Source organism: Schistosoma mansoni, chromosome 2, assembly GCF_000237925.1.
Source record: "Schistosoma mansoni strain Puerto Rico chromosome 2, complete genome".
Lineage (NCBI taxonomy): Eukaryota > Metazoa > Platyhelminthes > Trematoda > Strigeidida > Schistosomatidae > Schistosoma > Schistosoma mansoni.
The window spans coordinates 7,351,168-7,416,339 of NC_031496.1; the positions used below are offsets into that span (position 1 = coordinate 7,351,168).

The 65,172-nt window shown below is 36.9% G+C and overlaps 3 protein-coding genes across 3 annotated transcripts; 2 read left to right on the plus strand and 1 right to left on the minus strand.

The window, feature by feature from the left end:
- Nucleotides 1–1,101: 1,101 nt before the first annotated feature.
- On the plus strand, nt 1,102–1,380 carry Smp_192430 (hypothetical protein; the record flags this gene model as incomplete). The annotated part of the gene is made up of 1 exon (XM_018795525.1): nt 1,102–1,380. One exon carries the CDS (start codon nt 1,102–1,104, stop codon nt 1,378–1,380), a length of 279 nt encoding a protein of 92 aa, XP_018649829.1.
- Nucleotides 1,381–11,255: 9,875 nt separating this feature from the next.
- Smp_159180 (putative gamma-tubulin complex component 3 (gcp-3)) lies at nt 11,256–43,923 on the minus strand (the record flags this gene model as incomplete). The annotated part of the gene is made up of 12 exons (XM_018795526.1): nt 11,256–11,744; nt 13,218–13,358; nt 14,541–14,792; nt 17,574–17,863; nt 19,646–19,791; nt 22,074–22,138; nt 22,896–23,023; nt 29,740–29,842; nt 34,578–35,132; nt 37,611–37,811; nt 42,597–42,709; nt 43,863–43,923. The coding sequence occupies 12 exons, from the start codon at nt 43,921–43,923 to the stop codon at nt 11,256–11,258; spliced, it is 2,544 nt and encodes an 847-aa protein (XP_018649830.1).
- A 13,539-nt stretch (nt 43,924–57,462) lies between these two features.
- On the plus strand, nt 57,463–58,132 carry Smp_068420 (putative small nuclear ribonucleoprotein SM-D3). Its single transcript, XM_018795527.1, has 3 exons — nt 57,463–57,712; nt 57,746–57,855; nt 57,893–58,132. The coding sequence occupies exons 1-3, from the start codon at nt 57,507–57,509 to the stop codon at nt 57,967–57,969; spliced, it is 393 nt and encodes a 130-aa protein (XP_018649831.1). The 5' UTR covers nt 57,463–57,506; the 3' UTR covers nt 57,970–58,132.
- Nucleotides 58,133–65,172: the final 7,040 nt, after the last annotated feature.

The following is a 65,172-nucleotide window of genomic DNA, read 5'->3' on the forward strand; positions in this document are numbered from 1 at the left end:
TAAGAAAACGAAGATTGTCAGAACTATATGATATATTAGCGCAATACATTTCGAACAATTTGATCACACATATACTTGTTAAGAACATTTATATATAAAAATAAAAGGTCAACTATACTGGAAACGGGGCGTAATATATCACATAGTTCTGATAATCTTCGTCTTCTTATTACACTATCGAAATTTATCAAAGGAACTCATTGCTTCATATTTACTATTTGGTAACTTATGTTACAAAACTATCTGAAGTTGTAGCTTATCGATTAGAGTACTGGAGTTTTAGCTGCTAGATTGTAAATTTTGACCTTACTCGAACTACTATAAATTAAGCATCTGCATTGTATTACTAGCCCTTAAACCTGTAATATGATTTACGAATGATAAATGAGTTATATTGACTAGTTGTAATTCAGAACTCCTATCGTCGGATGTTGAAAACTAACTACTTTTTGTTCTTAACCAAATAACCTCTCGCTGTGTAACGAATTATAAGGGACCGTTGAAATTTCTACTTTTGATTCTCAAGGTAATGGTGATTCTCTCATGTGTTTTTCTAGTGTTGAGCTGTAGTAATTACAGCAATATAACTTATTTACTAAATACAGTTTTTATTTATTTCACATTAATGCACACTGTTTTTGTAAAGATTTGTGATATTTTTATTTACTTATTTACCGGATATAGATTCGTGTATTTGACTTTAGGCTACACTCTAAGTGTGTGTATTTATAAAGAGGGGTAATGATACTACTCAGTTCTCCAGGCCGACGTAGAGTGAATCGGGATTTGAAACCGCAACGTAGTGGTTGAATATCGAATGCTTTAATCACTGAGTTAACTTTGTACAATAAGAATAATACCAGTAGATGAAGCGTATATAAATGACATATAACTGTATTTGAATCCACCACAGAGAGCGCGTACTGCTCAAACCAAATCGACTTTTGCAGGTTTCGAACTTACGGTTTACTGATTCAAACCTAACTGCCTGAAGCGATACATCACTGCAAAGTCGATGAAAGAGTAATTATCTTTTTTTCAGTCAATGTCATTATTAATACCTATGATATGATATTTTGTACAAACTTTACAGTGTTTTGAATGTTTTTAGAATTTATCCAGTTCTATTCACAAAACCTTTATTCTTATTTTGATCCCATAGATTTAGAAGCTGAACTATCAGTTCTCACTATTCCTCCACCGATAACACCAATAAAAACACCCTCATTATTAGTAGAAGCTGATTTAAAATTGTTAGAAATCAATAAACGTTCTAAATTAAGTGAATCTGTTCGTTCCACTTTAAATCGTTTACCAATGATCAACTATATGCGTTCAAAACGTCTTATGTTTCCGGTGCAACAACAAAGCCAAGATTAATAACAACACCAATTACAATAACTGTTAAAGGCCAATTTTTATTCTGGACAAGATTCTTCTAAGTATAATTAGAAAATCCTACTGTTATGTTATATCATTCATAGAAGTAAGAATAATAATTGTGTGTTAAGAAGCATAACAATGTATTTTACAATTTGTTTTTCAAGTTTCTCTCTCGAAACAAATAAATAACTAAGCAGTGATGTAATTCTTCTCTTTTCACTGTTCACAACTGATTGGACCAAATGATAAGCATCATTATCATCATCATAATGATGACAATGTTGCAAAATTAGAAATTACACTTTCATTTCTTAAAATATTATCCTTCTTTACTTCTGTTGTAATACACACGAACACACATACATATATACGGGTAAAAGTGCAAATAAGATATCACTTCACACATGTATTCTGTATGTTTTTGTCACTTGTGTAAATTCTCCTTATTTGACCACAGTGTATTATAGTAACCAATTAGAAATAATTATATATTTTTACAAATAGAGATAGAAAGAGAATACACTTGGTATTTTTTAGTATTTTAATTGGAAGAAAATCCATTATGATTTTTTATAAAGTTTCCCCCCTCCTTTTTTTCTCTGACTGTAAATTTTAACTACATCTATCTTTTATCATTTTTTCACATTGTGTATGTTACCTTTGACGATGATGTTGTTACTTTGTTGTTTAAAAGAGTGGTGACAGATAAATTTTTGTCTTACCAGATTATCTGTTTCTTTTTGTGTTTTCGATTTTATTTCATTGTTTCATCAAATAAGATTATTATTAATTGTTTTTTTTGTTTCTAAGGCTGGGTGAGTTGAATGTTTCTACAAAAAATTGTACACTATTTCTATCTTGCCCCCCCCCTTTTGTTTATTTTAGAAAGCAATTGGTTTTTTGTTTGTTTTACTTTCAATTAAATTACCATTATTCACTTTATTATTGTTTTGTTTTTATTTCGTTACATAATGTTATACTTTGTTTTTTTCAAATGGATTACATATTAAATGTTCAATTTTGTTTTCTTTTAATTTGTCAATGAATTATTGTTATAAATATGGGTATTAAACAAATGTAGATTATTTATTTCACCAAGTAAGCAATTAAACACACTGATAATTTTATAGAGTTGAGATCATGAGTCAATTGAAGCTAGACTACCATAGAAAACCTGGAAGCACTGGATTGACATTAACACCGTTGGATGCCAGCTCAGTGGTCTATCGGTTAAGTGCTCCGGCGCGAGACTTGTAGGTCCTGGGCTCAAATCTCGCTTGCGAGGCGGGATCGTAGATGCGCACTGCTGAGGAGTCCCACATAATAGGACGAAACGGCCGTCCAGTGCTTCCAGATTTTCTTTGGTGGTCTAGCTTCAATTGACTCATGATCTCAACTCTCTAAAATTACTAAAATCTCCACAAAACCCCTTCTGACACTGTTAATCCATTATGTATGATTTTCATGTTACGTTTTTTCAGTAGTATATACTTCATTGTGTGATATAATTTGACTGATTAACACCAATGTTTGCTATTGAAAATAGAATGAATTGATTATTCAATCACCTAATAAAAGTTGGTTACTTCTTTTAAATATACTGATAAGATTCTCTGATTTAAAGATAATTTTGATTATGAATTGAGATCACTTGAAATACTATTTTAAATGTCTAGCAATACCTTTAGATATGTTTAATTTCAGTGAATATAACTTATCAACAACAATAATACGCACCTTTAATAGCTGAAGAGATAGAATTCAATGTTCTATATTCTTAATTTCGCCTAATTTATGCCTAAGCACTATACATCATTAGTAAGTAACTATCTCACCGTCATTGATTTAGTTAACTTTACTGTTAACATGAATTGGGAAATTTACCTGAGCTTCCATTAACGAGTTTGTGATTCTTATTATTAATGTAGATGGTTTTTAATTCCATTTGAAATGTGTTTTTATCGAGAATTTATATAGATTGAAGTAACTTTGAAAACAGGGCGCATTAGACTACTGTTTCCCTCCTAGTTTTTGTATACGATATTTTGTATGTGTAATACACGAAACAGTATAGTGAAATGAGACGACAAAGTCCTATTGTATATTGTGATTATTAGTTTCCCTGAAATCGATCCACATCATTGGTTTTTAATTAGAATTTTCCGATTACCCTTGATGCACTCTCCACATCCATGTACCCTATTCAAGTTCCGGATGTCCGTTTTTTAACCCTTCACAAAACAGTCGCTTAAGCGTGAAGGCGGTGATTTGGGTCTCTTTACTAGAGGCTATAAACGTAGAACTGTATCAGAGATTGAACGAGTTTTCCTCAATGTCAGGCATACCAGGATGCAATACATAGATTCTTTTGCCTATAGTATGTGTTTAACCTTATTCTAGAAGCTTAACAATATTTAGTGAAAGTACGCTAACACTGAATAAAAGTTACATTTTTATCTCCGTTGATTATATTCTGTTTTATCCCGTGGAGAATTATGAATGGTAACTTTGAGGACCATTTATGAGCCAATACTATGCATATATTTTTATCGTATAACTGTTAAATAAGTAAACCATTCGTATTCATGTCCCTTTTATTATGAGCTTGATTTTAACCCATAGACTATTACTATACAATTTACCATTCCTGAGTTATACCCAGTCTATTAATTACTGTTCCCCATATTCACATCCATATTTACCTGAATCTTATACAAATGTTATCTTCTATTTTGTGGTACGATGTGGTCTGTTTGATTGTTATATAAACGCAGTATGTTTGAAACAAATGATTGATATAATCTGTAACTTGATACAAACCAAACGAAAGTCAAATGAATTGTAATCAATTAAGATGTACACCAGGAACGACAGCAATCGATTTGTATGTTTTATAACTAATATGTACTAAGTACTTCATCTTCAAATATTTAATGAACGAGAATGTAATGTACATGGATTATAGTCTAACGTTTTCGACTAAACTTTTATCAAACTTAACATTGGTGAGCTATACCAGTTACAACTTTTTCTTAAAACTTAGAGGATCCGTCTTAAAGTTAGTCACCAACAAACTCAATTTTCAGTGGTTCTTCCATTAATGCTGGTCCGGAAACAGATTGTCCCCCTTTTACTATTTAAACTTGTGTCTATTTTATTTCAGTTATCTATTGACTCTGAGATATGACTTACACTAAATCACGAAACGTCAGGAATACAATTTTCTACTCGGTAGGATATCAAGAAACTATATTTATTATTAACTTGTTACCCAATGCTCAATTTATTTGGAACTATCAAGTCCTATCTTGGCATTGGTACTTGCATATTCATTAGAGATTTGTAATAGATAGAAACATCGATTTTAACTACTCTATGAATCACTTCATTTATTTTATACTTATCAATCGTTGAATTAGTTATGTCAGAAGAAAATAACCTATTGTTTTCTTAGGTTCGCTTGTTTTGGGTCACATGTGATCGGGCAGTAAAGATAAGAAAGAGATTGTCTGACTCCTCACCTATGCTGCCAGTAGCACCTATGATCTATTTACAAATTATTGACACACCGACCAATGAGCAACAGCCAGGATGTTTACTCTTATCGATTCTCGAGCTCTATTGACCAATCAGAGAGTAGAGAGGAGATCAGTTCTTGATTGCATTTATTTCGATTATTATTACAACTCATACAATAAAATCCTTGGAATAATAAATTTGGAAAAATAAGATATGACAAAGATTTATGGATCAAAATAAAGCTTAGAAATCTGAGAATATAGAAGTACAACAGTCCAAACACTTAATTCTACGATAAAAATCTAAATAATAATCCTTCATATGATAGTCTCAAACGTCACCATTTGTCCCATTCTTATCACTACACAAATATGTACAGATCACTTATTGAAATGAAGAGAACAGGAACAAAATCGAAAAGCGATTGAAAATGCAACAGAATTAGAGGAGCAATAGAGTATGTAAAGGACAACCAAAGAAGATGTGCAAATGATGTATTTAATGTATTATTTTCATATTTACTATGTCACTGTGTGGTTTTGCATTAAACAATAAATTTTTTTGCTATGTGAGTTTTCGTTTACTACGTTGCTTTTGTGTTTCCTGTTGCTTGTGCTCCAAATATAGATTCACATCTATCAAAATATACCCACTTTTCAGACCATTATGACGCCCAAAAATAATGTCTTCATGACGTTTCAATTGGTCTGGGTTTATTAGTTTTGTTTTCTGGTTGGTTTGGTCTATTTGGATTTATTGACTTATTACATTAATGTTTTATTAATGAAGAAGGACACTAAGCAATTGTTAAAGTAAGGCTAGTATATACATTGATTGATTTGTAAGTGATCTCAGTGGGTTCGATCTCGATATACTCATTTTTGCAGCTAACGACGTAATTGATGAGCTGTTTCGAAAAAGCCTGGCAAGGTTTTCTCCCGATTACTTTCCGTCACCTTACATCGATTTTAGCATATTCCAATATAGTTTATAGAAAACAATGCTATGGAGGTATAGTAACACTAAAGTGAAAACATAAATATAAAGTACCTACTGATCGGTGTTGTGCGGCAAAGCTGTTGTTATAACTTGTGACCGCCTGGATGCCCTCTTAATGTATAACGTGATAAGACCGCCAATCAGAGTGCAGTGATTTTATCGATCGGACCAATGACACACGAAACCTGTACGAGCAGTCTAGAGCACTTGTCGATACTGCTATCTGCCTAGCCCAGCCAGTTTAGTCCAGAACACCGATAACAGCCTCTGTAATATGAATCATTTGTTTCAAACATACTGCGTTTATATAACAATCAAACAGACCACATCGTACCACAAAATAGAAAGTAACATTTGTATAAGATTCAGGTAAATATGGCTGTGAATATGGGGAACAGTAATTAATAGACTGGGTATAACTCAGGAATGGTAAATTGTATAGTAATAGTCTATGGGTTAAAATCAAGCTCATAATAAAAGGGACATGAATACGAATGGTTTACTTATTTAACAGTTATACGACAAAAATATATGCATAGTATTGGCTCATAAATGGATCCCAAAGTTACCATTCATTATTCTTTTCGGGGCATAACAGCTGTAACCTGTGTTCAATTGAGAAAACCGGTTATGAAACACTGTTATTCAATGATGATACTAGATTAAGGTCACGTTGTATATCACCAATGGATTGAAAACGAAAATAATCAAGCATTCAATTGTAAATCATTGCTTAAGTAGTATTGTACTCACTATAGATATCAAAGGTTTTGGTCTCCATTTCATATTAGTGCTTTGATGAGTTGATTTATTTTGTTAGTGAGTAAATAACTGAAAAAGGTGGAACTATTCTTAGCAAGACGTTTTTTATCTATTTTTATTGTACATGTATTATATATTTTAGTATACGGTCTTTTTCTCTTTGTAACTTTTAATAGATATTTAACGCTCATAAAATACCGTCAACTATTTATGCACGTATTATACTGTTTTTTATCACAAATGAAATGAATATGAATAGGTTGTGGTTTCCTGCTAGTGTTGAGTTGTGGTCTTGCAAGCTATGTATGTCATACGAGTTTTGATTTAGAATAATACATAAATAACAAAAGATACATCAAATTATAGTCTTCATTTCTGACTGGGCATTTGTTTGTAGAAGAATCTGCGTGAACCAATCAGCACTAAGATATCAAATGGTTGACGGTCATCAGTATTATTGGCGTCAAGAGAAACTACCAATAATGGACTTAATAACTAGGTGATTCTATAAGTCAGAATATAGAAGCTGAATTCATGACAAATACAGTGTGTGCTAATTTGAAAAAGACGAAACATAAGTTAGAAAACTACTGGAAACACTAAACATCTATTTCGTCCTTGTAATGGACTCCTCGGCTGTGCGTATTCATTACTTCGCTACCAGGATGTTTCGTCTCTAACATCAACACTTCTGGACTACTGGACCATGATGTAAAAGTCTGAGTCTAGCTAATCCACTACATTGAGCGGTCACCTTCCACTGTCCTCAAACTCTACACAGTTGAACTCCACTAGTCACGGCTCCTCATCAAAACATCTGAAATTTCTACTCCGAGCTAAACATCAGGCAGAACAGTAATGCACATGTTAAGAGTTAGCGCGCGAGGCCATAGTGTGAGTTCGATTCCTGGCAGCATGGTCATGGATATGCAATGCTTATGAGTCCAATAAAAGACTGAAACCGTTGTTTAGTACTTCTAGGATTTCAATGGTTGTCTGACTTAGATCGGTTAGTGTTCCTCGAGATTATTAACATATACGAGTAAAATATTCCTTTTGAAAATTTTTTTTAAAACAAACCACGTATTATCTTTCAACAAAAGCACAAACACATGACGAGATAGAAATCGATATTCCAGATTATACAGTTTGATAAATAACTGATCACACCATGCTTTAGTTTAAAATCATACCAATCATCACCATTGAATTAATTTCTTATACCTAATAACTTGTTTTACGATCATATTCATTTTTCGCAAAATTGTCCTCCCTTAAATCCATATCATATTACGAAATTTTATATTGTAACCTAAGAATATCACTATCTACGTGATAATACTTATTATTAATAAATAGTATGAGTTATATTTTCAGAAGGGGTTTTGTGGAGATTTCAGTATTTTCATAGTTGAAATCATGAGTCCGGTGATTCCAGGTTATCCATGGTGCTTTACCTTCAATTGACTCATGATTTCAGTTATATTTTCATTTATGTCTTATAAAGAATGTTATTTTAATGTACTGTTTTGACCTTATCTACTTGTCATAAATATTTGGACATTGTTTCCATTTTTAATTTATTGATGAAATGTATGCTATATTAATACTTTGTTTACAGCAACCACTAAGTCTATTCTTAAAAAAAGATATGCTATTTGTCAGAATATATGCTTAGTACAGAGGTATGTGTTATTCTACTGCCCATTTCAAATTTTGCATTGCTCTCTCTTTATAGAACAAGTGAAAAACACTAAATCCTAACTAAAATAATCTGTGATGGTGAATGTAAATCCAACCTCAAAAAACCAGTCGCTGAATGTCGAATTGCTAGCAGTAATTCCTCAAGGTTAAAAGGTGGTTAGTGTTGATTATTCAATCAGAGTTGTAGAATTACCTCGCCCAACAGTTAATGTGTTCTCCTAAATGAACCAAGAAAACAAGGTAGATTGGATACCGAGTTAAAATGAGTGAGGCCAGATAGTTTTGATAAAAGAATATGTACGTTGCGTATTTACACGTCCCATGTAAATCTAGCGGATTACATAGTGACTAATCTACATTTTACTTGTACAACTCATCATGAAACATTTTATCAGATTAATATCATTTAAGCTAAGGCCATGAAACAAGAACTATTTAGGGTGTACAGTTTTTACATCAACGTCTTTATTACGTCAAAGATGTTTAAATCTTCTTCAAAACTATTCCCTTACTAACTTTTGTAGGTTTGAATTTCCCTTTCTGCCGATCAAAAATTTAGCATGAATCAGATTATTTTTTTCTTGGTTGAATATTCTATTCTAGTGCTTTATTCTTATTGTAAATTGTATTACACACAATTCATGCTTATTTAAATCAATCTACTTTGGATTCTCCAAATAAATCTTCCAAATGGAAATTCGTCTTTTGGATTAACCAGAGTTATGAAGAGAATAAGTGGCTTTCGTATTTAGTATATAGTAATATAAGTTAGCAGAATTTACATTGTATTAGTATACCAAACATGGCAAACGATTATAATTTTCATATCGCGAAAGTTGTACGAATAAGATGTCGACAGACATTGTGTTAAGCTGAAGTAACGTTACCGAGCCAATCATTATTTGTTACGCGTTCGTGAAAGCTTTATGTAATCATTCAGTTGTTATTACATATTAATTCACTCGGTAACGTAAATAATTCACTATACATTATGGCACGCACAATACCATAAGTTTTTAATGTAGCCAATGTAACCAATTACACAACATATCAAACCTTCAATCAATGATAATAATCTCAATGTTCCCAATATTAACTAGTTTATATTACGTTTTTTAAATACATAGGGGATTAGATTCATAGATTATTGTGACAGACATTAACTACTACTCCAATTTTAAATACAACACACCATAAAGTAAACACCAACTTGGAATCCTCAAATTTAGAAGAAAAGACACAGACCAAAAAACACATAGCACTAGAAACTGGAGGTAGACATCATTAGAACAATTAGTCCATGGAAACGATTAGAAAAGAGAGTCCAGGACAAAGTTGGTCAGAGAATCCTAGCCAGCAACCTATGCTCTACGATGAATAACAGACATTGATAAATAAGTATAACACTGCAATGTTACATTGCAATAATTAAAACAAAATTGTAACGCAAGACAATCGAACAAAACACAAACAAGATAACAAAAATGAGAACACATTAAATGAAAACACTATACATTAATTAAACCATAACCAGCTTAGCAATAAAAGTTACAACCTGATTAGACTTTTCAATTTTATTTATTTATTTAAACACATAAGTATTGGTACAAAAGAGCACAAGATATATATGTGCCGCACAAATTTCATTTGATTTGTGTGAGGGCTGTGATACTGTCTAGGTGCCCAAACTGAAGCAGGCGGTTTTCTTAGGGGGCCACACCCGGAGCCTTTGACCTAAAAGTCTGATCCATAAGACAGTGGAGCATCGTGAGGAGATGCAGTCCCATGGTAGCCGGTGACCAACAGTTGGTTCATACGCCATTCGTTCCTTCAGGATACTGGAGTCCATGTGCACCATTGGTTGGCAATGAAGGGTTTACAACTCTCCTAGGTGGACGCGCCGTATCCATCAACCCGGTTAAAGCGCCGGACATTCGCTTTTCGTCCTCTCAATTTCGTAAACAACAGTAATGCCACTGTGAGAAGGCAGTGAGTAGGACTTCCGTAGCAGAGACTATATTTATATATATATATATATATATACTGATTTGAGGATTAATCATATATTCGATCAATTATGATCTAATAATGAAGATAATATTTTGTTCATCACTAATTATAACGGATAAGATTATTTTACGAGCATCTAATATAAAAAAGAATTCAAAGTAAAACCTGGGTTCGAATCTCGCGAGGCGGGATCGTGGATGCGCACTGACACTGAGGAGTCCCACAATAGGACGAAATGGCCGTCCAGTACTTCCAAGTTTTCCATGGTGGTCTAGCTTCAATTGACTCACGCTTTCAATTATCTATAAAGCCAATTATGTAAGATAATTAAAACTAATTGAAAATGAAATAAAACGATTACCTTTCTTTGATGATGTAACAGTTCTCTATATGGTTTTAATTATTTATTTTCTAAAATAATACTTGTTAATTGACATAAATAGTCGAACAAATATTTGAATAAATTAAATAAAAAAAGATGAAGATTTCTTTCATGAAAAACAAAAACAAAACAACCATCTATACCGGAATCATTGAGAAGAACAAAAAAAGAGGGGAGATACAAGTATTCATCTATACGAACACAATTATACACACATACAAAAACATGTATATACATATACACATACATATATACATACATACATATGTATAAAGTTGTAAAATAAAACTAAGGCGGTAACAATAAGCAAATATCATTATAACATCAGTGATGTATTCAGTTAGAATTGAGCAAGTTCATCCATAAAGATGAGAAAATGAAAATAAGAATAGTATAAAATGTAATTACATTAAGTAATAATAATAATATCAAACGATAGGAATAGTAAATGGTTCAGATCTATATTGTCTGTTGTTTTTTTCTCGTTGTTCAACTATTATTTTGGATGTAAAGTAAATTCTCTATATTCATCGGATGCACTGGAGTTTTTTCTATATTCTACATCACTTATATGTGATACACCGGATTCTGTTTGTTTTGAACCAATTGTTAATGATGATGATGCGGAGCTTGGTGTTATAGAACCAGAATATGGTTGAGCACTTTTTAATATGATAATATTACTGTATTTAGTCTTGTTCTGTTCTTCTTGTTGTGATGTAGGTTGAGATGATGACGATGGAAGAGGCGGTGGTGTTGATACCAGTGACTGTATGTGTTGTTGTTGTTCATGATGTGACGATTGATATTTTTGATGATGATTCATTATTGAGGGATAACCGGATGTTATTGATCCACTAGTGGTACAAGATGAACCAAGTGTTGAATTACAATAATGTCCATTGAAATTTATATGCTCTGCTAATAAACGTAAACTACAATCTGTATGATTTGACAACATATCGATGAATTTGATAAGATTAGCCTGAAGAACAGGAAAAATAGAAAAATTCCGTAATCGAAAAGTTAGGCAGGTGACTATGGACACAATTAAGACAAATGTATTAACTGAAAGAATCCTGATAATGTATACAGGTTATCACGATAACACAATAAATTAACCAAAATATATCTTAATTCAGAAAGTCATAAGATGTGGTATATGTAAGTTGTTATTGACTAAATAGAGCTTGGAAAATATGAACGTTAGCCCAAGTTGCCTTACCATATTAGCACAACGAGAGGAAATTAACAGGATGGATAGTGGACACATTGAAACAATGTAGTAGCATTGATAATGATTAGACTGTTCGATATGTATGACGAGAATAAATCACATTCTTCAAATCAACTCCATTGTCTCACTACAACACTGTCAAGATTTATAAAGGAGACTAATAGACAATGTGAAAGACTGAGAACATTAGGTATATGGTTGAAAAGACAGAAAGAGAAGGTGTGCACGAACAATTAGAATAACTTCAGATGTAGAGTAAGTGAACGAGTGAATCCATCTGTGCTATTATGATTGATTTAGAATTATGTAATCCATCATCTCCAACTAGTGGTTCCGCTCATTGAGGGAACCCTAATCAAGTAGCTTACATATATCGACATAGCTCAAACAAACGGTCAATGACTTAATAAACTGATACCATATCGTCTTCTGATCGAGGTTAGACCTTTTTCAACCCACTTCTCCACCATTAAATGTCGCCTCTTGTAGTTAGGCATATTTGAACAGTGAGAAAGAAGAGTAGGAAGAAATAGGCAAGGATCAAAGGAATTAAGTAAGTATTGGCAAGAATAATTTAAAAATAAGGCGCAAACATGAAGTATATGAAGGTAGAGTATGAAATGGCATTAAGTTGAAAATTGGGAGAACAATAAAACAAAAAAGAATGGACTCATGTTCTACTACTACTGATTTGAAGATTTATCATATTTTCAATCATAAATTAAGATTAGTATGTAAACCCACACACCAGAGGAACAGTTAATTCCAACATAAACAGACGACGAATCAAAAAGACTGATATCACCTTTTAATGTGTTTGTCTCTGGCTTTTTCCTAACCACCTATTAGTGATTAGGTAATCTTAACCACCTCAGTGGATGTAAAGACGATTTCCTCGTGAGACTCATTCGATATATGTAGTTTCTAAATTACTTTAGAAAACATCAGAAAAATCAACGTGTAAAAAGATGAATGATGGAAGAACTGAAATCGTGCAGCGTAATATACATACACAGATTCTAAGCAAGTAAAAGTGAGTATTTAAAATAAAAAATCTTAAAATCACCGTAAGTGTTTGGATATTATTAATAAAAACCTATGAAACATTTTTGGTTCCTAATAATGTTTGTGAAGTCAGAATATTGTGATACGTATGATTTTTACATTATAGATTAGTAATGACTATATAGAAAAAAAACTTGGATGAATTGTAAGACTTACACGATATGCGGCAGCTTGAATACGAATTCGAGCTTGTAAATGAGCAAGTTTACTATCGACAAACTCTTTACGTCTAAGTGACTCTTGTTCTTCTCGTAATCGATCAGTACCCCAATGACCAGTCCGTTCAGCACGTTGTAACTAATTTTAATTGTTGAATAATGATAATATATTTATAAAAATAAGAATAATAACTATTGTCATCATTACTTAATTGTAAAATTAACAAGTTGAAGGTTTTCCTACGCTTTCCTACATTTGAACTAAATTCACTTAGCGAATAAATGAAAAGTGGACTGAACAAAACAGTTAGCCATTTCGTTCACAGTCAGTCATCATAAACCTAGAATTTGGCATGAATGTGTAATGCAGTTCAGGCAATAACACATCAGCATATATAGAGTGTTGACAAGATCAGAGCCACAAAGAAGGAATCAATAGGGATTAAAATGAATATATATAAATATGGAATAACGCACCTAACCTAACATTCATAGGAACCATATAAAAAAGATCAAGGCAAGCAAATGCGAATTACGTTATTCAACATCTAAAACCAATGAATACGATTATTGCGAAAGGGTGTCCACATAAAGAAGTCCATGAGACACGAAACTTATAATTTCGGGGATTAAAGTTATGCCTTAATCAGCCCGCCTCTAACATTTTTTTCAAACTGTCCATTCTTTCTATGCTAGTCAACAATCCACATACCATCAATCAATAAAACTGTATAGACTCATCAACTGGCTTGACCTTTTTATCTAGTACCCGATGTTTCATTTCAGAATTGTTTAATTACGGACAAACAGTGCATTGAAAAAACCTAGTATCAAATTTCTTAGAAACTAATAAATCATCCGACATTTTATGAATAAGGTGGTCTCAAGTGCCGTTAGATGTGTGAGGGCAATTGCCATTCTCCAATTGCCTTGACAGTGAGAAGATATTTCTTGTTAAAAGATATGAAAAGAAAACTAGGTTCAGGGTGGTCTCCGCAAACAGGAAGTATGACCGCAGCGACCAATGGATAGTTGCTTGATTCCAGTCACATGTAGCCTTTTTATGAGTAGTTTTAAATAATGTTAGCCATTTATTTATAAGGTTTTACAACCATAGGGTAAGACAAGATATAGAATTTTTTAAGTCCGATGTTTTCCAACCCCCTCCATTTGTTGCAGGAACAAAATTGGCGTTACAGCTTTGCGTTTGGACAAAAGACTTTGGGTTCAATCATGTTGAATTAATAATTATTCTCCAATAAAAAAGTTAACAACTATTGTAGGCATTAATGTTGATTCAATGCAAATTATTTAAACTAACCTCAGATGCATATTTTTCACGTATACTATTCTCATGCATAGCAGTTGTATTAAAATCTTGATGTAACTGAGCATAATCCAAGATTGAATTAAATATCGCTCGTAATTGACCAAGAAGTTGACGTGATTCAGCATCTAATAGACATCTTGTAAATACATTTGATAAGAACGCTTGATGAGCTTTAATGATATCACCTAAATCTTCAGCGGAATGTACTTGTTTGACAAGATTTTCCCAGGCACATTCTAAAACCTTAATTATATTCATTAAAAAAAATATATAGTGTAATTAATAAATATATATTTCATAAAAATGTATAACATCAAAATAAGCAAGTAGTTTATACTGTAATGTGGAGTGGAGCCGTTTAGTGATTAAAGAAATTGGTTTTCAACCAAAAAGGATAAAGTTTTGAACCCTGCTTCATCTATCTTGGTTTGGAAAGTCACTACATATACCATTACCCATGATATGATGTATGAATCAGAAAAGAGTACAAAAATATGTAATTGGTGAGTTACAATACAATAAAAACCATATCACTCAAATGACTTTTTTATGACTTACTATTTTCATGTCTTGATGTAATCTAACTGTCTTCACATAATGATGAGTGAAAACAACAACTTAATGTATAAAATCAGCTGTTATATAAAGTGGAAAATTCATATGTATTAAGTATCATTCTAGTAAATAGAATAATGTATAATGTAAATTATTTGTCAAGTAAAGATTTACGCATTTGGGAAATTGAATCAAACACGTACGTACAATATTCTGGCTAAGAAATATCACTCAGCTACCCAAAATAAAGTATCTGAAACAAGATTTGCATGTCCCATCTAATACTAGAAAAATGAGCGTTTTAAAACAAAAAAAACCATCGCTGCACTAATATATATACGTATCAGTGAAGTTCGATCAGGTTAAATAGAGTAATCAAAAAAGTTTCAATGGGTTTTGGATGATATGCTTGAACTAAATCGATTTCCGCGGTAACGAACGAAAGCCAATGACACAATGACACGATAAGCTATTCAAATCTGTTGTCCCAGGCCCCGCTAACTAGATGAAGAAGTTCAAGGCAAGTAGGGGAATATATATATATATTCCGTAAGCAGCCGAGTACAAGCAATCAAATAAGGGAAAAAGTCAAGCGTATATATACAGCAACAAATTGTCCTTGGGCATCATTAATAAATAGCACACACAAAGAAACAATGTACCAATAGCGTTTAAGATAGTTTACAAGTGGGAAATATGACGTGAAGGTAAAAAGAGCGTGTTTGGCGCGAAAACAGCCAAATTCAAATTTTCAAAATAAAATTACAAAATTAAGCCACTTATCAAGTAAGTTCTGGGGATTTGACATACCCAATATTGGATCTTTGTAAACTATACGTATCAATACATTTTGCCTAGCATATCACTTGAGGATATACAGAAGACTATGAGGTATCGTGATTAGGCAACAACTAAGTTAATTGGGATAATGATCTGCATACTTAGAATACAGATATTCAGAAACAAACTTTTTACTCTACAACTTCGATTTCACTGAACATATCAACACATGTACAAATGGAGAGCGGACTAAGTGTGGATGCTTATATGTATATTCACTAACCAAAGAGAATATGGCCCTGTGTGACATGTAACTAACCGACATACTCAATACAAATTAATCAAGGCGTTATGGTTCAATTCGTTTTAATGAATAACACTGAGAGGCTGGATATATTTTTTTTCTAATGAGTTAGATATTGCATTTCGACAGTTCACTGATATACCGGAGTTCAAGCAAAGCTTAAAAGTTAAGGTTAAATTGATTGGCAAATGAGTGATCAACAAAACTTATATTTACCAATCAGTTATGAAATCTAATTACGTTTACTTTTACATCTAATATTTTGAAAATAACCCTTTCAGTTTACTAGAAAAATAAACCTAGTCTAATAGCTAATGAAGTTATCTTACGTTTGAGTTCATACACAGGAACTAACGCAAATAGTTCACTTTTATGATAAGTTATCAATAAGCCACATAGTTTAGTAAAGATCATCACCAGAACTCCAGTGAATTAGTTACTGAGGAAAACATGATTATTTTAACTTTGGAAGGTTCATGAGGAATTTTGAATTTTATAGTTTTCATCACAGGTTGACCTTAACCAGACAACCACTGGAAACCAGAAATATAAACCAATGGATACAGATTCAGTAGTCCAAAAATTATATTCAACGCGAAACCTAAAGGTGTAGTATTTGACCTTTAAAAGCCTTATGAATGCCAACTGTTAAGTTCCATAATAAGACTAAATAGCTATTCATTGGTTTTTTGTTTTTTTAATTATAGAATAAAAGGGTACAATTAAAAAATATCAAAAATTAAAAAATGCCTCCAAATGCCCTGGTACGGTCGAGAGTGGGGAGAGTTTGCCCTCACAAATGGCCACGCGTATATAGCCTCTGTCAGGGATGTCCTACTCACTGCCCTCTCGCGTCAGGGTGTTGTTTACGAATATGAGAGGACGAAAAGCGAATGTCCGGCGCTTTAACCGGGTTGGTGGACACGGAAAGTCCACCTAGGGGGTTGGAAAACCCTGATTCCAAACCAATGATGCACATGGACTCCAGTATCCTTAGGGAACAAATGGCGTATGAATCAATCGTTGGTCACCGGCTACCATGGGACTGCATCTCCTCACGATGCTCCACTGCCTTGTGGATCAGACCTTTAGGTCGAAGACTCGGGGAGTGGCCCCTTAGATAACCACCTGCTTTAGTTTGGGCACCTGGGCAGTATCACAGTCCTCATACAAATCAAATGAGATTTGTGTGGCGCATATGTATCTGGTGCTTCCTTGTAACAATATTTATGTGTTTAAAGAAATAGATAAATGTTTTTAATGGTTGTTAAATTAAGATCAGTACACAGTTATGTAAAATAATACATTTCAATAATCTCTACAAATCTTTCACTAATAAAATATACATGTGACTTTTAGGGAAAACATGAGATGAATGAACTTACTTCAAAATTAATATAATATTGTAACTGTTGAATAAAATGTCGTATTTCTGCACCGAATAATTGTAGTAAATGTAATACTAATGATAAATCAATTTGTAAACCATAACCTAAACGTGTAGCACATAATTGTTGCTTCCATAAATTGCTTAATGTAAATTCCATACGTTTTGCACGCCAAAGAAAATTAAATGAAAATAAATACATAAAACGACAATTATCAGTAAATATTGTAGACAATGGTCCATCGACATGATAATCCAATGAAAATATATCCCATCCAGTATCTTGACCTATTTTAAACAAATAAAAAAAGATTGTAATACATTGAGCAAAAAGGAATGTTGATTTTTTGAACGAATTCGATAAATCAATGTGTCATTTACGCTCCATGAGACATCGTTAACAATGGCGTAGGAGATAGTTTTGTATCTATGAACTAAAGAATGAGTATATTGTGTACTACTTTGTTCCGTCCTACTTTATGAAAAATAAATGTGGCCTTCGAAAAAACTTGGAGGCCGCTAGTATTTGCTCAGAGGTGCCTTTTTCTGGAGTTTACGGTGATAGGCATTGTGATTGAGTCCACGTGAAAACATCAACATTTGGATACAGATACACATAGCTAAGGATTTATAAATAGGAAGTAGCACGTGACCAAGATATCCTTGGCATCCATCATCAAAAATTTAATGTTTACTAACTTATTGCGACAAAAGAACTAATTTAACTCCCATTATTGAAATTATTTCATCAGCGAAGTGTTGGATATGTGTCGAAATACAAACCGCTTCATTAAATCAACCAGTCATACGCAATGTAGAAACGGAAAAATATGTTTATAGATTCAAGCTGTGGTAGTACATTAGCAAACCAAAATAAAATTATTTCAGAAAAGATTCTGAAGTAGTAGGAGTAGTAGTAAAAAAGAATAGGCATAGAAAATGGAAAAAATGTGTAAGGAGATTTCGATACTCAAGTTCTATGATATCCCGAAGAGAACTATGAATGATAACTTTTGAGGACTATCTATGGACCAATATGATACGCATATTTCCTATTGTATAATTGTTAAGTAACTTAAATATTAATATTCACATTAACAAAGTAGGATGGAACAAACTGTTGCACAGTAAACATGTCGTTGGTTGGTAAGCCGATATCTAGCCTACGCATAAGCTAGCTTCACTAACCTAGCAAATGGATTTTCATAAGCCTCAAGTGTAAAGGTGATCGATTACACAGTCAGACTATTGAAAGAACCGCTAGACACCACTATCAGTAATAAATAATAATCAAAAATTAACAACAGACTATAACGGTTATGTATACTTTAATAATATAAATTCACAGTCGAGATTAGTTCAGTCAATCAGTTAGAAATAATTAAGAGCCAGAAACGAATGTGTATTAGTCAAAGCTGTCACCACCTCGTATTAGCAGATCAAAGGAAAAATTATTAAGATGATAGCCAAAAGAAAGTAATTGGTAAAATTTGACTTTTAACCTCCGTGTTAGATACTAGTTGACGTGTTTTGTAGTATCGAAAAACAGGAAAGAAAATTTTATCTTGATGGTGATAGACACCAGATTACAATTTATTTCAATCTAATTAGGTGCAGAGATAGTCACTGCTATGTTGTAAATTGTTGGGTGTACTCCGACAAGGAAAATAACAAATAAAAGTACTTTGATGTATGGAAGGGACTATAAACAAAGTGATCGAATACAATCAACTTATGGAATTATTAGCGTTCGGGTTTAGGTAAACTAGAAAACTATTGATCGATTGCTACGATATCACGAAAGTCCAATGGAATGACTTGAAACCAGTAACAAAAAAGTGGTAAATAAAGCAGTCGTTAAGCCATTAGGTAGTAGATTAGAGCCCCACCCCGCCTAGTTCTATGTGAGCAGCAGGGTAGTAATGTTTTCCATCATACTCAGGACCATGGCCCAAAGCCAATTACACAAACCTGTTGCTGGTAAAGTTAAAAATAATAAGTAAATAAAACTAAAAAAAAGGATATCTGGGTATATAAAGACAAGAAAAAACTTTGTTTAAACTAACTAACCTGTTGATATATCCAGTAAACGAACATCTAAGCGTTGAAGAATTTCCGGTTGCTCATATTGTGCATTAGTATCACGTATAGCTGTCTCCAATATACCGCTCAATCGACTAAGTAGTATTTGTGAACATGGTTTATTTAAATTTGAACTAAAAACAGTTCGTTTGACAGTGAAAAAAAGTATAAAAGAGAAAACAAGATATGCAAAGAACTTTTAAGATGTCTAAAAAGTAACGATTAATTGTAGAGAGTATGGCAAACTTTGTAAGTTACATTTTCGGGAGTACAGTATATACATTTTCGGTATAATGATTTTAAAAAAGTGTAGGCGATTTGTATATACTAAAAATCATAAGCTTTCATTTGACATCGTCTTTGCCTGTTCTTAAATTATTGTAAATTAATTATCAGAGCGTTATTCAGATTCGTAGTGTAAATATGCCCTAGTTACGTAAATGTTATGATTTATTATTAATGATATGATTGCTTTTGTTTGACAAAAAAATAAAGCCTCCAAATGCCTTGGTACGGTCGAGAGTGGGGAGAGTCAGCTTTCCCTCTCCAAATGCTCTCACACGACCACGTGCATACAGCCACTATCACAGAACTCCTACTCACTACCTTCTCGCATCAGGGTAATGTTTACGAAATTGAGAGGACGAGAAGCAAACATCCAATGATTTAACTGGGTTGGTGGACATGAAGGGTCCAACTAGGGTAGTTGGAAAGTCCTGATTCCAAACCAATGATGCGCATGGGCTCGAGAATCCTAAGGAAACAAATAGCGTGTGAACCTATTGTTGGTCATTGGCTACCATGAGACTGCATCTCTTTACGTTACTCCATCGCCTTGTGGATTAGACTTTTAGGTCAAAGGCTCGGGATGCGGGCCCCTAAGAAACTACCTGTTTCAGTTTGGGCACCCGAGCAGTATCCCAGCCCTCACATAAATCGAATGATGTTTATGTGGCGCATATCTATTTAGTGCCTTCTTGTACCAACGTTTATGTGTCAAAATAATAAATAATAAATTGAGGTCCTGCAATTAGTGTAGGAAATCATGTTAGTTTTTTAAGGAATTACAAATAGGATACAATGATTGCCTTTTGTCGTCTTCTGATTGTGGATTGAAATGAGGTAAAACAATTTTTTGTCGGTCAATAAAAGGATTAACGACAAAAGCCAAAAAATATAAACGACCCTGTATCTCAGCGGCAGGATTCACGAAATTTCGCTTGTGGACGGAAACTGTGTTTATACCCATACTCAGTAACATCACAGACATTATGTGAAGCCGGCTGAAGAATTATTTACAGCCTTATTCCGACTCTAGAAGAGGATTGCTCTTCAGCTATATAGATGAATCACTTTACAGAACTGTTTTGGATTTTCCGTTTGGTGAAGCAATGATAGACACGTAAATATTCACTAATCACCTCAAAACTATTTCCAATTGTAAGTATCCTAGTTGTAGGATCCACAAACTGTCGCTTGTGGATGACGACTCTACGCGGATCTCATGTCTTCGAAGAAAAAAGAGTAGTTCCCAAAAGAGCAAATTTCTTAATAAAGAGTATGAGTATCCTTGCTTTGTAATTTGGAACATATTTGAAATCGTCCATTTCAAGGGATCTATCCCCAATCCCGAAAAACTACCGTACTAGAGAAACAGATTACTTATCCAGTCGATTTCTCTACTTCTTCCTCGGTAGCAGTTCCTTGTTCTGATAACAGATTTATCAACCTCAACAGATTTACCCATTCTAAGTGTTAATGTTACAAGTATCGTTACTACGGAACATACTTCGTGTTAGTAGTGATAAAAACTGAACCGCACTAACTATTGACATACCTGTCCAGCACACTGTGTGTTACTTTACTTTCCGTTATCCAATGCATAAATAAATGAACCGATTGTCTTAGATTCAACTTATATTCATAAAAAGTGGACCAATTCTAATGGATTTCTTATTCCGGTATTTATGGCAACGAAATACTTTTTCATTTTCTGTCTCCACAATTAGTCAGTACCATTTTCCTCTCCGCATCGTCAATTAAATGTTTTTCTCAGTAGTCTGCAACTTTGTAAGTGATTTTTAACGTTTTCATCATAGAATTTATTTATCAGGTTCTTTGATTATACTTTTATCAAGTTATCATCCATGAGGGTTTGAAGTATAGACTAAAATTCAATACAATCCGTCTTTAATGTGATCAATTGACTCAAAATCGTCAGTATACTTTACTTCAGCCTACTTGACTTATCAGATTACTGAATCGGAGTATCAGTATTACTGTTTTAAGTACAATGGAGCAATATCATATCAAAGACATTATTAGTCTTAAATGAAAAACTAATAAGTGTAAATTTATAGTTTTGTTGTGTTGTTATAAAGAACAGTAATGCAGCATAATATTAACTAGAACTTACTCTAACAAATCCATAAGATGTTGAATAAAATCCCCTTGTCCTAAGAGTAAAAATTGTCTTGTAGCCTGGAAGATTTAATAACAATTATAATAATGACGAAGACAAATCAGGTCACAGTATAAGCAAGTAATAATTAGTACATTAATTTACATTAAAATAACTCATTCACTAGGTACTTGGGTATGAGCTACACTCTAAGTGTGAGGTCTAATCATACTGTCCGGTTGTCCAAACTGAAGTAGGTGAATCGGGGTTCGAACCTGAGATCAAGTACAATACATTAATTGGTCGCTGTGTGAGTAACCTATGTGATATTTCTCTAATCTTTAATACTGATTAAACTGTATCGATCAGGCTGTAATGTGATAAAATGTCCAATATATTAAATTTTCCTGTGTAATTCATAACTGTTAGTATTGATATGACATACCGATAAGTTTGACCATATGGTCAAATTGCTATTCACGTTAGCGTTCGGTCTTTACCTGGTTGAGCTGGCGTAATTCATATCCTTACCAATATTCACAAGTTCGTTCATTATGATAAACTCAAGTTTAGTCGATATCCAATGATAATTTAATATTTGCTACAAATCATAAGTCAAATACCAATTTCGTATATTTTACTGAGCTTCGTGGTAGATGTTTTAAAAAAAACGGTTATCAATAACACAACAAGCAGGATGCAAAGACGGGTAATTAACAGAACTTAAGGCTTTAAATAATTAACCCAATGTGCCCCATCGAATTTGGAATAATGATAATATAAACTAATCAATGTAGTTTAAGAACCGATGAATAAATGTTCATAAATTATACTTACTCTTAAATGATCTAGAAAATGGTAACGTCCTATTAATGTTTCTAATAAATGTTGACTGGTTTGTTTATATACAGTAGATAACATTTGATCAAATGATTGATCAAAATCTTGTTCAAACATTGATTCAACTATAATAGAAGAAAAATACATTTTAATAAATACACTTATTATCAATTTATAAGATTCGTGTAGTTGACTTCGAACCACAGTCCAAATCTCAGGACCAGTAATATTAATCAAGTACCCGAACGAATGTATGCGAAGTACCAATCAAAGCTGAAACTTCGCGACTAAGAGTCGAACCCGTTATTAACTGACCACCACTACAACACATTGAACATAAAAATTATATAAAAACTTGTTTGTTGACAGGCTTTTAAAGCAATATTCAGCTGTAAGGGTCAAAAGAAAGTTGAGAGAACTATTGATTTAATGGTATAGAGGTTACAGTACAAATGACTTCTATATTGACATTTGCTATTGCAAAATACCAAAAATTTTTCGAGAAAATTCCGGGAAGAATTATTCAACAAAAAGTCTCTTTTATTAGTTTAAAATAATGCATATGAAGTTGAAATTTCTATTTTATAGTGAATAATTTTCATAACCATCTAGAAATTCTCTATCAATATCAAAGCACCGCACTACATGCCCCCAAATGCCCTGGTACGGTCGAGAGTGGGGAGAGTCAGCTTTCCCTCTCCAAATGCTCTCACACGACCACGTGCATACAGCCACTATCACAGAACTCCTACTCACTACCTTCTCGCATCAGGGTAATGTTTACGAAATTGAGAGGACGAGAAGCAAACATCCAATGATTTAACTGGGTTGGTGGACAAGGAGGATCCATCTAGGGGAGTTGGAAAGTCCTGACTCCAAACCAATGATGCGCATGGGCTCGAGAATCCTAAGGAAACAAATAGCGTGTGAACCTATTGTTGGTCATTGGCTACCATGAGACTGCATCTCTTTACGTTACTCCATCGCCTTGTGGATTAGACTTTTAGGTCAAAGGCTCGGGATGCGGGCCCCTAAGAAACTACCTGTTTCAGTTTGGGCACCTGGAGAGTATCACGCCCCACACAAAAGCCAAATGATAACTGCTACTTGAAAAGTTACCCTTGTTTCAACTCTCGTTCCGGCAAATCGTATTCACAACCGTTTAATAAGATTTGTTTTTATTTCTTTTATACTACGTCACGTATGTTCCACCCGTTATTTTTATCTTGTCAATTTTGTTTCTTAGCTTATACAGCAGCCCGACTAGGGTGAAAACCCAGTCCTATCTAAATGATCTCAAGTCACTGACTGGTCGAAAGTTGAATGCTACAACGACTACGAATACTGAAGCAATCTTTCTGAAACCACGTATACCACTCAAACTGACCTCCTTCAACGTTCGCACACTGATGCAGATCGGACAACAGTTAGGGTTGGCTATGTCTTTAAAAAGTCTCAGCATCAATGTTCGTTGTCTATCCAAGACCCAGATATAAGACTCTAGTGAAGTACTACAAATTCGATCTCCATCTGTTGCTCTAGAGCTGAGGTACCACTAATCCATCGGATCCCCATTAGCAGTCAGTTATATGCTGTTAGACTAGAAATTTCCATCAAAGTGAGAAATCGGTGTGAGAAACGATTTTTTTCATCATCACCTACGCTCCGACAGATTGCAACTCGGATGTGTTCAGAGATGAGTTTTACTACCAGTTAACTGTCCTTCTACAAAAAGTGAGTTCGACAGATATTGTAGTATTAGCTGAAGACTTGAATGCACAGGTCGGAAGTCTAGGCATATTATTTGCATTATTTGAAGCTGCAGTTGGTTCGAAAAAGCGGAGGTGGTCAGCGTATGACAAAGTGTCGTGGTATGAAAGGAAGCTGTACAGAACTGGCTTCTGTTGGTTTTTCACGACTACCTGGTTGGGGTCCTAGAGATGATGCAACGCAGAGGCTTCAGACTTTATCAAAAATGGCTCAGAGCAGGAGCTAGTGGATATCCTGCTGTAACTTTCACTTACTTCCTTTATAAAAGTGAAGGTTTGTGTTCAAATAAATAGTTATAAATGAATAATTTCACTATATTATTATCAGTCGGAGCTGATTGTATTGAATTTCTCTTTATCTTCACAAAATTATCGGAAGATGGGTTAAAGATCATTCATTGATGAATGATCTTACTACTCATATGATAGCTTAAATCCAAAGTCTAACAGACAATATGGCTTTTTACTTGAGTAAGAACAAATGTCGATTAATAATATGATTTAAAAAGTTAAAACAACGCATATAAGCGAAGAATTGTGTTTCCAATCAAGTCATCAACAGGAAATACAGTAGTATTTATATGTAAATATGAAAAATATTATGAATAAGCAAGGTAATCTGTTTCAATGATAACAATGAAAAGGATCTCATAACTAATTATAGTAAGCCATAATTATAGATTACTAGTAAGGTAGGTAACAGACATGGTAATAAATCTAAGAATAATAAACAGTATGATAACGTGACCACATATATGGACATAGAAAGTAGGTCAACTGTTCAAAATAGTAAACTTTTTGAAATAATAACTATTAAGAATAATATGTGAATAGTCAGTTTGAGTATGCAGATGTTAAAACAAGCAAACAAAGGGTAGAAAGAATTAATAATATCGTCTGTTCAAAGAAACGAACAGAGATATTACAAACGTTTTGTAGAACATGAGAACTAGGATTACCAGTTCGGATTCCTACGGCTTCTGACATACGTAAAACGAGAATGGACCGCACTTGAAAAATCTGAAAGCATTTAATAAACTACTCTGAGTCTTTCAGTTCTACTTATTGTTTGACCACCATAGACTAAATATGATAAAATGGAGCTTTTTGGCTTTTTCCAAACCACAAACGGAGATGCTTGCTAACTCATTGACAAAGTTGTTTAGTTATACGTAAAATGAAGCTTTTTCCATAAGAGCAGCTGAACTGTTTGCATATATACTAAATAACCACTATTCGATTCGAATCGTTACTTTTAGTCATCAGATTTCAAACTTGTGTTATCATCTCGTTTAATAGTCATTCTGTAACAAAAAAACGTTTAAGATCGAAATCCTGTTTTACTTTGGATGAGATCATTTGTAAGGTTTCCAACGTCCAACAAGTGTGACATAGCACTTTCGGTTATTGTTCCATGAAATAAACAGGTAAGTGCAGTGTATTAGAGTGTAATCTTCATTAAATGATTCATTTGAGACCATAGCTTATAGTATAACTGTGTTTTCCATGTTTGGGTTATATTGAACATGCTCATAGAAAATACTTTTATATAGCTTCAAACCCTACTTCAGTCCTAGCAGTCGGATAACTATTATCGCATCCGACTAACAGATCACAAGTTCGAACAATGCTCCATCTAATTTACTTCAGGTAGCTCCACATACACAAGAAGTATGTGGCTGAAAAGTGAGTAAAACCACGTATTCGACACATGAAAAGAGTATGATTTTCCTAATACCCAAGTGTGTAAATGGAGGTGAAATAATTTACTGGGAAACCAATCAGGTCTAAAACAGCCACTACTGGATTTTTGCGCAACATCAAAACTTGATGACAGATAGCTTATATCTTAGTAGAAAATACAAATATTCATTTACTAAGATGCTTAGAATTGACAAAAATGAGAATAAAAAAATGAAACCATGATTTATGAATTTTCAAAAGTAATCAAAAGGTTTTTAATGTTTAAAATTAAATCGGTAACTGCAGAAGCATTCATTAGTATAGCTACAAAGCATTCTCACAAACTATTGCTAACAATTATTCCTAGCCTGAAATTTCAACCACAACTTCTAACTTCAACTCCTAAATCTAAATTTTCCTTGGGTTACTAAGCGACGAATAGTTTATTTACATCACATGCATTCTGATTGGCTAAAAGAAGTCGTCTTTACTTTCCCACGGTCACTTTAAGGGTCACTAAAAGTTGCTAGTAAAGCATAGTCACACCCAAATATGTATACATAATTACAAATGTGCAACTGATTTTATATCGCATCTTGTAAATATGCATATTTTGAGCATGAAACAAATGAAATTGACCAATCAGAGTAAAGATAGCGACTGTTGAGTTACGTGCCATTTTTAAAACGAGTTTACGGATAGCTTACCACCGGGTATAACGTTCTTGACAAGATTTCTAATTTACCTTATTTAGATGGTTATATGATCGTACGTCATCAACAGAATGTTGGACTATTGGGAAGCATTTTATGTAGCTATGGTCCGGAAATGACATCCAGAGAAGCCATGGGGTCCAAAGATGATGTTGCTTTTGAGTACTAGGGTTTACCATGCTTGGGGTGAAGTCTATGAGTTGAATTACCTTGTTAGATAAGTCACAGTAATGTGAAGTTAGCTAACGCTAACTTAACAGAATATGAACCCCGTATGATGATTTCCACAAAACACAATTAAAACATATTTCCAATACATTCACTTAGAAACTAAAACAGTTTATTAAGGAAGAGTTTATCGAAAATTATTACTGAGTGAACCAGTAAATGCATTTTTTGTTACGGAGTTATCAGTATATGACGTAATGGAGCAAAAAACTTAGGTTTACTTCAATTTTATTAATTTACTGGATACATAAATGTTACTGGGCTTTTTCTATACAAAACATACACTACTGATAAACTGGTAAGAAAAGATTGTTTTTACTCAAAAAATATTTTAATATGCCGGCGTGTTTGCTTAACCGCTTCGAAAAAGGTCAAAAAGGAAGAAAGCATTAAAGTCAAGTTGTGGTTGACAAGGTGATGTCGTATGAGTCTACATCTGCTTCACGTGAAGTTGATGTTCTTCCTCGAAAGGACTGAATAACAATGATATCTAAAGCTTTAGAACTATCAAAGAGAGAGATCATAAGGTTTGATGTTAATCCCATGAACTACTAGAGTTTCGTAAGCAATTTTGAAGACTGTTTTGATGGAAGTGTTGGATAACGATCTAGGTTAAACTATTTGATTCAGTATTGTGATGGCGAAGCCAAGGCTACTATTGTTCATTGTGTCTTGCTCGAACCAGAAGGCCATCGTAAGGCATTAGAGCTTCTCAAGGAAGCGTCCGGTCAAAAGTATATCGTGGCCTATGCATTTATTGATAAGATGGTATTAAGGAGATTGACCCAGGTAATTTAAGAAGACTCTCGTGAGATGCAGATTTGTTAGCTAACGCTCAGGCAGATGAACTATGTATCCGATCTGAATTCTACAAAGAGTATAGAGAGTATGTTTTTGAAACTCCCACTACACTTACAAGGAGAATAGGTGAAAGTGGCATGTGAAATTCTTAAGACGGGTAGAGAGTCTTAATTTAAGGACATTTGTGAATTTGTGAAAGAGCAGTCGGATATTGCTAATACAAGATACGGATTTTGGAAAGAGTTTATGAATGGCACTTTAAGCCTCCGGGAGCTAGTCATCAAGGTGGTGTATGGGAACGCATCACAAAGTCAATAAGAATTTTACGATCACTTCTGTCTCAGAAGGTACTGACGGATGAGACTTTGGAGATGTTTTTTAATAGAGGCCGAAGGAATACTAAACAATCTGCCACTTGTCAAGCTAGTTAATAACTGTGATAATCTGGATACACTCACACCAAATAAGTTATAATTAGTTCATAGAGGTGTATCATTCGACGAAGCGCAGGTGAGTAAAACATGGAAAAGCAACAACTAGCTAACCTATACTGGAACAGATGGATACGGGAGTACCTAACAACCCTTCAAGCGAGATCCAAGTGGTTGGACATGAGAAGAAATATACAGCAGGGAGATTTAGTGTTAGTAAACAATATTGGCTCACCGAGAAATCTATGTCTGAAACTTATAGTTAGACAAGTCGATTATGGTCCAGATGGTCAAATCAGAACAGTTCGGCTGAAGACAGCAACCGAAGAGATCAGCCGGGATATACGAAATCTATGACTGTTAGAAGCCAATTATTCGAACGCGACAAAGGCGAAGCTTGGGAGTGGTGTCCACTTGGGGGAAATGTTAGTTATATCCATAACTAATCAGTCAATCAGTCAGGACTCAGTAGCTGAGTGGATAACGCGATGGCGTTTGAAGCGAAAGTTACTGGATTCGAGTGCCAGAGTGAACATCAACTCTGAGATGCAGGTACATCCGACTGACGAGTCCCAAATAGGATGAAACGCGCGTGAAACTGGATTCCACTGCTAGCCACCATCCATCTTTGCTTACCCGTTAATGTTCACCATTAATATCTTCTGTTATTACATAATGCTTTTCATCTTACACTTCATTACACTGTCTCATGTAGCGCGTTTTCAACTTCCTTTATTTTATTAAGTACTTTCTGTGACTGCGTACATAAACTAAAGTTCAGTTAGTATAAATTAGAGCATAGGTTGATTACTTCAACTCTATACATATTTACTCATTTACTTATATACATAAATGACAATAGGTTTATATGCTAATCAAACTTAAAAATTCCCAATGCCATTAAAACATCAATTACGTCAAACCATTCCATATATATATATATATATACCACCTATCAAATTACACATGTAAGAAATGCTACTACAATCGATTTAAACAATGCATATACCTGTTATTATCGTTACTATTATTATTGTGGAATTACATCAAAATTTTACATACATTATATCAGTCTAAATAATTGCTTAGACATATGAAGATATTGTGCTGTACACGTGAGTGTGTAAGGATGTAAGGGTCTTGGCTTATAAATCCATTCTGTGAATCAACACAATAAAAAGACAAAATAACTATATAACATTTGAACAAAACAAACCTTTTTTTAAACGTGTATGACGAATAGATTCACGATTTTTAATGCCTTGTTTTTCGCCACACACATGAATTAAAAAGTTGATCGATTTACCAGTAACAAGAATCTAGGAACATGGAGATAGTAAAAAACAAGAACAAAATGGTTGGAAATCCTCAACGATAAAAAATTAAAATACTTCTTTATATTACACCACAAACTGGTTTTACCTAGAATATCATTCAGAACAATAGACTATTGGATTGTTGCTTTGTACTAGTGTGGGGTGCACCTCATATGTGGATAGATATAAGTAGTATGAAGCAGAAATAGAATGCAGAACAGCAGATAACTCCGCCTCGAGCCCCTCTGAGGTTAATACCGGTACAAAGCCCGGATAAAGGAGGAGTGTTGGGCATAGGGTTAGCGACCCCAACCCGTAGAAAACTAACTCGCTAAAAATTGCTGCAGAAATGAAAAGGTGCAACCTAGTGGTGCTTGGAATCAGTGAAACACATTTGACGCAGGTTAGACAACAAAGACTAGCTTCAGGGGAGCTGCTGTTATACTCCGGCCATGAAGAAGAAAATTCCCCAAATGCACAAGGAATTGCATTAATGCTGTCCGATTAAACACAAAAAGCACTTATAGGATAGGAATCTCATGAACCAAGGATCATCAAAGCCCCCTTCAAAACAAAGAAAGAGGGCATTACAACGAACGTCATTCAATGCTATACGCCTATCAACGATTACAATGAAGACGTTAAAGATCAATCCTACGATAGGCTGGAATCAATCGTCGAGAAATGCCCAACAAAGGACTTGACCATTCTGATGGGAGACTTAAATGCCATAGTTGGAATGGACAACATCGGATACGAAGACATCATGGGACAATATGGACTGGGAGAAAGGAACAAAAATGGTGAGAGATTTGTAAACCTATGTGCCTTCAACAAACTGGTCATAGGTGGTACCAAATTCCCATACAAACGCATACAAAAAGCCACATGGACTTCACCGGATCACAATACACAGAACCAAATCGACCATATCTGCATCAATACAAATTTCAGGAGGACGATGGAGGATGTGAGAACCAGGAGAGGAGCTGATATAGCATCAGGTCATCATTTGCTGGTCGCCAAGATGAAATTAAAACCTAAGAAACACTGGAGAACAGGGTGGACAACATCACAAAATTTTAGTATGGCTTTTCTTCGAGATGCTGACAAACTCAACAAATTCATGATAGCCCACAGCAATAGGTCCCAGGACTTTCACAATCTACTCACTGGAGAGGGAACTACCATGGAGAATAACTGGAAAGGGGTCAAGGAGGCAATCACTTCAACATGTCAGGAGGTTCAGGGCCATCACAACGAATGGATCACTGTTGGTACACTGGATCAGATTGAAGAAAGGAGAAACAAGAAGGCAGCAATCAATATCAGACGAACAAGAACATAAAAAGCCAACGAACAAGCTGAATATACAGAAGTAAACAAGCAAGTGAAGAGGAGCATCAGAATCGACAAACGTAAATATGTGGAAGATTTAGCAATGACGGCGGAAAAGGCTGCAAGAGAAGGAAACATGAGGCGATTGTATGGCACAACAAAGCAACTCGCTGGAAATTATCGTAAACCAGAACGACCAGTGAAAAGCAAGGAAGACAAAGTAATCATCAACATTGAAGAACAATGGAACAGGTGGGTAGAACACTTTAAAGAACTCTTGAATCGACCAGCTCCACTGAACCCACCCAACATCGAAGCGGCACCCAAGGACCTCTCAATCAATGTTGGCCCACCAACAATCGAAGAGATCAGCATGGCCATCGGACAAATCAAGAGTGGCAAAGCAGCGGGACCAGACAACATTCCAGCAGAAGCACTAAAAGCAGACGTAGCAGCAACTGCAAAGATACTCCATATTCTTTTCAGAAAGATTTGGGAATAAGAACAAGTACCAACAGACTGGAAAGAAGGACACCTGGTCAAAATACCAAAGAAAGGTGATATCAGGTGTGAGAATTACGGAGGCATCAGTCTTCTTTTAATATAGGAAAGGTCTCCATCAGAGTGTTGTTAAACAAAATGAAGGACTTCGTAGACATCCAACTTCGAAACCAACATGCTGGATTCCGTAAGGATCGACCGTGTACTGACAAAATCGCAACACTACGGATCATTGTGGAACAATCAATTGAATGGAATTTATCACTCTACATCAACTTCATTGACTACGAGAAAGCGTTTGATAACGTAGACAGGACAACACTATGGAGGCTTCTTCGACACTACGGCGTGCCTGAAAAGATAGTCAATATCATACGGAACTCCTATGATGGACTAAACTGCCAAATCGTGCATGGAAAACAACTCACTGACTCGTTCGAAGTAAAGATCGGCGTCATGCAAGGTTGCTTAGCCTCACCCTTTCTCTTTCTCCTGGTGATCGACTGGATTATGAAGACGTCAACATCTGGGAGGAAGCATGGGATACAATGGACAGCTAGGATGCAGCTGAACGATCTAGACTTCGCAGATGATCTGGCTCTTCTATCACACACGCAACAACAAATACAGGAGAAAACGATCAGTGTAGCAGCAGTAGGTCTGAACATACACGAAGGGAAAAGTAAGATTATCTGATACAACATAACATGCACCACTCGAATTACATTTGACACAGAAGCTTTGGAGGATGTAAAAAGCTTTACATATCTGGGCAGCATCATTGATGAACACGGTGGGTCTGATGTAGATGTGAAGGCGCGAATCGACAAAGAGCAGCATATTTACAATTAAAGAACATCTGGAACTAAAAACAACTGTCAACCAACACCAAAGTCAAAATTTTCAATACAAATGTCAAGACAGTTCTACTGTTTGGGATGGAAAGCTGGAGAACCACGAAAGTCACCATCCAGAAGATACAAGTGTTTAATAACAGTTTTCTACGCAAGATACTTCGGATCCGTTAGCCAGACACTATCAGCAACAACCTACTGTGAGAGAGAACCAACCAGATCCCAGTGGAAGAAATCAGGAAGAAGCGCTGGAATTGGATAAGACACACATTGAGGAAAGCACCCAACTGCATCACAAGAAAAGCCCTGACTTGGAATCCTCAAGGCCAAAGGAGAAGAGGAAGACCAAAGGACATATTACGCCGAGAAATGGAAATAGATATGAGAAGAATGAACAACAATTGGATAGAACTAGAAAGGTAGGCCCAGGACAGAATGGGTTGGAGAATGCTGGTCGGCGGCCTATGTTCCATTGGGGGTAACAGGCGTAAGTAAAGTAAGTAAGTACCAACAGTAGATTGAAATAAATAGAACAGGAAAGAACGAGGAGCAATTGGAATAACCAAAGAATTAGAAAAATAATGAAGTATGTAAAGGACAACTGAAGAAAGTTGTGCGAATGAGGTATTTAATGTATGATCTTCATATTTTACAAAGACACTGTGTGATTTTGCATAAAACAAGAAATTGGTTTACCGTTTTTGAGCTTTCATTCACTATACTAGAAGTGCGCTACTACTCAGAAGGTGTGGATCCACAACCTCATCAAGGATAATTTTCTTTTATGGACAATAACATAGTATTTTTGGAGATTATTTACATATTGAAAAGATCACTGAGAACCAAAATGACTTATAAAATTTAATGGACAAAAAAAATCAAATATTTTGAATAGTTAATTATTTTACCATTGTTTATACCTAATCTCTTCTAATACCACTGATACTGTTACTACTTCTACTACTCTAACTGGCATTTGCATTGATAATTACATCTAGATGTACTTATATGGCGTGGCAATTTGAACCAATGCACATATCTGCCATGCTCTAAATTACATATGACTGGCTGACATCGATTTACAAACTCATCCGTTGGATTCTTTTGTCATACGCTTGAGGACAGTTGTTATCACAATTTTTCATCATATTTTGTCCGCTTTGGGTTACCAGTTTACTTGCTGTTTTGTAATTTTTTATACTGGCCGCACAAAATGTGCTCTTTCCAAATGCATACCTGAATATTGTTTAGGTTGGTTGTCGAAATGTGCATGAAAACCACCCATTAGCTCAATTGTTGAACACCTAGGAAATTGTGGGCATTTACTTCCGCCTGAGTCCTCGTTCGAAATTATTCATAAATTGAGATAAGCTGGTTCCAACGGAAGCTAAATAAGAAACTTGTGGTGCTTCGTCAGTTCGGGTCAGATTTGTGTGCAGAAACGGTATATTCAATCTTTTAGTTTAACATGGTTTGTGTACCTTATCATATTTTATCAGTTATTCCTTGTTGTGTTCATCTTCGCTTCTTCATCTTCCTATATTCTTCAAGTATACAGCTGCCTCTCCAATCTCTGTTTTATATCTTATATATCTTTATTCGTTCATACCTTCATCTTATTTACAATTATTAAACAAGAAATCTTTCATATCGCGTTTCTATATTGTTATTTCATTATGATTCCTCTTTGACTATTACGTAGCTAAATTTTAACAGAATTTTAGTACCTATGTCTTCATCACTCTACTTCTATACTAATTGAGGAAAGAATACTTTACAAAAGGCAATACTGCATAGTTCATTCACGAAATTGATTGATGGAAAATTAACAATTTGAGCTAAGCTCTTTTTATAAGAAACAGCGATACCATATAACTGCTTAAATCGAAGTGGAGTGAAGGGTTTGGAGTTGTAACTCATTGGTTAAGAGTTATACACTCTTCAATTAATAGGCCATTACTGTTCAGTTAAACAAAAAATTTCCTTAACGTTTTTAATAAGACAACAAAATTTAATTCACGAAATTATACACATAATAAATATACCTTATTAGCTTGGCTTGCAGTGATAAATACTGGAATCATATTATGCCGAAGATTATATTTATCATACCATAAACGATCCATTTTCACTGACGGATCTGATTCAACAAAGAATTCTTGATATGGATCGTCTAGATGACCATCATAAATCCATTTACTAATAAAATGTAACAAACTGGAAGCAATATTGGACATTAAATGTCGCATAATCAAAGCTACTTCAGGATCTCCATGAAGTGTATAAGAAAACACTGCAGATGCTAATGCTCCACCCCTTAAACCGCGACAAACATCACATAAGCTGGCTAGAAATCGTAGTCTCAACCGAGGCTCTTGAGTCCATAAAACCAACCGAGTTATTGTCAACGGTTGAAAAAAAGATAACGACGAGGTTGACTGATGATCACCGGTACGATCGGCATGAGAATCCAAGCCTCCAACATCACCATGCATCAAACTTGCAATATTTTCTAGCGATCTACCATAGTCTGTGCCTTGATCAGACTGATTAGTGTGATGATCTCCGGAAAAATCATGTTTATCTTGATTCAGTTGTGACTGATAAATAATAAAAATATCAGACAAGAATAAAGAGAAAAACTCGATTCAAACTTTGATTGATTACCACACATAGTTGCTTACAGTATATAGAATAACACTTCATTTTTATATTATATACTACTAAAATACAGTAGCAAATATATATAGTCTTTCGTTCAAGTTCTGACCATAGCTACTACCTTGAGGAGATAGTCAGGCTTCTTATCATGATGACTTAAACGAGCTACATTGACTGGAACATTTGTTTCTTTAAATTCTAACATTCCAGATAGGTCGGCTGGGAAACAGTAAGAATAAAAGCAGCAACTTAAGGTCTGAGGATGAAGTTGTACTGCTAACCTAAGTGGGGTGTGACAAAAATAAAGCATTTTTCCAGACAACTAGCATCTTCATCGATGCCGGTTTCTTATGAAAGAAAGGAGGGTTCAGAAAGGGTCAATCCTAAAAATGTTGCACCTTACCTTACCCCGAGATTTTCTCCGGCGGCAAGGTCTTTTTAAGTACGGAGCTAACACATCGAAAAATTCCAATGTTTTATCGTGCTCAAACAATTGTCCACTGAGCTCTGCAGTCGCGCTCTCAAGTAACAAAGACTGATACTAACTCAACTTCCTTATTAGGTCTCTCAACAAGAAATATTCTTGTATGGTATGGGCAACTGAGAAGTGACACCTGCTCTCATACTTCTAACAACACTTGAGATCATATTGTTCACCATGAGTTTAAGCCACACACATACAAAAGAGTAACAAGTCCTGAAATTCATGTTATAAACAAATTAGTCGTATATAGAATACGTGTCTGCCAATCAACCCATTAATATTATACCTATGTTTTTTTTAATAGAAAAAGTTCGGAATGCATTAGATCATGAAGAAAAACTGAGTGTAAAATCTTATTACAAGTCACATATATTTTTCGAAATTTAAAAAGGTATCCTGGTTCTCAGTAAGTAACTAAAAATTATTGATTGCAATGTTGATATCCGATAACATTTTATATTGTGTATTTTCAACGATTGAAAAAAGTGTTTCTCACTAATCTCATACAGATATTAACTGATGTATAATATTAATTATTAGACGCTATACAGCTATTTATTCTCAATATGATTGGTAAAAGTATAGAGAAGTAATACTCTTTGATAAACATCAGAGAGGAATTCTGCTTACGGTCTTCATACAGTTACAGTGTTTCACACACAGAAAAGTTAAAAAGTATAAATGTAATCCATCTGCATAAATCGAACTGGATGATTTTAAATAGACAGGGAAATAAAGAAATAGTGATTGCATTTAGCTATTCCTTAGAATAAAGCCAATTTACTCAAGCTCCTAGTAACAAGAAGTCTAGTGATATAAAAATCACCTTTGAAAAATATATTAAACCGAATAAAATATCTACGAAACCAACTAGTACACTGAATGGATCATATCAACAATCAGTCAAAATGAATCATTGCTTCGAGTTCTTTACTCATACCATGAACGCCGAAAATCAACTCATTCAATCAAATAGACCTCTAAAAATAATTTCAAAAAGTGAAAAATAAGACAATCAATCCAAAGAACCCAGTCCACTGTTTCTTTTAAGAATAAAAGTGTTACTCTAGTAAAAGAAAATTGTGTTAAGACGTTATGATAACACGAAAAATCTTCATAACTCTAGAATAAAGTCATCAATGTACTGCCTTTTAAAAATGTTCGACGTAATACACACGGAAATCATCAAGATGTAAATCTGCTGCAACATGAATTTAAAACTTAACTACACGATCACACGAAACGTATAAAAGCCTAACGTGCGATAAACAAGTCAGATTCTGTTTTGTACATCATCCTAATTCCGGTCAATACCCTATCGTGTAATATCGTATATTATTTATTAATCTGTTTGGTTGCACATACGTGCTTTTTTTCTCAAACAAGAAACTTTACAACACTTTAGTTACCCGGTAAATCTTTAAAACCCAAAACTACATTGAGAAAGATTGAAATTTGCGATATCATGCAACCTAAAAAAAATGGGTATTGTCTTTCAATTATACAATTTACTTACGAAAAATTAAGCTCATAATGTTTCAAAAGCCCTAACTTCAAACTGTAATAGCATACAACAAATTTTGAGAGCTCTCACTAACATGGATAGAATAAATAAGTTCTAGTACACGTTGATAACAACGCCTGATAACAAATAACCACTTATATAAAAGAAGTGAATGTTGTTTGTTCAACTAAAAATAACACAGTTCGAAATAAATAGTAAGATAATCTTATATCTATATTTAAAGGACTACAGTTTGTTATGAGAAAAACGATTATGGCGATATATTACAGAGTCTATTAGCGAATAATCAGAAATGAAAGTTTACTTAAACTCATAAGACCTCAAATATATTAAAACATATGAATCAATTAAATATATCAGGAAGTTTAACCACCAACTATATATAAATATATCTATAAATACGCTTACTTCTAAAGTGGCGACCAGACGGTAATACTCAGTTAAGTGTTCATGTAAGCCAGAAGCAAAACTTTGTACAATAGTCCCAGCAGATCTATCATTTCGAGCACGACTTACAAATTGTTTAATTTGATTATGTAACCATCCGCATTCAGCTATCCTATGAATTGAATCTTGCTGACCGACAGGAACATTTGCAGTTGATACTAACTGGGGGGAAAACAATTTATCAAAATATATATTGCACATTTTATCATGAAGCCAACATAGAGAAGAATAGATTTTTCTTATTTTATTTAAACACATATATATTGGTACAAAAGGGCACCAGATACATATGCGCCACACAAAATAATGAAAGTAGGAAGAGAAAGGATGAAAAGATAACGCGGACTAAAATGTACAACCAGAAGACTCTTTCAGTTAAGAAAGTTAGAACCACTCTTTATGTAGAAAGTAAAAGAAGGTTGCAGCAGGATCGCCACTGGCTTCTATTCTGAGCCATATCTGATAATGTCTCTAGCCACTGTGTTGCACCATCTCTCGGACCCCAGCCAGGGAGTCGTGAAGGATCAACAGAAGCTAGCCCTTTGCAGCTTTCTTTCATGCCACGATACCATGTCATACACTGACCTCCTCTCCGCTTTTTCCAACCAGTCCCAGAGTCGGCAAATAATGCACGACGTGGAATTCTCTGGGACGACATTCGTAAAACATGTCCAAGCCACCGAAGTCGGTGTTTCAAGATGGTGACACCAATTGAATTATCGTCTCTGCGCCCGAACACACGATGCCGAACCTCTGCATTACTAACATGGTGTTGCCACTGGATGTCAGCAATCCTTCGGAGACAACGATGATCGAACACAGAGAGACGTCTAACATCCTCAACTCGGAGAGGCCAGGTTTCACAAGCATAGAGCAAAACTGCTCTCACCGACGCGTTGTAGATCCGACCTTTTACAGCCAGACTAACATCACGAAGGCGCCAAAGATGGCCCAGATTGGCATAAGCCGCTCTGGCTTTCATTATACGTGCATCAATCTCATCACTCACGCCACCACCAGCACTTATATAGCTACCTAGATACACGAACTTCTCAACTACTTCAATCTGCTCACCATCTAGGGTGAGTGCAGGATGAGAATCCTGCCAGTCTTGTAGGAGTACTTCGCACTTGGAGGGTGCAAAACACATGCCGTACCTGCGGACACTGACTGCCAACTGATTAAGTGCGGATTGCATGCCTTGGGCATTATCGCACAGTAAGACAATATCATCCGCATACTCGAGGTCGAGAAGTCGTTCTCCAGGCAACATATCCACACCGCCATTACTTACATCCATCAGAGCTGTTTCCAGGATGTCGTCGATGGCAAAGTTGAAGAGGAATGGTGAGATTGGGCAACCCTGCCTAACCCCACTGCTCGAATGGAACAAGGGAGAAAGGTGGTTGTATGCCCTCACTCTGCCTGAGGTGTTCGTATACAGGGCCTTTAAGATGTTAATGAACTTCTCAGGTACACCCTTCTTCAATAGACAATCCCAGAGAACAGTCCTGTCCAACGAATCGAAGGCAGCCCTGATATCAAGAAACACTACGATTGTTGGCCTGCGATAAGTATGACGGTGTTCTAACATTTGGCGGAAGGTGAAGATGTGATCAATGCATCCTCGACCAGAACGAAAACCAGCCTGCTCCTCGCGAGTCAATCGTTCTCGGGTTTTAAACAACCTTCGAAGAATGATAGAAGCCAATAGTTTGGACGCAATCGGAAGTAGATTTATCCCCCGAAAGTTATTACAGGAACAACGTGAACCCTTTTTAAAGATAGGGACGACAATCAACTCATTCCATGATGTTGGAACACTTTCTTGCTCCCAAACCTTTGCAAACAACACCGTCAGTTCCTTAGCCAGAAAGTCACCACCATCTTTAAAAAGAGCCAGAGGTAAGTCATCTGGGCCCGGTGATTTGTAGCGCTTCATGAGTTGGAGTTCCTTGCGGACTTCCGCCTCGTTCGGTGGATCAGTCGTCACCGGCCATGGGGGGCAGGACAAACTGGTTGATGTTGCCGGAGCAGCAGGCCAGTTGAACTGCCCTTCGAAAAATTCCGCCCATCGTCCAAGACGTCGAGAGATGTTAGTGATTGGCATCCCGTCATCCTCGTAGATTGTTTCACTCACACCAGACTTCTTGCTGCCAGTGGCTCGGATGAGTTGGAAGAGCTTCCGGCAGTTACCAGATGCAGCTGCTGCTTCCATCTCGTTAGCACGCTGCGACCACCAGGCTTCTCGGTCCTTACGCAAGCTTTGCCCGATTTCATTACGTAACAGCCTTCGTTTGTGGTCAAACTCACGGTCACCCGGAGTAGACCGACGGGCTTCCATCAGTTGTAAGGAGCCAGAAGGAACCCAGTGCTTGTAAGCGGGACGTTTCGCGAAGCCGCAAGCGGCTTTACTCGCCATTTTCATGGCGTCGTGAAGATGCAACCAATGCTCATCTATACTTTTCGGTGGGATGGTAGCTAGCCTAGAGGCTAGCTCCGCTCGATACTTACTGGAAACAAAAGTTGCAGCCAGTTTACTAACATCAATCCGTTGGTGGTGGTCAATCCTTCGGCCACTGAAAAGTAAGGTGAGATTGGCGCAGACCAGGGCATGATCAGACTCCAGATAGGTACTCCAAAAGGAGCGGCAGTCTTGTACACAACCACGCCAGCGGTAGCTGATCGCGATGTGATCAATCTGAGTCCAGGCTTGAGATGCAGAGGGAGGACGCCAGGTGGCACACCGGAGATGACTGTGTCGGAAGTTAGTGCTGGCCAGAAACAGGTTGTAGTCTGTGCACAGTTGCAGCAAACGGTCCCCGTTATCTGTCCTGCGACCAACAAGTCCCCATCGGCCATCTAAACGACTCTCTTCTGTGCCTAGACGCCCGACCTGAGCATTCAAGTCTCCGGCTAATACTACAATATCTGTCGAACGCGCTTTCTGGAGAAGAACTGTTAACTGGTGGTAAAACTCATCCTTGATTGCATCCGGGCTGCAATCTGTCGGGGCATAGGCGGAGATGACGAAAAGACACCGTTTCTCACTCCGGTTTCTTCTCACTTTGATGGAACTTTCTAATCTAACAGCACATAACCGACTGTTAATGGGGATCCAATCGATTAGTGCTGCCTCAGCCCTAGCGCTTATTGCAAGACCAGACGAAGATGCCACAGAGTCCCCGGATAAGCGCACGTGAAACAAGCTTTTCGAAGCGACAGATGGAGAGCGAATTTGTAGTACTTCACTAGAGTCTTGAATACGGGTCTCGGATAGACAGCAAACGTCAATATTAAGACTTTCTAGAGACATAGCCAGCCCGATCTGTTTTCCGATCTGCATTAGTGTGCGAACGTTGAAGGAAGCCAGCTTGAACGGCGTACGTGGTTTCAGAAAGACTGCTTCAGTATTCGTAATCGGTGGAAGCATTCACTTTCAACCAGACAGTGACTGGAGATCGTTTAGATAGGACAGAGTTTCCACCATGGGCGAGCTACTGCATAAGTTGGAAAGGAAGGACACACAATTTGGGAATAAAGGGAGTGAAAAAGCGACGTAGTAAATAATAGTAATAATAATAATAATAACAATCATAATAATAATAATGGTAATAATCATAATAATAATGTAAATTGTCTTGCTTCTAGTATGAGCGAGGATAGTATCGTCAATAGAATTCATCATTTCATTTATTTGTGTGTGGGCTGTGATACTGCCCAGGTGCCCAAACCGAAGCAGGTGGTTTTCTTAGGGGGCCACACCCCGAGCCTTTGACCTAAAGGTCTGATCCACAAGGCAGTGGAGCATCGTGAGGAGATGCAGTCCCATGGTAGCCGGTGACCAACAGCAGGTTCATTCGCCATTCGTTCCATCAGGATACTGGAGCCCATGTGCACCATTGGTTTGGAATCAGGGTTTTCCAACTCTCCTAGGTGGACCCTCCGTGTCCACCAACCCGGTTAAAGCGCCGGACATTCGCTTTTCGTCCTCTCACTTTCGTAAACAACACCCCCGCCACGAGAAGGCAGTGAGTAGGACTTTTGTGGCAGAGGCTATATATTCGCGTGGCCATGTGAGAGCATTTCGAGAGGGAGAGTGGACTCTCCCCACTCTCGGCCGTACCAGGGCATTTGGGGGAGAGAAGAATAGATCTTAAGTATGATAAACTGAGAATTATTTTATTCAAAACGTACAAAATATCATTTCAGTAACTCAAAGATCTGTCCCAAGACCGGCGCCGGAGGTTACAAAACACTCAAATGGTTAATATAACTTTTATTAATTTATTCCTCATTTTTTTGATCCTATTGTAGGAGAAATACTCAAATAAAATCAAGTTGCATTCAAGAATAATTAAGACAGAACTCATAGAATAATGAATTCTGATCAACAAAGTGAGTTGATTAATATGACCCAGAACAGATTAAATTGAAATCTATCTACATAAGAAATTGTATTTTAAATAATTACTGAAGTATATGTACGATAAGCCTTTTTTCTATTTAACTTGATGTTTCAGTGATACATAACTTTAATTTTGTAATTTGAATATCCAATAGCTAAACACATGTCAGATAGGTACACATAGTAGGCCTATGCTCCTCCACGAGAGGTAATAGGTATAAGTATGTTTGTGTGGCAGTATGTTCGGTCTGGGCATTCGCGCAGCATTATAACCCTCACAAATTGTGTGGCGCATATATATCTGTTGCCCCCTTATACCAATATTCATGTGTCCAAATAAATAAATAAATGAAACACGTCAATCGCCCAACTTGCATAACTTTAACGAAGTTATTCCACGTAAAAACTACTAGAAATTCAGCAATTCTCACTAAACAAATGTACACAACTCCAAAGTTGAATTAGTCGCGTCTTAATACATAAACATATTTTTCAAGAAAGGATGAAAATTTTTTAAGACAAAAAGGCATTAGACATACTCTGAAAGAATCCTGTATATGATCATATTTAATAAGATTCCCTCCAATACCATTTAGTACAAATACTAGTTCACGCAGGAGATCAGCTTCCGAAACCGTTGTTCGACTGGCAGCTGAAACGCCAAAGAAAAATAGTTAACTATAAGTTCATTCTGAGTTTCTTCCTTAACTAAATGAGTATCGAAAGTAAAATATGCAGTAAATGAAATAACCATTACATGGATTATAGAGTTCTAATAGATTTGAAAGCTCGTAAGTCAAAAATATGGATACTATACTCCAATTACAACCAGCAAATTTGAACATGACTGGACGGTTGTTCAGTAGATATTTATTTTTGGCCTTAACTATCTTTGAAAATTCGCATTTCGATTATTTTTTTTAATGAGACTCCAACTCCACTGTTCGATGAAACGTCAAATCAGTTTAATTTCAATTGCTGAGACTTTCGTGAAACCGTAATTTTAAAGTTTGTTAAGTAATGCTGTGACGTTCGAAAGCAATCAGTTTTAGGTTTGAGTTGCGGTAAGAATGCCAATAAATCTGATGATGTAGATGTACTTATTCAATTTAACCGACAGGGCGAAAAATACTTCATATCGAACCTTTCAGGGGTCAAGGAGTTCGACTTTCAAACACTATATCCCGTGTTCGAATTCTGATTCACCTACTTCGGTTTGAGTAACCGAGCGGCATCATTAGCCCTCAAACAACAGTCGAAAAACAGTTATCAGTGAAAACCTTTTAAAAAAGTAAGACAAAACACCGAGTTCTGATAAAAGAGACTAAAGCTGATCGAAATCACTATTGACATAGATTTGTGGAAAGTATTGTATTTGTGGTCTACGTTAAGAACTAACTTTAGTTAGACAAATTTGAAAGAAAAGGAAGTGCTGGAAAGCTAGTTCTCCTTATTATGAGACTTCAGAAAAGGACATCCGCGACACCTTCAGACATACAAACCAGAACCTCCACATCCCACGAAGAGAGCTTGACCTTCAGACTACCGAGTTAATATCCAATAGTTTCCGTGTTTAACTCGTCAATGAGCAATACTTGTGTTATCAATGACAACGGATAAACGTTACTCTAAGCTAAAGCGAATAGTTTAGAACCTCCAACCAACTGATTGGAAGCCAAATGATTTAATCATTAGTTCACTTTCATAACTCTAATCAGAAACCGCTATCAAATGACAAGTGAAGGTTATGAATCGCCAGATAATAATTTTAATCCATCCTACAAACAATGAAAAGCATAACTCACTACAAAGTTCTGCTTTGAAAAAGCCAAATATAATATTTGCAGCCAGTTTTAATGATGACATTGAACATTAAACCGGGTAGTCTTGTGAAAGAGTAAAACGGCTATCTAGTATTGGTTTGGTTCTCAGTGACCCAGTATATGATGCGAAATATTTTCAAATAATATTCATTATAAAGTTTGTGACCGATAACAAAAGAAAAACTAACCTTCCAAATGTAAACGAATAATCTGAGTTGCGTGTTTAACACTGCATCAATTGAACTACAATACATGGTTCTTAACTGGATCTGTTTTATTAGATATTTAATCCTAGTTTAAGTCAAGACAAAGTCTGGTTAAATAGATGTGATAGAGTACTATTAATAAACACATAAGACTGGGTAACTACGTTGAAAATGTGAATTACTTGACACTTAAATTCTATAAGTTCGACTGGCCTATCTATCAATAATCTTCTGAGAGTTGATGACTAGTCAAAACACTGACTTTGTATACATGAACAGATCCACAAGGTATGATAAAAAAAAATCAGTAAGTTTACCAAACCGACTTACCACTCTGCTTACAAATGGGAGAAGAAAATCAACTGAACGGAAATCTTGACAATGAAAACTACTAGGGTGTCCGAAAAGTATTAGTTACAGTCGCATAGACCAAATTATAGCAATACTTTACTTATATTTCCGACATATTTCTAAGACAATAATATAAACTAGAACAAATATGCTAAATGTGTTTTGGTTTAGTGTAGATATAAGGAGTAGTAAATTGTCTGATATTTGAGAACAGAAATAGCAAGTGATTAAAATATTTGAGATAATGTAACGCGTTAGTGGAGTACGAACTTCATATTAGTAATTACTATTAGCCTAGAAACAATATTTTACGTAATATGTTGAAGCTGAACCATAGAAAGTCCTTATTTCTAGTACCGTATGTAAAAAAGTAACTATGGGGAATAAGATTATGAAAAATGATAAAAATAAATGGCTTGCCTTTGGGTAGTGATGAATTCTTGATACGCTGACTAAGGAAACGACGATTAAGACTACTGCTTGAAAGAGGAGGTTTATATGAATCACCAGCTGAAGGCCCCCATAAATTAACTAAATGGTCTGTTGCTGAATTCGATGAATCACCAGATCTTATGGTAGACCTGACAGTTGGAGTAGGCGGTTTGGATTTCGGGTGGACGGAAGAGTGAGATATTCTAAATTACAAAAGATTCCTTTCAAAATTTACTCCATACATTATGCTTTAAGATCAAACTAAAATTTACACGTCAAAATAACGGAGCATGTGTATCTAAAAATGCAAACTATCCTAACAGATAGAACGGTATTACTAATAAATCTATCACATAGATGAACCAACAGAAAATATGAAATGATAACTGGCAGTACGAAAATCCATGGTCAGTGATGATAATGTTCTCTATATTCACAAAGGTGTGTAAAAATGGGGATTCCAAAAATGTTCAAAATCTAGCTACATTGTTCAAATCTCACTGATAAACAGTATGTTCTGATTTGTTTCTCATGAAACATCCCCTACTATACTTAACCACCAGCACAAGCAGTGAATGAACGAAACTATGCCCGAATAATCTTGCCCAAAAATTTCGAACCCTCTTCATGGCGGAGTACAAACACTATGCAAAATATTCAAGCAAACTGATTCATTGAGAAGCTCAACCTTAGTGTGTGAGCAAACAATTGATTGAGATAAAATGCCGTGAGCCTCATATTTCCTGCATTTATCGAATCTTATTTATGACCATTTAAGATGAAGCAGTAGTCTAGCAGGAAGAAATTCAGTTTTTAACCAAAGAACTCACTCCACGTACTTCAGTCTGAGTACCTGAATCGCTACCCCGAAAGCAGATAGTGCGGATAAAAACGAAGTGAAAAACTTTATACTGAGTAAGTGGATCACCTTACGTCACGAAAAGTGCTAATAATTAAGTAAAAGGAACAATGAGACATCTAAAGCATTTTTTCACTAGAATTGAACAAGTAGCAAGAAACACCTAAATATAAAGGTTTACTACACACTGAACGATGATATTATGCATTTTTTTAAGTTATGATATAAAAAACTACAGGTCAATATCTTTACTAGACGTTCGAAAAAAAAGGAGTAATTGGACTTCACGATAAGATGATGAAATAGCGGACGATCTTATGACATTTTCCGAAATTCCAAGCATTCGTAGTAAACAGCATAGAAAGAAAAAAACAACTAAATAGAAATAAGCTTCAGTTTAATAGCTAGATAAACTACCGACTGGTATCAATCAACACTTTATAAGATGTTTTAATCTGATCTAACTGAACTGCTATTCCCATTGTCATTACTATTTCATCCATGCACTAGTTCCTATTCATCTTTATTTCCTTTTTATCATATGCACTTTGTTTCCTATAACTTCACAACTCCATCTTTATTGTGTGACGCATATATATTTTGGTGCCTCCTTGAACTAATGTATATGTGTACAAATAAATAGATAAATACTCGATAATTAAAATGTTCCTTCAGTATATAATCTTTAAACTCGACTGTGGGACAGCTTCTACAAATACCTATCTATTGATATGCATGCAAAAAGATGCCTAACACCAAAACAGTACCATAAGTGATTATCATTATTACCTAGAAACTTTCGTGCTAGACTTAGGTCAAGCTGCAACTATCTATTACTCATAAGGTTGAAAATACGCGTGGATCCCAAGTACTGCAATATTACACTTGTAAGTCAAGACATTGTAGGCGGATTAGTAAAGTAACCTAATTCCGAATATTAAAATAACTCAAAAGATCACACTGCTAATTACTGGGTACAAAATGAAATGGAAATAAATTAGACTCACAAATCAGACACGAAGCCACTTGATCCATTATTAAAAGAGTTCGGATTTCGAAATAAGCTTTCAGAAACAGACGGGATATCAGCTTTCCGCTTAAAAATTGAAGTTACCGAGACTACAACATACTCGACAATAATTGTGATTAGAAAGCTGGTAGAAAAACTCCAAAATTTCTGCTTTTCGTCTTACAGAAGGCTGAAAAAATAAGAATGCTGAAAAATTACCAAGTTATGTAAGATTCTAAGCAGGCGTTTAAGTTTAACTGAATCAATATCTCTTCCGTCTACTTGCACTAAAACGAAGTGAATTGATCTTTAGTGCTTACAAATCGAAAACAGCTGAGCTTCTACTTCCGATAACGATGCTGGCTTGGAATAACTAACACAAACTGCGAGAATATACGGTAAACATACCACGTGAACAAATTCTCACCAAATGAATAAAATTGCTTCACAGAATCTGCTGAAATCGGAAACTGAGGGAGAAAGTTCATAACTACTTACCAGATGAGTAGGACTCACACCGATTTGTAGTAAGGATTTTCGTGATGAGATCATGGACTACCAGCCTTAAACTATCGGGCACACCACTGATCATCTCAAGGCATAGGCGACCTTCAGATATTCATATCGTGTGTGTTTTCCTGAACAGCATGAAAACAAGCTTTTCAAAGAAACATTGAGTGAAATAGCTTTTTAATCCTTTGCATAGTGATTAATATATTCTTCAGAACCAGCGGTTAAGTTTCAGTATGCAATATTTTCGTGGAGGGCTCAAATGATTCGAATGGTGCTGGACGGAATGGAAGAAACTTTCGCTTGACGAGCTTCCATATCTATTCACAGTGAATCACCGATACCGCCAGGTTAGAGCATTTCGTTCGAATATTTTATTCCTCCAGTTTCTGGGTGTGATCCCTAAGGTTTGCGATAGAACTGATATGAAGTAGGTATCTGAGATGTTGTAAGTCATTAGAAGGCCACCTCTAAGACGTATATACTCTAATGGACAAGGGTTCAGTGATTTGAGTCTTTGTAATGATTTCGCGGCTTGCCGTTAGGTGTGTTCTAATGTATTCTTATCTATTTGGAGTGAGAGAGGAAACATGGTGTCGAATAAAACTGTTGAAGATCTTGAGGAAAGCTCTGTCGTAAAACTGGCCGAAAATATACTTCGGGGTTGCCGGTTCAAGGTTTACTGTAAAAGTATTCCTGTCGCAGTTAGCGGAAAACTTCAAATAGTATGGTAACAACACCCCTAGATCTTTCAAACTTAGTATGTCTCTAGAGGGGAGTTACCTCAGTTGTATTAATAGTCTGCAACATATCTCAGATAAACTACTTTGCACTTTGAAGTTTCAAAACTAAATCCGTTATTATCCGCCTGACTTTCAAGTTGAGTCGGATCCTCATGAAGTTCCGGCTTCTCATCTTGGCTGAAAACTCCCCGGAATTTCACACCATCAGAGAATAGTAATAAATCAGATGATACCTGTCTAAGAAGGTCATTTATTTGAGTTGAAACCCATTTGGACATCCTGTAGCCTGAGAAAAAATGAAGTTTACCTTAATCTTAAAAAATCGATTGTTTAGATACTAAGTAAGCTAATCAATTAATAGCGGGTTGATACCTATTCGGTTGATCTTACTGATAAGACATCTACGGTTGACCCTGAAGATACGACTAGTATTCTGATTTTACAACCTGTTACCAGTAGCACCTTCTATATGCGAAGCTTTTCCCCGACCAATGAAAATCAGAAGTCAGACGAGAAGAGGTAGGAAAGATATATTTGATACGTTATCAATATATCGCGAAGCGTTTATTCTAAGCTGGCTAGTGAACGTAGGAGCAGTGTCCCACGCTGAGTCGAAACGTGATCTGGTACGGATGCATGACCGAAAGCCTTCAGTTAAACAAGTCCACTTAAACAACTTGGTCAGCATCCAATGTCGAACACTTAATGAGCTATTGATTTTGGGGATTTATTTACAGCTACAACCCTATCAAAAGTTTTTGAGAAGTCAAGGCATATGACACCAGCCTTCTCTTTGTGATAAAGGATGGTTGTCCATCCCTCCACGGCGATAGATGTGTTTGTTACAAAAAATTACCCTTACTGAAACCGTACTGTCGAGGTGGAAAGAAGTTTGTTGATAGTATGTAGTCAAATGAACCGTCACATTAGGGACTCAGTCATTTTTCAGGGTATTTAGAGAAGTTCTACGGCCAGGTAGCTTGAAGTTTCGCTAAGTCGACGTCCTCTGAATATTGGTGTAATGTGAGCCAGCTCCCAATTTTCTGGTACCTTGCCTGGGCTTGGTGAAGGTGTAAACATCACACTAGACGGTTTTGCCTAGACTGAAACAGAATGGAACATAGCCAGACCAGGAGGTGTTCTTGTTTATGTGCCACAGCTTCTAGTACACCCAGTCAGAACTCAGGTTCACTTGTGAGAGTCTTGTTGAGATTCAGGTGAAGCCTTCGTCAATATAATTAGTGTGAAACTGTTGAAATGTCAGAAAGCACTGTTATGCCGAAAAGACAGGTGGCTTCACCGTCGTTTTTGTTTATACCATTAGGACCTTGAGATTAAGAAATTCCGATTTAGGCTTACCGAAGAAAGGCTAAATGAAGGACTAAGCTTTTGAAGTTGCAGACAAATTTATCGATTAGCTTTCTTGATGATGAAGCCCACCTTTTCCTATTGTCTTAATGCACTTTTCCCTTGCTTGTTTAAATGCATTATATGTGCTGTTGTCACTAGTTCGTTTATATTCAGCTCAGAAGTGCTGTTTGTGTCTTAGCGATCGGAGAGTGCGGTCCTTGATGACCGGAGGTTGCTTGTAAATTTTGGGGACCGTTTGCGTGGCAGACTGCTCTGTGACACATGACAATAATAAGATCGCGTGCAGTAATAAATCCCGATGAGCGTCCACATCAATATGAGGGTAAACTTCCCAGTCCACCTGCTACATGTTGTCCTGTAAAGCTGGCACATCCAAGTGTTAGTAACTCTAGCGCCTGTTGTTAGTAGGATGTCTTAGCTCAGATTTATTGGAAAAAATTGAAGGCCATGGAGACATGATGACTTTTACCCAGGAAATTCAAGAGTGAGGGCTTGTCAATCAAGACTCCTTGGTTTGTAAAAATGCAGTTTAAGTGTGACGACGTCTGATTATTTCCCCAGCAGTTTGTTGAATCCATATATCCGAATAATTCCAGCTCTTTAATTAGGTTGAAGAACCAAGCTTCAATAGAGTTGTCAGTTCCAATGTACGTGTGATCAGCTAAGTTGACTTTAGGAATATTTAAGTCTCCTAGAATAAGGATATGAGTGTATCTGAGGCGAGTATGTCGGGATAATCCCCCAAAATACGATTGTTATACTCGGCACCAGTAGTGAGCTTCCTATAAATGAATCCAACTGAACACCTCGAGGTGTTAGATAATCTTACTGAGCACTACACATATTCATCAATATTGATAGAATCTTGAGTGTACGCTTGGTGTGCTACCGAGTAAGATCACAGGTAAAGGGCTGCTCCTCTCTCACTTTACCGTTTATCTGTCGTTAAAAAAACAAAGACATGACGGATATTGCTAGCTCCTGGTCTGTAATCTGAGAAAATGTCCTTGTTTCCGATATGCTCATCAGATGAGCATTATTAGCAGCACTTATTTCACGAAACTCATCACTTTTGTACATTAATATCATGGAATTAGTATATAGGCCATTAATGCCTTCGATTCCAAACGCACGGGCTTCCTCACCCTTAATGCTTGAATGAGCCCCATATGAACGGACAGGAAATCTACCTATACAGATTTTTCCGAGGTGGTAGCTCCTGTCCCTTCCACGCTTTTTCTTTGATCCTGACAGCTCACGAAATGAGAGGGATAGTTTCAATTTGTTTTTGCGCTTGATCCTCACATTGTGTGGCCTGTTCGGACACGTGTGGATTCAAGTTGGTAACTGACGTCTGTTGGCACGAAATGCTTCGAGAGCAGGAGACGCCATTCGGGAGGATGGGAAGATCATTTACACTAACCGGGTTTTATAATCCCCTTCCTTCTTCACTAATCGCACCACTTGATGAACCAGTGTATTCTTGAGCTTCAAGGATTGTCTTTCGGATTTACGCCCTGGAATATCATGGTCTGCCCAATCAGGGTCCGTGTTTCTTGGGGCATATCGCACAACGATATTTTTCCTCAAAAGAAAATCTTACGAGATTCCCTGGGAATATTTGTGATGAGATTGTTTTCAGAATATTGCATATCAGGAAGTGTTCTTAAGTCCTCTTTTGATTTCAGAAGTTGGTTAGCCAGCAGAACATCCTCTACCTTTGGTAATGCGGGTAAACATTGCACGGAGTCTTGGAAGGTTTCGGTGCTTCAAACCCTCTCTTCGAGTATGCTAAGTAACCGTCAGTGATTCGATTTCGGGATGTCTGGGCTTCCTTTCTAACTCTTTTCAGAGCATCCTGTCACTTTTTTCTTGCAGACTGAGATGAAAGTCGGAGTTGTCAATGATTATGGAAAAATCACTGCGAACCGTAATCTTTTGTAGGTTTTCGAGTACGTTGAGGTTGGCGTCCTTTACTTTTAACAGTTAGATTGTTTTTAGGATTCCCGTGCTCCTTGCTGACTCTTTACACAATCTTATGGGTATGTTGTACGGTCAATATCCTAGCTGATGTTCCTACAAAACCTAGGCTGTTTGGAATCTGCTGCAGTGACAATCAATCTTTTCTAACTCTGATGACGGAGATCCAGTCACCTACAGAATTTTTGGGGAACACGGTTGCACTTGGATGGCTTTTCTGTAAGACACAAGTTGAGAGAATGATGATATTGCTTGGCGACTCAGCCTTCATGTTACATGTGCCACACTCCCAAATGCGATCTGACTTACTAAGTTTGTTGTGATCACTTACTGTAAGATCTGTAGATGTTTCATGAAACCAATCTCTGCATTGGTCACACTGCATAGCATAGATGACAGCAAATGGTCATCTATGTCGACATAGTGTGGGTCAGTAGGCATCTCTCATACATCTCGACTCATAGACCATCGCATCAAATATACATTCATATCCTTTCTCTCTCGTCCTCTGCTTTCATTGTCTCTGGAATCGCTTCGTAAGGAAGGATTTGGGAAGGCAGATATTGACAGATCTTTTAAATGAAGGCTTGAATCGGTTTCCTAAGCTATTCTAATAATCTCCGGCTAACTCTACACAAAAACTTTAGCACGAGATAAGAGGAACGAAATACGGGGAAAAGCTCTTTACTCCAATGTTAGTCTGTTTACAAAAGTCTAGGGCACTTATGACATTCCATATGGTCTTGGGCTTATGGATGATTTTGGGACCGATCGGATAAGATGTTTTCCTGAATTTTCATGGCGTTTCTAGTTTTTTTTTCAAGGAATTTATAGATCTTCCAAACAGATATAAAAAATCCTGCGTACTTGTTTACCCTTCATCACCTTGTCCTGACGCTGGTTAAATGGAATTCTACACATGTTTTATTTTCATGGGAACTGGTGGAAACTGCTCTAAGGGAATGAACTTACCAAGCCAGTAGCTACAGGAATAAAGGAAAATTGTAACTTCTCCCAATTTTTTTATTTTGGAAAAATATTGGCATTCAATGTGTTTGACACCCTTATCAACTCCGTAGGTCACGTTCTGAGAGTCCATGGCACGATTGGTTCAAATCTTTTCCTAACTTTACGGAGCTCATGCCCAAATATTTTATGGTTGTCTTAAATTGACAAATCGAGTAGCCATTTTTTATGGCCTAGTTATTAAGAAGCAGTTTTTCTACCCTCGGAAAGAGACAAAGTTATGTAAGTCGAGTTGATAGTACAGAAAAAGCTTTGCTACATATTCAAGCGTGATTTCTAGAATTTTACTAAAATGACGATTTAGAAACCACTAGATTTCCTTCCTACATATGACAAGAAATGCCTACACCTCGTGGACTAGTTTACATTACTGAAATACGTCTTCAGTAACAAGGATAGTGGGTCATTCTGTGTCAATTTTTACGGCTTGTTTTCCGGTGAGGATTCAGCTTCTCCCCGGGAGTGTTAATAAATAGGGCCGTTAATACTTGTTCGGGTCATGGCTCCCAGTCACTCACCACTCAATAGGTTAAATGGAGTCCCACAATGAGTGTATTTGACCACGGTTTCCGGACCTTCTTGCAGTGGCTTCGGGGGTAGCCAGTCCAGTAGGGAGCAACAAGATAAGACTTCATCACACAAATCCCTATTTTAGATACGGAATGCCCATATAAGGGCACTTCCCATTGTACGAAATTATAAGGTTTGAACAATTTAAACGCTCATCGTAAAGAAATTCGGGAAAACTTGCCAATAACTTAGTTTCTACTCCCAAGCGTGATAGAATGCTTAATAAGACAGGGACTGGTTGCCTGGATACAATACACTAAGTGAGGCCTCACATGGGTTGGGCATAAAATGTTGAAAAGCTTTACGTGTTCGAACAGGTGACCTTCCGCTCCACCGTAACTGTCCCATGACCTAAATAAAAACCTATTCACTACTAGTCTGGTTTCTTTTATCAACGGAACGAGGGTTACCTTCAGGCACGAGACTGGTGAGCTCTGTATTGAACACAAACTTAATTTCATTAAATTGATACTATTATTTTTTTACTTAGTCATGAAGACAGGCCTCCTGATTATCCATAACCAAAGTTTGATATATACATTTACACACCGTTTTTTAACTTAATGTGTCCATGTTGTAGTCATTATTTTATCCCGTTCTTATTATATTACAATATTGGTCATGTACCTTATTTCATATTCAATACAAACCTAAAACCTGGAGGATTTGTCACCAGTGGAGATAGACACTATTGTTACTGCGAAAGTCCGAGTCCCAGAATTTGGTCGCAGTGATCCTGAGTTTTAGTCTGTTCAACTAGAGCATTATTTCATGGGATACAAAATCAAATCTGTAAGGATTCGCCATAGAGACTTATATTCTGTCCGCCCTCCTTCAGTCGCCGAAGAACTCAGTGACTTCATTTCAAGTCCTCCACCACCACAACCATAAACTGCCTTAAGGCGAGAGATAATGAACCGTCTATCATTATCAAACGGCCAAAGAATCCAAGTGCTTTTCCAAGGAGAAACACTAGGTGATAGGTCGCCATCACAGTTTTTACGTCACCAGTGAGTGAAGCGGTCATAAATCAAGGATGGATACAGGCTCTCCCAAGCTACGTCCAACACTGATGCACAAGATCCTGACAATTTTTCGTATCATTTAGCGCGTATGGCAGGTAGGATAATTGAAAAAGGTCTCCCAACCGGATCACGCACGATCAATCACACACAACATAAAGAACCATCAAAAGACCCAGTCACATTAGGACTGATTGCTACTGTTAAAAGTCTCACTGAGTACATCTTCAGAATTCAAAGGAGTCATAGAAACAGGGGCAGGTCACTACAACGACCAAGATACAAGTCACGAAACAGGCCTAAAATAATCAGACAATGTAGGCAGTTCAGTTGATATCACTGGAAGTTTGTTGTCAACTCAAACAAATGCAGGTGACCATGTTCCTGGCCTAAACAAAATCCCAAGAATATGGGAAACGAGTGCACCCCCGAGCTCGCGACGTCTGAGGAAGGGCACCTAGGCAGTCACTGGTTTTATTATGTTCTTGGTGGACACTGACGATGCTCTTAGTATCAGTCCTCAGAACAAAACTGAACTGGGTCGAGAAACATCCTCAGTTACATTTCAAGCTGAGAACAAAATTAAAATCGCCACGTTTGGTTGGAAAACTTTAACGTCAGATTTGGAGTTCAGGAGGCAATTTTCCTGGGTTTTCACTGTAGCCGATTTAGATCTCGCAATACTGGGAATGGACCCTCTAGAGAGAAACGAATTTCTGGTTGACACTAAAAAACAACACAACACTGAAAGAAACTTTAAATTACACAAAAGGCAAAGAAAGTCACATCATATCTCTAAATTTGGTGCAAACTCCCTCAGTAAAAACAGCAAAATTCCGGGATATGCTCACGAAATTTCCAAACTTAACTGAACCGAACCCACGGATTTCTAAAAACAAACTAAAAGTAAGTCATACAATCGAAACCGAAAGTGCATCTCTGTTTGCAAGACCTAGGAGGATAGCACAAATTAAGCTTAAAATAGCTAGATTTGGATCCAACTACATCCCACAACTAGGTTATATCCATCCCTCTGATAGTCAATGGACACCCCCTTTGCAATGGTCCCAATGCGAAATGAAGGCGATTGGCGACCGTGCGAGGATTATAGATCCATCAACTGTCAAACTGTGAGAGTTAGGTACCCGATACCTCATGCCCAAGACTTTACGAACGGCTTGCAGGGTATGAATATATTTACTTAAATTGAGTTGACCAGGGCAAAACATGATATCCCTCAGCTGATGTAGATATTCCTTAGCTGATGTAGATATCCATAAGACAGCTACTACCACACTTTTGGGATTGTTCGGGTTTGTACGCATGCTATTCGGCCTAAGGAATGCGGCACAAACATTTCAAAGATTCATAGAAAACTCACTTCGGGATATACCATTTACACAGGAGTATGTAGACGATTTGTTAATTGGCAGTCCCGTCTTACAATCACGCGTAAAGCATGTGAGAGCGGTATCCAAACGGCTGGATGAGAATGGAATGAAAACACATCAAAATGAGTGTGTTATTAGTGCCCGAACTCTGGAATTTCTCGGGCACGCAATAAGCCTGGAAGGGGTTTCACCGGTCAAAGAAGTGGACACCATCAGACAGTACCCCGTACCTAGTTTTCCAACACAACCTAGAGGTTTTCAAAGTCTAACTCTTATCTCGGGTTCATATCCAGTTGTGCACAATTAGTGCAATGTTTCACAGATTCCCTTAAAGGAAAACCAAAAGAATTCAAGCTGACTTCTGAGGTTGTTGAAGCTATTAAACAACTGGAGGATAAACTTCCTCAAGCATCTCAGTTGATGCATCCGAACTTCCTTTCCCTAATTGCTTTGATGGTGGATGCTTCAGATAAATCAGTAGGCGGTACTTTTAAGAAACTGTCTGTAACGTCTGGAAATCGATTGCTTCCTCAAAACGACTCGCTCCAGAAGAGGCAAGGTATTCTACCTTCGGACGAGAACTTCTTGCAATCTACCTAACCAGTGGGTGTTTCTGACACATAGTGGAAGGCAGGGAACTCATAGTTTTTATGAATCACAAGCAACTGACCAATGCACTAAAAGCGAGAGCTGATAAATACTCACTTCGAGAAGTTCGACATATTTAGACCTATAGAAAGATGGTGTATGGTACTTATGTCAACAGATATAAGTAGTATCAAGTGCCTATTGGGAGTAGAATATATGCCAGCATGTTATTATATGCTGCAATTAGATAAGGATATTTATCTTTACTCGAGTTTTTATCGAAGGGACTACACACAAAACTACTCTACACTCTGGTGACATGAAATCAAGTACTCATTTTTATTGCCATCAATTAGGAGTCGTTTTCTTGCGTTAATTATCCGCTGTTAGTATCGATTCATTCTACTTATGAGCGGATTTAATTCATTTGGCCTTAATGAAAATCTCAATAAAAATAAATGAAGACTAAAACTGTGGGTAATTCAGGGTATCTAACGACTTACTTGATTTTCGAAACCACTATTATGTCCTCAAGGTTTTCAGTACCAATCACCTATTTGGTTTGTCCCGCAATCAAAGCATACATTCCTGACCGAACCGTGTGTATATTTACGTTAGGTAGGAGATGCCACGGGCATTCGAAGTTTAACAACGCCTTCACACACAATACCTTTATAATCGAAGTATGACAACCCAATTAAATCAGAAGTCACAAATGAAGTGGTTTGACGATGTATTTGGAAGACTGTCGATGTTTCGGGAAGCGTTTAGTCTAAGCTGGTGCAGGTGTGTGACCGAGTGCATTCAGCCATATGTGCCCAGTAAAACTAATTAGGTCAGCATCAATGCTGAAGATTCACAGAACGATTTATTTTGGGGATTTATTTACCACTGCAAGGTAATCTGCTTCTGCTTACCAAGGTACTTTCTTACATAAGAATTGAGAGTCTGTTGGATTCGCTGCAGCTATCCTTTATAAACGGGGTCAATCACGTTTTCATCACTATAATTATTAGTTATCTATTTGCGTAAGATTCAAGTTTAAATTATGGTCAGTTGTTTAAAAGACTATGAAAGTCGTGATGAAAGACTCCAAGTCCATTTAGATGATGGATATTGAAAAATTAGGTTGCTGAATATAATCCCTAAGCTTGACACCCTTTTTGTCATTAGTTTGGTCAATACTCTGCAATTTTTATCGCCATTTGGTCACCATTTGACCACTCTTTAATCGATTCTGAACCCTTGGTGAGGACATATATGTAGACAGATAATGTATTTGAAGTAATAACATCCTCAGAGATGAATAAGATATTCTTACATAAAATTCTCCTAAGCTAAACCGGCCAGCTAATGGAAACGTATTTCACTTCCTCGTGAAAAGTACCATGACTATAAAGGTTAGCTTCCGATATCTAAGTAACAGCAACAATAATCCAACACTCTTAGAGTTGCAGGCTCTCAAATAAAAGATTATCCTGTCTCATACACAATCCAAATAAATCCAATGAAATTTGTATCTACATCGAGGTTGTAATTAGCGCGGGTTTTGGAACTTCGTGGAAGCAATGTCAGTTGGCATCCCTATCAAAGTTTTGCATGATGCCGAGGGACATGTCGTTACTCTAGAAACTGTTAGTGGCGAAGTTTTTCGTGGAAAACTTGTTGAAGCGGAAGATAATATGAATGTTCACATGTGCGACCTAATAATGACTTCCCGTGACGGTCGTACATCAAACCTTCAACAAGTATATATTCGAGGCAGTAAAATTCGGTATGATTTCGTAAAAGCTTATTGTCTTTTCAGTTTCCTCATCCTTCCTGATATGCTGAAAAACTCCCCTATGTTGAAACGTCCACAGGGTGCCAAGGGATTAGGCACGGGAAGAGGGAAGAATGCAATGTTAAGGGCTGGTGGTAAGTTTCTGAAGTTCGAAAGTAATTCACCATTAAGTTCGCGGGCGTGGCACTTTTGTTCGTGGACGTGTTGCAACTGTTCGTGGCACTGGAAGAACTACCGGACGGTTTTGATGACTCCGCTATGTTATTGAGTAACTGAATCTGTATATGTATCAATATATTCATATATTCACATCATTCCGCATGTCTTCTCATTGTCTGCTTCTCATTCGTCATCTAATGTAAAACCAACGTCGATTGCGTCCACCCTCAAATCACCAACCAAAACTTTGGTAGTGCATATTGTTGCTTAATTGTTTGGTATATCATGTTAGTTCAATAATGCTCATTCAGTCACTAAATTACAGATCTTCATGACGCCAGTGTGTAACTGTGTTTGGGGCTGTTTTCGATTATATCTGGATGCTTATTAAGCTGGAAATTCAAATAACACATTTCTCGGTACGAATTATGCAAGCATTATTATTGGCTGACACAGGTTCGTCTGCTAAAGCTTTTAATTAGTTTCCTCTTCTTCAAGATGGTGAATTTTTATCTATGACATTCTAGATGATGTCCAATTTCGTCTCTTCAGACGTCAAATTGAAATGAGACAGGATACGCAGTAGTTACTTCATGCATTATAGTTAAAGGTTACAACCGACCAGCCTTACCCCATACGTAGTCATACTTCCTTAGTAATTTTTCTATGTCCTGGCAAGGCTTGATTGACTCAAAAACTTCACAAATTAAGGTCATCTCGCCAGCTGTGATAAAATGCATAAAACTGCTTTATCACCGTACCTCGTCGAGTCACAATTGTTGCGTAGTGTGTTAGAAAAACTTGCCCGACCGTTGCTGCTACCTTGACGTGGTGGTCGGGCTTGCCTATCGTGATGAAGCAACCGAGCTATGCTGGCTGGAACAATCGTTCCTCGAGGTCCTACCATGCCAAACAGGCCGGTTGAAGAGCGGTAAGACTAAAAGCAGCAATCCCAAGGTCCGAAGGCGAAGTCGTACTGCAGACTGTACAGAGGTGTGACGGCAGTAAGGTGTTTCCTTCAGACAACCAGCATGACAGCGATGCTGCCTTCTCACAAGGAGGGGTAGGGTTAGAAATGGTCGACCCTAAAAATGCACACCTCGCCTTATCCCACGGATTTCCGTCTCCGGTGGTAAGGTCCTTTGAAGAACGGAGCTAACACAAAAACTACCCACAAAAAGGTCGTGTGTGACCGACCTCAAGCAGTTGTCCCTTGGGCACTGCGGTCACGCTCTCAGGTCATTGAGACCACTTCTAACCCAGTTTTCTTTTCAGGTACCCCTAGAAGAACCCTTCCACGGTGTGGGCAACCGGGAAGTGATAACTGCCCTCATACCTCTAACAGCACTCAAGACCACTGTATTCATAGTCAATCTCCCTCTTCAATTCCTACTATTCCTTCTACCTTGACCATGGCCAACGATTCTAGTGCGCGAAACACTGTCCCAGATCTACTAAAACCTCGCTCCAAACTACACATTGGAGCCTTCAACGTACGTACTTTAAGTCAAATCGGTCAACAGGCCTCCTTAGCTGAAACCCTAGAATCTCGTACCATTGATGTATGCTGTGTCTCCGAAACACACAAACAGGATCCTAGTGTGGTCATTCACTTGACCTCACCTCACCAAAATGGACAGCCAACGAAATACACCCTCCGTGTATCTGGCGACCTGTTGGCTAGTTCTCGTGGACTTGCAGGTGTAGGCATAGCACTAAGTACAAGGGCAGAACAGGCACTATTAGAATGGATCCCCGTTAACAGTCGCCTGTATGCTGTCCGGCTAAATGGCTCCGTAAGAACTCGGAAGGATAGGGACACACGTCGTTGCCTTTTCGTCGTTTCTGCCTACGCTCCCACTGACTGCAGCCATGATGAAGTGAAAGATGACTTTTACAGAAAGCTCTCTCAGCTTCTTCAGAAAGCTAAGCGCTCAGACATAGTAGTCGTAGCGGGTGACTTTAATGCCCAGGTAGGCAGCCTAAATCAAACAGAAAGACATTTAGGTGGGTATTTTAGTATTCCGGCTCAACGAACCAATAATGGTGATCGTCTGTTGCAACTATGCTCAGACAATCGTTTATTTTTAGCAAGCACTAATTTTAGGCATAAGGAGAGACATCGCCTAACATGGCGACCCACCTGCACCAAACCAACGATGGACTCAAATAGACCATATTGCCATCAGTCATCGTTGAAGAGGCTCGATAGAAGATTGTCGCTCGTATTGGAATACTTGTTTAGACTCTGATCACGCTTTAATACGAGCACGCATTTGTCTGCACCTCAATGGACGCAGGAAAACTACACTGAGAAGACCCATTAGGATTGAACTGGAGGACGAGAAAGCCAAATGTAAATTCCAGGAACAACTGAGTTCACATCTGGGCAGTTCTCTAAACGAGACTGACCCAGATGCTGCTTGGAAAGACATACGAACAGCTGTGGAAACAGCAGTCACATCTATTAGTAATTTAAACCATAGGATTCCAAAAAACCAATGGATTTCTTCCAAGTCTATTGCACTGATGGATGATTCGCGTAAACTCATCCCATCAGGCTCTGAACACGACGAAGAGCGTAAACAAATCAAATGTAGGTTGACTAAAAGTCTAAGGAACGATCGTGAGAAGTGGTGAGCAACGAAAGCAAAAGAGATGGAAAAGGCAGCGGCTATAGGCAACACCAGGCAACTCTTCAGATTAATAAAAGAAACCGGAATTAATAAGTCAAGTGTAAGTGAAACGATCTCGGAAAGAGACGGAACCCTTATCTGCTCTCAACCCAAACGTTTAGAACGATGGGCGGAACACTTTAAGGAGCAGTTTAGCTGGCCTTCAGCTACTGCAAAACTACCCACTATTCCCAGACAGTCTGAATGGAACATTGAAGTAGGCCCCCCGACTCTAGCTAAAGTTCAAAAGGCTATAAGTAATCTGAAACGAGGAAGAGCAGATGGTTTGGCTCCAGAGGTCTTTAAATATGGTGGTCCAATTTTAGCGATTAGGTTGACTAATATTCTGGCTAAAATCTGGGAGACGGACGTAATCCCATCTGACTGGTCACAATCTCTGATTGTCCCAATATATAAGAACGGGCCAAAATCATCCTGTGATAACCATAGAGGGATTAGTCTGACTAACATAGCATCTAAATACTAGCCTCAATAATTATCGGGCGCCTAACTAAGACTCGTGAACTGCAAACACGAGAAAATCAGACTGGCTTCAGACCTGGTCGTGGCTGCATCGACCACATATTCACCATTCGTCAAGTTTTAGAGCACAGACACGCTTATCGGCGTCCGACAATGATAGTTTTTCTTGACTTAAAAGCAGCATTTGACTCTGCAGACCGAAAGGTTCTGTGGCAGTGTCTGTCATTGAAAGGTGTACCTGAGAAGTACATAAACCTTGTGAAGGCTCTTTACTCGAACACTACCAGTTGAGTGAGAGCTTATGGCGAACTGTCATCTGATTTTACAACCTCAAGTGGTGTCCCGTAAGGCTGTTCACTACCACCATTTTTCTTAAACATCATTATAGACCTACTGCTGGAAATAATGCTCTCATCATCTGAATTTTCGGGAATCTTTCTCTTACCAGGAGGTTCACTTATCGACTTAGAATACGCAGATGACATAATCCTGTTTGGTGAAGACACTGACAAAATGCAGAGTCTTCTGTTGAAACTCAGTAATAATGCCAGGATGTTTGGGATGCGTTTCTCCCCATCCAAATGTAAATTGTTACTTCAGGACTGGCCTGCGTCAACACCTGAACTAAGGATAGGGAGTGAAGTAGTCCAACGCGTCGACAACTTCACTTGTCTTGGAAGTCTGATCAGCCCTAATGTGTTGGTGTCTGACGAAATCTCAGCACGGATTCAAAAAGCTCGTTTGGCTTCGCCAACTTGCGTCACCTATGGCAAAGACGAGATATCCGTCTATCAATTAAGGGACGAGTATACTGCGCAGCAGTTCGCTCTGTTCTACTTTACGGCTGCGAAACATGGCCATTAAGAGTAGAAGATACTCTTAGGTTACTAGTATTTGACCACAGATGCCTTAGAAATATTGATCACATCTGCTGGGATGACCGGGTAAGTAATAGTGAGGTTAGACGCAGGGTATTAGGGAATGATGGTAAATCAGTTGATGAGGTGATGAATCTTCATCGACTGAGATGGTTGGGCCACGTGTTACGTATGCCTGAACACCGATTACCACGACGCGCAATGCTTACTAGTGTAGGGGATGGTTGGAAGAGAGTTAGGGGCGGCCAAACCAAAACATGGCATCAGTGCTTGAAGTCACTAACTTCTAGTCTGAGCCATGTTGGCAGATGCAGACTACCTGGTTGGGGTCCGCGTGACTATCGTAATAAATGGTTGGAGACTCTGGGTGACATGGCTCAAAATCGATCACAATGGCGTAGGTGTATACACTCTTTATGTTCCCTTAAACCTTGAGATTAAAATTGCTTCATAACTTTTTTCCTTCCTATACTATATCCTTATATACAACCTTTCTTTATATACTACCACCACTAAATTAATTACTTCTATGAATCCGATGTTCATCTTGTTGTGCTAACGAGGTATGGCAACTTGGACCGATGCATATATGTGCCTGGTCCTACGTTGTCGCTGACTGACTGACTGACTAGAAAAACTTGCATATTTATGATTTTGGAAATAAGTAGAAATGTGACTGTTAAGTCAAACATCTTGTAGCACATGCTTGTGTATTGACTACTCTCTTAAACGAGATGCATTGGATACTCTTTTATTCTAGCGTTTCACTCATGTGCGTAATTGCTATTTTTCATGCATTTCTTTCTAGAATAATTGCCTGTTTGTAGGTGCTTGGTGAACTAACAGTTGTTATAAATCTTATTTAAAAGTTAACCAGCTCATTTGCTAACCATGTGGCTATACATTCAAGAATGGTTAAAAACATGTTTAAAAATGTCCAACCTGATTTATTGTGCTTGGTACTTCCGTAATATACCTCTCAGTTGAACTTTAGTCGACTAATGGATTGTAAGAGTTGTGTAAGATTCGATATGAAGTGTCATCAAACTTCCTTTCACGTCCAAATATATGTCCTTAGTCTTACTACAGGCCTCTATTATATGGTCTGCCAACTTCAGTCGATGCATATGTGTTCCGGGTTCTAGGCTGCGTTCGACTGAGTGAGGGAAAATAGTTCAGTCACAACTGACATTTCGCTGGACTTTTGTTTTATTGGTTTCTTGTTGTGAGTACTATCGATTTCCAAGCTTCCGGCACCATGAGGCTTTCGTTTGTTGACAGTGAAACGTGGCACAAATATTCATCGTTTTAAATCCCAACAGCTCACATCAGGGTTCAAAGAAAAATTAATGAGATGCAAACTAAGTAGAGAATAATATCAAGTGTAGTAGAAACCACATCGTTGCTTCAGCGAGCTTTGTTTAGAAAGTTTGTATTTTACTATGAGTTTCAGTCCAACAGTGACCGCACGAACTACTTTCTTAGTTTGACGGCTTTCGCCCTTCTAGTCTACTACGCTATCCGACAAAGGAGTTAACAGAAGAATCAGTCGTTTCGGATCAAACACTGATCACTTTCAAAATCATTCAATTTAATAACTCATTTGAAGCATTGTACAAAAGCACTTACTAGTTTATTTATTTAAACACAAATATTGGTGCAAAGGGGCACCAGATATATATGCGCCACACAATGGATCCAGCATCTGTTAGGCGATTGTACAGTACAATACGCTTTTGTATGAGTAGTTATCAAGTTAATATTAATCACGTGATAGTGGGGTTAGACACAAGGTGTTAGGGAATGACAGTAAATCAGTTGATGAGGTTGTAAATCTTCATCGACTGAAATAGTTGGGCCTCGTGTTACGTATACCAATTGCCACGAAGCTCAATGCTGACTGGTGTTGGGGATGGTTGGAAGAAAGTTAGGGGCAACCAAACTAGGACATGGCATCAGTCCGTGAAGTCATTAACTTCTAGTCTAAGCCATGTTGGTAGATGCAGACTACTTGGTTGGGGTCCGCATGACTATCGTAACCAATAGTTGGATACTGGGTGACATGACTCAGAATCGGTCACAATAGCGTAGGTGTATACACTCTTTGTCTTCCCTTAAACTGTGAGTTTAAAATTACTTTCTACCAACTAATTCTGCCTTCCTGTACTATATCCTTATAAACAATCTTTCTTTTATATATTACTACGATTGAAGTAAGTACTTCTATGAATTTGGTGTTCATCATGTTGTGCTAATGAGGTATGACAGCTGGGACCGATGTCTGGTCATACATTGTAGTCGACTGACTATATGCTATTTCTATTAACTCTACCAGATCACCTGGTTCGGTTTGGGCACCTGGACAGTATTCCAGCTCTCACACAAACCAAACGATTTGTGTGGCGCATATATGTTTGGTGTCTTCTTGTATTGATGTTTATATACTTAAATAAATAAACTTCCAAACCACTGGAATAAATTTGTCTTACCCACATAGGTTGGCATGGTGTGTAACTTTTATCTAAAACTCTTTTTGCATTAAAGTATAGCTCGGAATAAGCATAAACCTTGTATTGCCAAGTGGCTAAATAAGAACAGTTTCTTCGAGATTAGAATTTACCAAGAAATACTGAATAAGAGTCTATACAGTTGATATTACTTCTCATAAGTTATCTGTTAACGAGCTTCTATTTTGGATACGGATAGGTAGGTCAATAGTTCACATTGATTATTGTTATAATACAGTAACAGTCAGCTCAATCATCAGCCACTTGAGTGCGAGCCACACTAAATGTAAGGTCTAATTATACTACCCGGTTACTTAAACCGTATTAGTTTGAATATTGTCATAGAGTTACCTCACCAATCTGGACGCACAAATGAGTATCAAAATAGATGTACGCGAAAGGAAAACAAGACTGTAAAGAAATAGAGCGAGGATGGGGAGGAGAATGAGTAGGATTTCGTGTATATAGATGTTGAACTTCAAGTAAGCCGGATAAATTTACCCGCCTTAGTTACATTAACAAGATGAACTATGCTCGTTCACTATATACGCTGTGAAATATTCGATCTTTGCAGATAAATTATTTGTATTATCAATATTTATAGGGGTCTTATTGTGTAGATATAGGTCTCTTTAAGATGCTCTTTGAGTCAAACATCTAAGCCTATCCAAGTCTATTGGATTTAAATACCATGGTATCCATGTATGTTGAAGCATGCGACATACATGTCATGTTAAAAATGGTGTACA

Coding starts and splice junctions, on each gene's coding strand:
- Smp_068420 (XM_018795527.1), top strand. CDS start 57,507: ATGTCAGTTGGCATCCCTATCAAAGTTTTGCATGATGCCGAGGGACAT. Junction 57,713..57,745: donor ATTCGAGGCAGTAAAATTCG/GTATGATTTCGT, acceptor TTGTCTTTTCAG/TTTCCTCATCCTTCCTGATA. Junction 57,856..57,892: donor TGCAATGTTAAGGGCTGGTG/GTAAGTTTCTGA, acceptor TTCACCATTAAG/TTCGCGGGCGTGGCACTTTT.